The sequence below is a fragment of the Nicotiana sylvestris genome, chromosome 6 (genome assembly GCF_000393655.2).
Source record: "Nicotiana sylvestris chromosome 6, ASM39365v2, whole genome shotgun sequence".
Lineage (NCBI taxonomy): Eukaryota > Viridiplantae > Streptophyta > Magnoliopsida > Solanales > Solanaceae > Nicotiana > Nicotiana sylvestris.
Window position 1 is genome coordinate 99740976 of NC_091062.1, and position 61381 is coordinate 99802356.

The 61381-nt window shown below is 37.3% G+C and overlaps 2 long non-coding RNA genes across 2 annotated transcripts; one reads left to right on the forward strand and one right to left on the reverse strand.

Moving 5' to 3' along the window:
* Nucleotides 1–32170: 32170 nt before the first annotated feature.
* LOC104236091 (uncharacterized) lies at nucleotides 32171–39838 on the reverse strand. The gene is made up of 3 exons (XR_713349.2): nucleotides 39466–39838; nucleotides 39188–39304; nucleotides 32171–32504 (listed from the first exon to the last, which is right to left on the reverse strand). It is a non-coding gene; the product is annotated as an uncharacterized lncRNA (long non-coding RNA).
* Nucleotides 39839–40503: 665 nt separating this feature from the next.
* LOC138872214 (uncharacterized) lies at nucleotides 40504–60596 on the forward strand. The gene is made up of 3 exons (XR_011400683.1): nucleotides 40504–40605; nucleotides 57334–57772; nucleotides 59540–60596. It is a non-coding gene; the product is annotated as an uncharacterized lncRNA (long non-coding RNA).
* Nucleotides 60597–61381: the final 785 nt, after the last annotated feature.

A 61381-nucleotide genomic window follows, 5' to 3' on the forward strand; every position in this document is an offset into this window, starting at 1 on the left:
AGAGTTGCCACTTGGGAAAGGTTTGGCTTTTGGTGTCCCAAGTCACCGGTTTATCTTGAATCCCAAATCGAGGAAAATATTCGACTTTTCCAAATGAAGTCTGCGAACCAGAAATTCTAAGTAAGGAATTCTGTTGACCCGAGGGAAGGTGTTAGGCACCCTCGAATCCCGTGGTTCTAGCACGGTCGCTTAAATTGTTATAATGGCTAAATATCTGATTTAAATATATGTTATGACTTACGTGCTTTTATTAAGTTTAAACCGCTTTTATTATTATCATTTATTTTTATAGAATTGCAACGTCGTGAAAATGCATCTCGAACCACGTCACAATCAATGCACCCGTGGTCGTCGACACATTTTGACTCCGTTGAGATTTGGATTTGGGTCACATCAATGTGCACCCGTGTTTAAGAAGGTCAAATTATTAAGCCGCGCCTAAAGAGTCCGACGTATTATTATCTTTGGGGAATGCCGTAAAATTCGCTAAACGGCCTGTCCCGAATTCTAAGTATTTTTTATGGTTAATTATTGAGGGCCCCGCAATTCGCATTTTTTATTTGGCGAGGCTCATCTCATTTTTTGGAAGGATATCCTAAAGTGACTACATTTCTATTACGTTTGTCTCTAAAAAATAAAAAAAGGAAGATGCCAAACTTGTTTAAACAAGTACATACTGAATTTTTAATATGTCTGCCGAATCCGAATTTTGTTTGATTACCTGATTGATTGTTTATGAAGTGAGAGTTACCTCATACCTTGTCTTCATCGAGTGAATACGCTTGTTAATTTGCTAAGTGAGGTTGCAAGCAAACTAATAGCATATACTAAACTCATGTTGACGACCTCCAAGTTTGATTTTTAAAACTAGCCTATTTGGACTTGATAAATGAAATTGGCTGTTTATTAAGAAAACTACTACTTATTGAACTAAAAACGCCTGCTAGTTTTCCTCAAAAAGTCATCGCATTATTTCGAAACAGTGAATCTATACCGAAGCCCAATATCGAACCTATATCGGATCAAGTAATCTGACAAGAGAGTTGGCGTACATGGCCAAACTCTTAATGTGACCGCATGAGAGTTTGTTTGGGGTACATTTGTCCCGGACCAAATACAACAGATTTGGACAATTCAGTGGTCTAGACAAAATACATGCAGATGCTTGCCATGATTCTATGTTATACTGTCATAACTAAATCAAGACCCCCAATGATTATATACATTAAAACACACATGATCTAATAAACAATGCTATCTAATATTTCATCTCAAACAGAATGTATGTTAATTTATACAGAGCAATTGCTGTTGGAACGAACTTAAACAAATGCAGGCCGACTACCATTCAACCTATGGCCATGTTTTGAACATAGGTATTGTGAAGGAATCAACATTCATTTCTTTTATTTCTGCTTCAAAGCTTCAAGCTTTCAACAACAAGTAATTTCAGAAGTGTGTACCTGGAAGTGTTTACAGTTGAAGAAGAATAGAAGTCAGCAGAGTAACAATAGGAGCAACACCAAACAGCAGCAGTAACAGCAGGTAACAAACAAGGCAGTGGAAATAGAAACCCCAGATAGACCAAACTTCAGGAAATAAACCAATGCAAACTACAACCAGTGAGCTCAGTTTAAACTTGGAAGGATCAGAATCGATTGAACAAGTAGAAGAACAAATGAAATCCAGACAACAATGTGAAGAAAACAGTTCCTGATTTTTCTATATCCTTTCTCTCTTGTCTCTGTCTGTGTGTGTGTATATATCAAAATCTGTTTCCCCTAGGTTTTGTATGCCCCCCCTTTTCTGATGGAAGTCCTCCCCTTTTATAAGCCTTAACATCAGCCCTTTAACAAACTGTTAGACCAAAAGAACACCCCTCCCATGTGCTATCTTCTTTTCAGTTTCCACTTAGCTATTTAAGTATTAACCCCCCCATCACATTCCCTGGCAGACTCACTCTTTTAAATGAGGTTTAATACTTCTTAAACTAAAGCAGGGTAATGGGCAGCAGAATATATCTGACAGCATATGCTGTCAAACTATTTTTAAATCAAAAAGCCCTTTATGCAGGAACCAGGCTGTGCATAAATGCACCTGTGGTGCACAAATGCACATGTTGCGCACAGGTGCACATGCCCTCCAATTCAGAACTTAAACAAAACATTCCTTTTACATTTCTGATTCAAATTAACAACTATAAGTAAACAAACTCAGTTCCTAATTGATTCAAGCAAATGCTTAGCAGAAGTAAGTCGATTTGTTATTGTTCGGACAACTGAAACTAATTGACGACATATGTCGACTCGACTATACTAGTTATAACACATACAATCGTAACCAAAAATCAGACATTTAACAGTATCACACAAGGGGTTCAGATTGCAATGTTAATACAAAAAGGCCCTAGGAACTAAATGAACGAACCAATTCAAATTCATTTGATTGTACAGCTTACACATACACATTATCAGTGAACAGAAGAGGGACTTAATCAAACACGTAGGTTCAAATAAAGTGGACAGGACACAGTTGATAAAATTCAAAACACAAATTTTCACAAAACATGAACAGCCTTTTAAACAATCACATGGACTAAAACAAATAAAGAAAAGAAAGCAAAACTCACCTTAAACCCCGAAAAATCAAAAAACCCTAGCTTGGACTCGAACAGACCTTTCTTAAGGCTGAACGGACTTTAATCGAAGTGTTTCTCATATGAGAAACACTTCGATTAAGGTCCATTAGACCTTAATCTCTTGGTTTAAACGAGATACGGACCAGTGACGAGGAACCCTAAGGTTCCAAAAATTAGATCCGGGATTCATGCTTCCCTGGTCAGATTCGGACCAAACCAAGCATGGTTTGGTCACGAGGGGGTCTGGGGAGTGTCTGGTGTGAAGTTGAGGCCGACTGGTGTAAATCAGGTTCCGACTCGAATCTTCAAATGAAGATTCGAGAAGGTGGGAGGGGATTCGAAGTGTGTGATTGGTGGATTTGGGTTCAGGATGGTGAGGAGCATCTACGATGTTAAGGGTGGGGTCACCGGCGTCCATGCCGCCGGCTTTTCATGGTGAAAGTATGCAGGGGCGGCTAGGGTTTGAAGGGGAAGGGTCTGGTGAAGACGAAGGCTGGGGTATTGTATAGGGGGGCGGGGTATGGTTGTAGGTTTATATAGTTAGTGGATAGGTGGATCCTGGCCGTTGGATGAGACATGATGAAGGGCCAGGATCCTTCGACTAACAGGGAACGACGTCGTTTCAAGGGTAAAGGGTTGAGGTCGGTCCGGGTGAGACGGGTCGGGTCTGTTAGTGGGTTCGGGGTGAGAGATCTTGGCCGTTGATCTTTCAGAGATCAACGGCTCAGATCAGCCTGGATTAAAACGACGTCGTTTGGACGTTCTTGAAGTAGGCTGGTCACGGACCGGGCAAGCATGGGTTTTGGGCTGAGTTTGTTTGGGCCAATTTGTTTAAAATTGGACTGGCCCAAGTTCCTTTTATTATTATTTTATTTTCTTCTTTATTTTAAAAACAAAACCTAAGTGAATCAAATTTAAATTAAATAAACACTTAATACAATTATTTGCACACACATATTAAAATATTTAAAACAGGTAAAATCAAACAAAAACACAATCACGGACAAAGATGCCTATTTATGATTTTCTATTTAACGAACGGATCCCGGTTCAAATTACGCATGACACATACATTTTTTGTATTTTGCTTTAATAAAAATAAAATGGGCAAAAATTATAAATAATTAACAAAGTGCCATGTAAAATCCAAAAAATTGTACAATAGGACCATTTGTTATTATTTTTATTTCTTTTTGGAGTGATTGTCGCGTAAAACAAAAATCACGTGCTCACAACTGCCCCTCTTTGTTCGGAAACACAAAGAGTTTTCGTGCAAAGATAAAGTGAGCGGATATAAGCGATTTTTGCCTATGGACTACTCCATGTGAAGCATGTTTTGAAAGTTTTTGCCGAATCTTGCTTCAAAGATTTCCTACATATACCGGGCTAAACAGGAATCGGGTCAATGTAGTTCGGGAAGCTTCGGTAGCTGGGACTACCATGGGATTGCAATGCTTGCTGTTACTGCTGTTGCTGTTGTCACCTGCTTTAATGACCGCCTTATTACAACCAAAGAAAAATTGAAACTGAACTAAATACTTATATGCATATCAACTGCTAGTTACAAGATCCCTATCTATGATTCTTCTGCGACTTGATCATGGGTCTTAGCTGATTTCGCTTGGAGACTTCGATCCGAATCTTGATGCTTGCGAGTTGTAGGTGCTTGTTTAACCTTTGGGATACTCAGTGAGACGTGACTGGCAGAGTTCTGGACCTCAATCGAAACTTGGAATGATCCGCCTTCCATTTTCTCCGGCATCTCGGGACATCTTCTTTTTGTCCTTTTCTTTCTTTTTCGGATTCTGAGTTGAGACTCATCTCGCGGGTCATTTCGATCCGTGTGGCTCGAGGTTGGACCTGCGGGAGAAAACAAACAAACGAACGAAATTTTCTGCCCCAGTTTCACTAGGAAAATTTCGTTAATTATTTGCCATGAAGTTCATAAAATTGAGGAAGGAAGATAAAAATGCTTAGTTCAGGGTTGGAGCTCTAATACCGACTAGCTGGGGAGAAACTCAGCTTAGGGTTTTAAAACCCAAATGCTGATTGCAAGGAAAAGCTCAGTTTAGGGTTTAAAACCCTAATGCTGGTTGAATGGGAAAAGTTCAGTTTAGGGTTTAAAACCCTAATGCTGACTGAAAGGAAAATTCAGTTTAGGGTTTAAAACCCTAATGCTGACTGCATGGAAAAGCTCAGTTTAGGGTTTAAAACCCTAATGCTGGCTGAATGAAAAGGAAAAAATCAGTTTAGGGTTTAAAACCCTAATGCTGACTGCATTGAAAAGCTCAGTTTAGGGTTTAAAACCCTAATGCTGGCGGAATGGAAAAAAGTTCAGTTTAGGGTTTAAAACCCTAATGCTGACTGAAAGGAAAAATTCAGTTTAGGGTTTTAAAACCCTAATGCTGACTAAAGGGAAAATTCAGTTTAGGGTTTAAAACCCTAATGCTGACTGCATTGAAAAGCTCAGTTTAGGGTTTAAAACCCTAATGCTGGCGGAATGGAAAAAAGTTCAGTTTAGGGTTTAAAACCCTAATGCTGACTGAAAGGAAAATTCAGTTTAGGGTTTAAAACCCTAATGCTGACTGCATTGAAAAGCTCAGTTTAGGGTTTAAAACCCTAATGCTGGCGGAATGGAAAAAAGTTCAGTTTAGGGTTTAAAACCCTAATGCTGACTGAAAGGAAAATTCAGTTTAGGGTTTAAAACCCTAATGCTGACTGCATTGAAAAGCTCAGTTTAGGGTTTAAAACCCTAATGCTGGCGGAATGGAAAAAAGTTCAGTTTAGGGTTTAAAACCCTAATGCTGACTGAAAGGAAAATTCAGTTTAGGGTTTAAAACCCTAATGCTGACTGCATTGAAAAGCTCAGTTTAGGGTTTAAAACCCTAATGCTGGCGGAATGGAAAAAAGTTCAGTTTAGGGTTTAAAACCCTAATGCTGACTGAAAGGAAAATTCAGTTTAGGGTTTAAAACCCTAATGCTGACTGCATTGAAAAGCTCAGTTTAGGGTTTAAAACCCTAATGCTGGCGGAATGGAAAAAAGTTCAGTTTAGGGTTTAAAACCCTAATGCTGATTGCATGGAAAAGCTCAGTTTAGGGTTTAAAACCCTAATGCTGGCTGAATGGAAAAAAGTTCAGTTTAGGGTTTAAAACCCTAATGCTGACTAAAGAAAAAATTCAGTTTAGGGTTTAAAACCCTAATGCTGATTGCATGGAAAAGCTCAGTTTAGGGTTTAAAACCCTAATGCTGGCTGAATGAAAAAAGTTCAGTTTAGGGTTTAAAACCCTAATGCTGACTAAAAGAAAAATTCAGTTTAGGGTTTAAAACCCTAATGCTGATTGCATGGAAAAGCTCAGTTTAGGGTTTAAAACCCTAATGCTGGCTGAAAGGAAAAAGTTCAGTTTAGGGTTTAAAACCCTAATGCTGACTAAAAGGAAAAGTTCAGTTTAGGGTTTAAAACCCTAATGCTGACTGAAAGAAAAAGTTCAGTTTAGGGTTTAAAACCCTAATGCTGACTGCATTGAAAAGCTCAGTTTAGGGTTTAAAACCCTAATGCTGGCGGAATGAAAAAAAGTTCAGTTTAGGGTTTAAAACCCTAATGCTGACTGAAAGGAAAATTCAGTTTAGGGTTTAAAACCCTAATGCTGACTGCATTGAAAAGCTCAGTTTAGGGTTTAAAACCCTAATGCTGGCGGAATGGAAAAAAGTTCAGTTTAGGGTTTAAAACCCTAATGCTGACTAAAAGGAAAAATTCAGTTTAGGGTTTAAAACCCTAATGCTGGCGGAATGGAAAAAAGTTCAGTTTAGGGTTTAAAACCCTAATGCTGACTGAAAGGAAAATTCAGTTTAGGGTTTAAAACCCTAATGCTGACTGCATTGAAAAGCTCAGTTTAGGGTTTAAAACCCTAATGCTGGCGGAATGGAAAAAAGTTCAGTTTAGGGTTTAAAACCCTAATGCTGACTGAAAGGAAAATTCAGTTTAGGGTTTAAAACCCTAATGCTGACTGCATTGAAAAGCTCAGTTTAGGGTTTAAAACCCTAATGCTGGCTGAATGGAAAAAAGTTCAGTTTAGGGTTTAAAACCCTAATGCTGACTAAAGGAAAAATTCAGTTTAGGGTTTAAAACCCTAATGCTGATTGCATGGAAAAGCTCAGTTTAGGGTTTAAAACCCTAATGCTGACTAAAGGAAAAATTCAGTTTAGGGTTTAAAACCCTAATGCTGATTGCATGGAAAAGCTCAGTTTAGGGTTTAAAACCCTAATGCTGGCTGAATGAAAAAAGTTCAGTTTAGGGTTTAAAACCCTAATGCTGACTAGCTGGGGACAAAATTCGAGAACAACAACTGACCTCTTTTTTTGAATTTTCTTGTTTTAGTAAAATACAAAAGGGAGTTTCGTGGAAACTTACCTTTCGAGTGAATTCCTTATTGCCAAAATATTTCTTGTACCCATGTACCTTCTTCTTTGGGCGACGCGCGCTTCTTGCACGATTGTCTTGGATTAAACCTGTTTCAACTCTTCAGACAAAGAACAATTGTTAGTTCGGAAATGACGGTCGGTTTGGTGACCTAGATCGTTCCCGGTTGCTTTATTGCGTCTTCATTTCTGTTGCGAAGTCCCGCTATTGATTTGATTCATATATCGGAACCTTTTAGACTGCTCAGGCTTGTATTTCCAGATTTTGTGATGATTTGCCTCGTAAGGCTCTTTTTCTTTCTCTCTTTTTTGTGTCCCGTTTTGCTTGGAGGTTCTCAACGGGGATTTTATTGGAGGTATTCTGTGGGGATTTGTACAAAAGGAAGCTCTGTGGGGGAATATTTACAAAGTGGATTCTTTGTACGGATTTTTGTACAATGGGGCATGCTGGGTAATTGTTTCGAAGCGGGCTTTCCACGATTTGATGGGGTAAGCTTGTTGAGGAATTTTTACAAAGGGACTCGCTGGGGAAATTCCAACGGGGATTTTTCCTTTTTTTTTTATATTGGGGAGACTCTGTGGGGGATTGTACAAGGAGAGACTCTGTGGGGATTCGTCCGAAGGCGGACTTGCTGGGGGAAATTTCTCTTTTTCCTCTTTACTTTGAACGCCATCAAACATCATGATTTATCAAGTTTGGACAGACGTACCAACGAAACGGGGTGTTTTCCTTCATGAGACGGAATTCCGTGAAAACAAACCTGCCACCTGCCCTTTCCGGTGTATCCTGAACTTGGGGTTAAAAGATAAAAAGGGATTCGAAGAGAAACAAAGAAAGGAGAAAACAAATTTCAAGAAGGGAATGTCTCTTTCGGGACGAGAAAGACTTATCTGAGGAAGATAACGCTGGCTTTAAATGACGTGACATGCTCTTTGGACTGGACGCCTGACCTTCCATGAACTTGCGTTTCCCTGAACCAGAACGGATCTGTGATTCCAAACCGGTGTAACTTTGCTGAGACCTCTTTGGGGTGGAGTCATTTTTTCCGGCCAACAACGCCCTTTGCAGGTTTTCGCTGGCTGACCTCTCTCATTTCTCTTCCTGTCATCGCTTGATAGCACTCTTTGTGAGTTTTTACTAAACAAGCTCTCTCATTTTTGTTTCTCTACTCCCGTCGCCTCGTGGTACCCGAAGGTTTTCATCGACGAGACTCTCTCATTTTATCTCTCTCAATTCAGGGTGTGCCGGTCTCCATTTGTGACGCTTATTGGTTCCCCACTATCTTTGGTAATTGATTTGAAGGCTTGTGCTTGGTAAAGAGAGGTAGATGATACTAACTTCTCAACTGCTCGACGTGCCCCGGTTTCAATTTCAGGGCGAATGGGATTTTATTGTTGGTGTGACTGAACCTCAGGGAGAGGCTGCCTACATATCCTTTCGGAATCAAGTCAAACGTAGTTCAGGCCTCAATCAATGTTTTTTTTTTATATATATAAGCGGCCCAAAGGCTTGTAGAGAGAATTGGGCAGTGTTTGGGGAGTAGTGGGGAATAAAACCTTCATCATTTCAAATGTGTCAAGACTACTGGAGTATAATTCAAACGTAGTATCTCTTGACTGCATCCGCATTTACTGCTGTGTCGGGGTCATTTCCTTCGATATCACCTAAATACAATGCTCCTCTCGGCAATATCTTCCTTATGATGTATGGGCCTTTCCAATTTGGAGCAAACTTCCCTTTTGCTTCCTCATGATGCGGCAGAATACGCCTCAGTACCAGCTGACCTACTTCGAAATTCCTGGGTCGGACTTTCTTGTTGTAAGCACGGGCCATTCTTCGTTGGTACAACTGTCCGTGACAAACCGCGGCCATTCGCTTTTCATCAATCAAAGTCAATTGCTCTAACCGAGTCTTGACCCACTCGCTGTCTTCGATTTCTGCTTCGACAATGGTTCGAAGCGAAGGAATTTCTACCTCTGCCGGTATTACAGCCTCGGTCCCATAAACCAGAAGATAAGGAGTCGCTCCTACTGATGTGCGTACCGTAGTGCGATACCCCAACAGTGCAAATGGTAACTGCTCATGCCACTGTCGAGAACTTTGGATGGTTTTCCTCAAAATCTTCTTGATGTTTTTGTTTGCCGCTTCCACAGCACCATTGGCCTTTGGCCGATAAGGAGTAGAATTCCTATGCGTTATTTTGAATTGCTCGCATACATCTCCCATTAAGTGACTGTTCAAGTTTGCTGCGTTATCTGTAATGATAGTCGCAGGAATACCGAAACGACAGATAAGATTTGAGTGTACGAAATCCATTACAGCTTTTTTAGTGACCGACTTGAGGGTGACAGCCTCTACCCATTTCGTGAAGTAATCGATGGCAACCAGTATGAATCTATGTCCATTCGAAGCCTTTGGTTCGATTGGTCCAATAACGTCCATGCCCCAGGCGACAAATGGCCAAGGTGCAGACATGGGATGCAGTTCCGTGGGAGGTGCATGAATCAAATCACCGTGCACCTGACACTGATGACACTTCCGAACGAAGCTAAAGCAATCCTTTTCCATGGTCATCCAGTAATAACCTGCTCGAAGGATTTTCTTCGCTAAGACATACCCGTTCATGTGAGGTCCGCACACACCTGCGTGTACTTCGTGCATGATCTTTCTCGCTTCCTCGATATCGACACATCTTAGGAGATTGAGGTCCGGGGTCCTCTTATATAACAGTTCACCGCTCAGAAAGAAACCACTTGCATATCGCCTAATGGTCCTCTTTTGATCTCCAGTAGCGTGCTCGGGGTATTCTTGTGTCTTCAGGAACCTCTTGATGTCATGGTACCAAGGCTGCGTATTTGATCCCGCCTCGATTACATTGCAGTAACCGTGTCTTTCCTTGATTTGGATTTCCAAAGGATCGACGTGGGCGTTGCCCGGGTAGGGTAGCATTGAAGCCAAAGTAGCAAGTGCATCTGCCAGTTCATTGTGACACCTCGGGATATACCTGAACTCTATTGATGTAAAGCGCTTGCTGAGGTCCTCCACATGCTGTCGGTATGGGATAAGTTTGACATCCCGAGTTTCCCATTCACCTTGGACTTGTCGGATAATCAGGTCAGAATCTCCCATAATCAATAAGTCTTCGACATCCTGATCGATTGCCATATGCATGCCCATGATGCAGGCTTCATACTCAGCTGTATTATTTGTGCAAAAGAAACGAAGTCTAGCTGTGGCGGGATAATGCTGACCAGAAGGCGAGATCAAAATTGCCCCAATCCCTACACCCTTGGCGTTCACGGCTCCATCAAAGAACATCTTCCAGACATGAGCGTCCTCCGAGACCACTTCTACGGTGTTTACTTCTTCATCTGGAAAGTAGGTACTCAATGGCTGGTATTCCTCATCGACCGGATTTTCGGCCAAATGATCTGCTAGCGCCTGGGCTTTCATTGCCGTGCGAGTGACATAGACTATGTCGAATTCCGTAAGCAAGATTTGCCATTTAGCCAGTCTCCCAGTAGGCATTGGTTTCTGAAATATATACTTCAAAGGATCCAACCTGCTTATGAGGAACGTAGTGTGGGCTTGGAGATAATGTCTCAGCTTTTGAGCAACCCACGTGAGAGCGCAGCATGTCCTCTCCAGCAGAGTGTATTTGGCCTCGTAGCCGGTGAATTTCTTGCTCAAGTAGTAGATTGCTTGCTCCTTCTTTCCGGTTACGTCGTGTTGCCCGAGGACGCAACCGAAAGAGTTCTCCAAGACTGTCAGATACAAAGAAAAGTGGCCTCCCTGGTTCTGGAGGGACCAAGACTGGGGGATTCGAAAGGTATTCTTTGACTTTATCAAAGGCTTCTTGACACTCAGTTGTCCATTTAATCGCCGCATCTTTCCTTAACAGCTTGAATATGGGCTCACACGTGCTTGTCAGCTGGGCAATAAACCGACTGATGTAGTTCAACCTGCCCAACAGACTCATCACGTCTTTCTTTGTTCTCGGGGGAGGCAGATCTCTGATGGATTTTATCTTAGTTGGATCTAGCTCGATACCTCTCCTGCTTACGATGAAGCCCAAAAGTTTGCCCGACGGAACTCCGAAAGCGCATTTGGCTGGGTTCAGCTTCAAGTCATACTTCCTTAATCTCTCGAAGAATTTCCTTCAAGTCTTGGATGTGATTATCCTGCGTCCTGGACTTGACTATCACGTCGTCCACGTACACCTCTATTTCCTGATGCATCATGTCATGAAAAATGGCAGTCATGGCCCTCATGTAAGTAGCCCCAGCATTCTTCAAACCAAATGGCATGACCCGATAACAGTAGGTGCCCCAAGGCGTGGTGAAGGCAGTTTTCTCGGCGTCCTCTTCATCCATCAATACCTGATGATACCCAGCGTAACAATCTACGAAAGACTGTATTTCGTGTTTGGCGCAATTATCAACGAGGATGTGGATGTTGGGCAGTGGGAAATTATCTTTGGGACTTGCTCTATTCAAATCTCGGTAATCTACACATACCCGAGTCTTCCCGTCCTTTTTCGGTACTGGAACCACATTTGCCAACCATGTTGTATATTGGACTACCCGAATCACTCCCGTTTTCAGTTGTTTAGTGATCTCCTCTTTAATCTTGTCACTGACCTCAGTTTTGAACTTTCGTTGCTTTTGTTGAACTGGAGGACAATCAGGATGAATCGGCAATTTATGAACCACTAGATCAACACCTAGTCCCGGCATGTCATCATATGACCAAGCAAACACGTCTTTAAATTCAAAAAGAAGTTGGATTATCGCATCTCGCGTTTTCTTGTCCGTGTGAATGCTTATTTTGGTCTCCCGGATTTCTTCAGGAGTTCCTAAATTAACCGGTTCGGTGTCATTCAGATTTGGCTTAGGTTTATTCTCAAAATGTTCCAACTCTCGGTTTATTTCCCTAAAAGCTTCTTCCTCATCATATTCTGGTTCTGGGTTCAATAATTCGCAGTTAAATAGCTCGTTGTGATCTGGGCGTGAAGTCCGCAAGCATGTCATATTTAAAGCCGCATTATTATAACTGAAAGGAAAGATAAAAGGAAAAATAACAAAAATCAGAACAAAAGAAAAAATGGGAAAACAATGATGATTTTTTTTTATTTTCTTTGGAAAGTTGGAAGACAACAATGTTTACAGCTTAGGAATTCAAAACAACAATGGAAAGGAAGAAAACGTTCAAGTTATGTCCTGGAGATAACTTGTGACACAGGAAAGGTGGCAGGACAGGTCTACCCGGACTTCCGTCTAGTCGGGAATGGCGTGGCCTCCCAGTTTTGAAGTTTGGCGTTCGGCCCCACGTATATCATCTCAGCAGTGCTTGTGCCTTCACCTGGTTGAACCATGTGGATCTCGTAGAGCATCTCTCTCATCGCTCCACATATCTCCTCGATTTCCTCAGCTGTGAAGACCTCATCATCTTCTTCTTCGGCGTACCTTGGCCTGATGAAAGTTGCATATAAATCTGGCAGTGGTCGAGGTAACTTCCAACCCTCATTTTTCCTTTTCTTTGCCCACTCTTCGTCTGCTGGAGTAGGTTTGAAACCTAGTCCAAAAGGTTTCTTGGTGACTGGCAAGGTAATGGGTTCTGTTATTCCCTGAAGGGTTCGTCCAAGCCCCTTCCCTGGCCTAAATCCGTGCCGGATCATCTCTTTGGCCACCATAACCGAGGCGTTAGACAAGAAAGGCTGGGGGCAGGGTATTCCCTCTTCGTGCTGCTCTGCCAGTACAATCTTAAAAGCTTGATAGACCGTATGTTCGCTCCCTTCTCTCGGTTCCAGATATGGGATGGATGGGTCCCGATAAATAGCATGCTCATCTTCCCCATGGACCACGATCTCTCGGTCTTCGTACTCGAACTTCACCATCTGGTGAAGAGTGGAAGGCACGGCTCCTGCCGCATGGATCCAAGGTCTGCCAAGGAGAAAATTGTAGGATGTATCCATGTCGAGCACCTGGAAGGTTACTTGAAATTCGACTGGTCCTATGACCAACAACAGGTCTATTTCTCCCATGGTATCTCTCTTGATGCCGTCGAAAGCCCTTACGCAGACATTGTTGGGTCGGATTCTTCCGGTCCCAATTTCCATTCTTTGTAGCGTGGAGAGCGGGCAAATGTCAACGCCTGAGCCCCCATCCAACATTACCCGCTTGACATAATAGTCTTCGCATTTAACTGTTAGATGCAAAGCCTTGTTGTGTGCCGCTCCTTCCGGGGGTAGATCGTTCTTGCTGAAAGAGATTTGGTTGACGGCGAAGAATCTTTCTGTCATCCGCTCTAATTGTTCTACCGAGGTTTCAACTGGCACATATGCTTCATTCAGGGTCTTCAGTAAGATCTTTTGATGCTCGGTCGACCTCATTAACAATGACAGCATGGACACTTGCTCGGGGTACTTGCGCAGTTGATCTATCACTTCGTAATCCGGCATTTTCATTTGTTGGAAGAACACTTCTGCTTCTTCAACACTTACGGGCTTCTTTGGCGGGAAGCGCCTTTATGTGGCGTCGTTTAGTTCTTGGGTATTTGAATACCTTCCAATGAAAGTATTTTCTGGACGTTCTCCCATGACCTCTTTACCTTTGTACATTACCAAAGTCTTTTGATAATTCCACGGTACTGTGGACGGGTTGGTCATTGGCTTTTGTGGCACACGTCCGATAACCACTGGCTCATTCAGCCGAGGTGGTTGAATCGTCCCCCGGACCACATAGGCTCCTTTCGGCACGTACATAGGTTTTGTCTTTTTGATTCCGAAGCTCTGCGTCTTCTCAGCTCGGCCTCGTGGTATGTAAAGAACTCCATCCTTTACTGGTACCACTTTCTTCTCCACCTTCTTTTCAAGCACTTTCTTTATAGCTTTGGCCTCCTCCTCTTTTTCTGGTTTCTGGTCTGTTTCGAGCCCTTTTCCCATGTCGACAATGGCAATTATGGCTTTCAGAGCAGGGTCGAACTCTTTGTCTTCACAAATCATTCCGATCAGCGGCCCATTATTATGAGCAGGCAATGGATTGTTAGTTACATTCGGGATCTCCTCGTCCCTTAGCACTACTTTCCCTTGCTCTATCAAGTTTTCGACCACTCTTTACAACGACCAGCAGTCATTTGTATCATGTCCCTCGGCCCCTGAATGATAGGCGCATCTGACTCCAGCTTTGTAAGAAGGTGACGTCGGGTTTTGCCTTGTTTGAGGGATTGGTTGCAAGAAACCCAACTGGACCAGCTTTGGGAACAAAGTTGAGTATGGTTCACCGATGGGCGTGAAAGTCCGCCTTCTGGGTGGCTCCTGAGGGCGGAAGTTATTCTGCGGGGGTTGTGGGTTATAGTGGTTGCGGTAAGGAGGCTGATTTCTGGGAGGTGGAGCTGGGCCTCGGTTGGCTTGTTGCGGTGGATAATCTATATTTTTGGAATAGAAGTGGTGCTTGAACGAGCTAAATGCAGACTGACATTCCATCTGCTTTTGCTTTGCCAATAGATGGGAAGTCCAAGATAGAACGAGCATGCAGGTCGACAAGCCATTTGAATGCGACAATGCTCTGCAAAAAGATGAGGAGTCTAATTCTACTTGTAATTAGACTATCTTCAATAAATTTTGAGAGGATTTCTAGGGCAATATTATTTCCCAAATTTAAGGGTAATATGGTTGGTGATGATTCATATAATTGAATCCCAAATTTTGAACGGAGGTGTTATTTTAGTAGTACATGTCACGTCCAGACAGTGGAAGCCAGAATGTTTGAATGATATCCTTATAGGAAGAGTCTTTTCGTTGAGCAAAAAGAAAGAAAAACGAAAGATAGTTGATGTCACACCTCCTTTTTGCGCGCCCGCCCCGAAGGGTTAAATGTGCGCGGGAGTTTTTCCAATTTAAGTGACAATATTCGAAATGGGATTATTTATTTAATTCAGAGTCGCCACTTGGGAAAGGTTTGGCTTTTGGTGTCCCAAGTCACCGGTTTATCTTGAATCCCAAATCGAGGAAAATATTCGACTTTTCCAAATGAAGTCTGCGAACCAGAAATTCTAAGTAAGGAATTCTGTTGACCCGAGGGAAGGTGTTAGGCACCCTCGAATCCCGTGGTTCTAGCACGGTCGCTTAAATTGTTATAATGGCTAAATATCTGATTTAAATATATGTTATGACTTACGTGCTTTTATTAAGTTTAAACCGCTTTTATTATTATCATTTATTTTTATAGAATTGCAACGTCGTGAAAATGCATCTCGAACCACGTCACAATCAATGCACCCGTGGTCGTCGACACATTTTGACTCCGTTGAGATTTGGATTTGGGTCACATCAATGTGCACCCGTGTTTAAGAAGGTCAAATTATTAAGCCGCGCCTAAAGAGTCCGACGTATTATTATCTTTGGGGAATGCCGTAAAATTCGCTAAACGGCCTGTCCCGAATTCTAAGTATTTTTTATGGTTAATTATTGAGGGCCCCGCAATTCGCATTTTTTATTTGGCGAGGCTCATCTCATTTTTTGGAAGGATATCCTAAAGTGACTACATTTCTATTACGTTTGTCTCTAAAAAATAAAAAAAAGGAAGATACCAAACTTGTTTAAACAAGTACATACTGAATTTTTACTATGTCTGCCGAATCCGAATTTTGTTTGATTACCTGATTGATTGTTTATGAAGTGAGAGTTACCTCATACCTTGTCTTCATCGAGTGAATACGCTTGTTAATTTGCTAAGTGAGGTTGCAAGCAAACTAATAGCATATACTAAACACATGTTGACGACCTCCAAGTTTGATTTTTAAAACTAGCCTATTTGGACTTGATAAATGAAATTGGCTGTTTATTAAGAAAACTACTACTTATTGAACTAAAAACGCCTGCTAGTTTTCCTCAAAAAGTCATCGCATTATTTCGAAACAGTGAATCTATACCGAAGCCCAATATCGAACCTATATCGGATCAAGTAATCTGACAAGAGAGTTGGCGTACATGGCCAAACTCTTAATGTGACCGCATGAGAGTTTGTTTGGGGTACATTTGTCCCGGACCAAATACAACAGATTTGGACAATTCAGTGGTCTAGACAAAATACATGCAGATGCTTGCCAATGATTCTATGTTATACTGTCATAACTAAATCAAGACCCCAATGATTATATACATTAAAACACACCTGATCTAATAAACAATGCTATCTAATATTTCATCTCAAACAGAATGTATGTTAATTTATACAGAGCAATTGCTGTTGGAACGAACTTAAACAAATGCAGGCCGACTACCATTCAACCTATGGCCATGTTTTGAACATAGGTATTGTGAAGGAATCAACATTCATTTCTTTTATTTCTGCTTCAAAGCTTCAAGCTTTCAACAACAAGTAATTTCAGAAGTGTGTACCTGGAAGTGTTTACAGTTGAAGAAGAATAGAAGTCAGCAGAGTAACAATAGGAGCAACACCAAACAGCAGCAGTAACATCAGGTAACAAACAAGGCAGTGGAAATAGAAACCCCAGATAGACCAAACTTTAGGAAATAAACCAATGCAAACTACAACCAGTGAGCTCAGTTTAAACTTGGAAGGATCAGAATCGATTGAACAAGTAGAAGAACAAATGAAATCCAGACAACAATGTGAAGAAAACAGTTCCTGATTTTTCTATATCCTTTCTCTCTTGTCTCTGTCTGTGTGTGTGTATATATCAAAATCTGTTTCCCCTAAGTTTTGTATGCCCCCCTCCCTTTTCTGATGGAAGTCCTCCCCTTTTATAAGCCTTAACATCAGCCCTTTAACAAACTGTTAGACCAAAAGAACACCCCTCCCATGTGCTATCTTCTTTTCAGTTTCCACTTAGCTATTTAAGTATTAACCCCCCCATCACATTCCCTGGCAGACTCACTCTTTTAAATGAGGTTTAATACTTCTTAAACTAAAGCAGGGTAATGGGCAACAGAATATATCTGACAGCATATGCTGTCAAACTATTTTTAAATCAAAAAGCCCTTTATGCAGGAACCAGGCTGTGCATAAATGCACCTGTGGTGCACAAATGCACATGTTGCGCACAGGTGCACATGCCCTCCAATTCAGAACTTAAACAAAACATTCCTTTTACATTTCTGATTCAAATTAACAACTATAAGTAAACAAACTCAGTTCCTAATTGATTCAAGCAAATGCTTAGCAGAAGTAAGTCGATTTGTTATTGTTCGGACAACTGAAACTAATTGACGACATATGTCGACTCGACTATACTAGTTATAACACATACAATCGTAACCAAAAATCAGACATTTAACAGTATCACACAAGGGGTTCAGATTGCAATGTTAATACAGAAAGGCCCTAGGAACTAAATGAACGAACCAATTCAAATTCATTTGATTGTACAGCTTACACATACACATTATCAGTGAACAGAAGAGGGACTTAATCAAACACGTAGGTTCAAATAAAGTGGACAGGACACAGTTGATAAAATTCAAAACACAAATTTTCACAAAACATGAACAGCCTTTTAAACAATCACATGGACTAAAACAAATAAAGAAAAGAAAGCAAAACTCACCTTAAACCCCGAAAAATCAAAAAACCCTAGCTTGGACTCGAACAGACCTTTCTTAAGGCTGAACGGACTTTAATCGAAGTGTTTCTCATATGAGAAACACTTCGATTAAGGTCCATTAGACCTTAATCTCTTGGTTTAAACGAGATACGGACCAGTGACGAGGAACCCTAAGGTTCCAAAAATTAGATCCGGGATTCATGCTTCCCTGGTCAGATTCGGACCAAACCAAGCATGGTTTGGTCACGAGGGGGTCTGGGGAGTGTCTGGTGTGAAGTTGAGGCCGACTGGTGTAAATCAGGTTCCGACTCGAATCTTCAAATGAAGATTCGAGAAGGTGGGAGGGGATTCGAAGTGTGTGATTGGTGGATTTGGGTTCAGGATGGTGAGGAGCATCTACGGTGTTAAGGGTGGGGTCACCGGCGTCCATGCCGCCGGCTTTTCATGGTGAAAGTATGCAGGGGCGGCTAGGGTTTGAAGGGGAAGGGTCTGGTGAAGACGAAGGCTGGGGTATTGGATAGGGGGCGGGGTATGGTTGTAGGTTTATATAGTTAGTGGATAGGTGGATCCTGGCCGTTGGATGAGACATGATGAAGGGCCAGGATCCTTCGACTAACAGGGAACGACGTCGTTTCAAGGGTAAAGGGTTGAGGTCGGTCCGGGTGAGACGGGTCGGGTCTGTTAGTGGGTTCGGGGTGAGAGATCTTGGTCGTTGATCTTTCAGAGATCAACGGCTCAGATCAGCCTGGATTAAAACGGCGTCGTTTGGACGTTCTTGAAGTAGGCTGGTCACGGACCGGGCAAGCATGGGTTTTGGGCTGAGTTTGTTTGGGCCAATTTGTTTAAAATTGGACTGGCCCAAGTTCCTTTTATTATTATTTTATTTTCTTCTTTATTTTAAAAACAAAACCTAAGTGAATCAAATTAAAATTAAATAAACACTTAATACAATTATTTGCACACACATATTAAAATATTTAAAACAGGTAAAATCAAACAAAAACACAATCACGGACAAAGATGCCTATTTATGATTTTCTATTTAACGAACGGATCCCGGTTCAAATTACGCATGACACATACATTTTTTGTATTTTGCTTTAATAAAAATAAAATGGGCAAAAATTATAAATAATTAACAAAGTGCCATGTAAAATCCAAAAAATTGTACAATAGGACCATTTGTTATTATTTTTATTTCTTTTTGGAGTGATTGTCGCGTAAAACAAAAATCACGTGCTCACAGTTGACAGTTCAAGTCGACCCCTCTTAGATTTATTTAAATTACCTGACATAATTCAGGAATTATTCATAATTGTCCAGAGTCTACTCCCCTTATTCTTTCATCCTACCATACTTTACAATTAAAGAGATGAGATCACCAACGAAATATTGTTTTTTCTTCAAAACCTTCCGGTAAACTGTCTATATATGTAAATCCATATATCAACTATATGAATCCTCAATTTCTTTTCTGTTTTATTTGAACTAGTTTCATTTCAAACCAGAAGGCACGTATTATCAACAAAGGAGTAATGGTACTCCAGGCAATGGCAAAACATGTATCCACCTTGAACTAACAAGCCATATTTACATTTTATATACAAGTTTCTTACAGGCATAATGCTGCTCATGAATACATGCTATCGCAGCAGCGGAAAAAAAATATGAAGCAGTTAGTGGAAAGACCACATCTTCAAAGGGCATGTTGATGCAAATACCTCATATCACATTTTACTAGCATATTTACCAAATAATGAATGCCGCCCCTCAGCAATGAGCTCCCCAGTAGCTTTATTTTTCACAAGTACACTTGTTCCAGAATAACCTCCTTTCTGACCTAAGACTTGACCAATGATCTCCAACTCATCCTGCAAATGTCGCAGCAAAGATGTAATATATACATAACGTAACAAAGCCCGTAATCCATCAGTAAAAGGGGAATAAAATGAAAAAAGATAATAAGCACAAATAATTTTCCAAATGAAATATTGGAGTGAGCAAAGGAAGTTTTCAGTATAAACTACATCGAGTTAGTTCAGACCCTAACTAACTGAACTGGTACGATGAAGAGACAAGGTATAGTATAATATGTTGAGTTGTCCCACGTCAGTGGGATTTGAGGTCTTTGGTATCCTTATATGGTCTTGGGGAATCCTCACTGTTTAACCAAAAAATAAAATTTTAGTCAAAGCTAGAATTTAGAAGAACACGGGTTACTGATAATCAAAAGAATGTATAAAAGGAAGTAATTTAGGTAGCAAGAGAGTAATCAAGAGAAAACCAAGTAAACCAAAATTTATTCCAATAGTGTTTCGTGTCCTTACAATTGATCAAATATCTCCCTTTTATAGATATCTTGGAGATATACGTTTTGCCCAAATCATAATGAGGCTATTATGAGTAATTAAAGATATTGAATGCTACGTTATATAGTTATTACATTCAATACAAATTCTCTAACGTATTCCATATTTAATGCCTATTAAATGCCGTATCTGCACTCTTTTCTATTGTCAGATTCATTCCTTTTGATTCTCGGACATAAATGACTTAGATAGGTACGAGCGCTGAGTTATTTGAATAACTGCCCATGCCTCTTCCTCTGCCATTTGCTCGTATCTGTTGCAACTCGTGCCTCTTGGTTAGTTGTAATTCTTTGACCATTTGACCAGTCTACGTGTCTCGACACGTCACCTTTATATTTAAATACAATTTTCCCAATACAGATAGTCCCCCCACTTTACATTTATTCATCAATTGAATATTTGAGAAGTGGATTTCATTAAAAGAGAATTTTTGTCACCGTTAATGCTATGAAAAAATTGACGCTTCAATTGTCGCTTCCATTTAATACTCCGTACACGTGTCATTTTTCCATTGGTTCTGTAGTTTTGCAACCCTTTTCAAGGCTTTTTTTACAGATCCACTATTCATGAAGTGCCAGTTATCATTATTATGGTCCTTCCATCACTGCACTTTTACCTTTGGCGGTTGTTTATTAATATAAATATAACTTCTTTTCTTGTCTTTTACCACATAAAACTTATTGAACACTTAATTCCTCAAATCTCAGTTCACTTCTTCCTCACATTATTCTTCTTCTCCATGTCTTCACCAAACCCTAACCCTAGGAGAGTTCCCATTATTGATACCTTCCCCAATTCCCCATTAGGCATAGAAGGGGAGGTAGGCTTCGTAGCTTAGGGTCTACTCGTGGTGGTGGTTCGTCTATACCTTCTCCTAGTTCTGGTCCTTCTTCTAGAACCAGAGGTTCCCTTTCTCACAAATCTTCTTCTAGGGGTAAAGAACCTTCTGAACCATTACGTGAGCCTTTAGTAGAGGAGATAGTCCCTACAGAACTATCTTTTTACCATGATAGGGAATCTTTTAGAAACCAGGTTTCCGCTTTAGATCGTGCTGATGCTTGCCCCACTCAAATTACAGAAGTTTTGACTCCTGTAGTTTGCAAAGATTGCCATTGGAGTAATGATTTTCCCATTATTATCCCTAATCCAAATCAGAGAATTACTTCTTACTTGACTGGGTTCTCTTTTGTTTATACATACCCTTTCACTTTAGGGTTCAAACCAGCTATTGACCCAGCCATTCTTGAATTTTGCCGTTTCTTTAATGTCTGTTTGGGTCAAATTGGCCCAATCATATGGAGGGCTGTTGCCTGTTTGAGGCATTTAACCAATATGGCTGACGTTTCCTTTACTTTCCCTCACCTGATTCATCTTTACTCCCCTAGGCTTTTCCGTAATGACGTTTTTACCCTAGTGGGCAGGAGTAAGAGGGTTTTGGTAAGCCCTGAAGATGACAAAGACCGTGGCTGGTATGCGCGGTTTGTTGCTGCCCCCATTGTTGGCTTAGTGGGTGAGGATAACGTTCCCTTCCTTGAGAAGTGAAATTTTGCATGTAAGTCTTTTATCCTTCTCGTGCCTTTTTTCTTCAAGTTTATCAACTTCTCTAATTTTGCCCCTTTTTTAGCAACCATGGGAGTTGTGGAGGATATTTCCAATTTCAGTGGTTGGGTAGATAAATTGCTGAAGACCGCACCAATAGATGGTAGGTCTTGGAGAACACTTTCTAACCGTTACGGTTGGAAAGTAAAGACTCATGGTAAGAGTTTTTATTTCATCTTTCATGCATATATATATTTTTCTTTATTGCTCTAACTCCCATCCTTCTTTTTATCAGGATTTGCTATTCGAGGAGTTACTGCTGAAGCAGTTGCGGCCTCTCGTGTCTCTTCAGGAACCCGTACTCCTTTGGGGGCCCGTATCTCTTTAGAAAGAGCCCGAGAAATAGTCTTGGGTTCTTCTTCTGTGAAAAGGAAAGTTGTTGAAGAGAAAGACTTTGAAGAAGAGGAAGATGGGGGCTCCCTGGTGACGAGGCCATGAGCTAGGAGACGCATCGTCTCTGATGACGAAGCTGAAGTTTCCCTTCGTCTTTCTATTTCTCTTACCGAACTTGTTGAAACCCCGGTAATAATTCCTGATGATGACATCACTCCTCATGATACCCGTGAGCCTATTGATCAACTTTTCATTAGTGGTTTTGGTAGTGGAAGTTTAGGGCCTGTTTTAGATGAAATACCATTATCTTCTTTTTCAACTCCCGTGCCTGTGATTCCTTCCTTACTAGCCCCAGCTATTTCTGTTCTTTCTCCTACTGTTTTCACTTTTTCTACTGCTCCTCCTTTGACAATTCCCCCTCCTATCGTTCATCATATAGAAGTGGGCTCTTTAAGTAGAAGTGTCGCTATGAGGAGGGTAACTATTAAAGTTCCTGCTGATAGCAGCCTTTTGAGGAAGTCAGGTCAGACAGATGTATGGCTGGAGCTTTTAATTGGCCCAATTGAAAAAGCAAAGCTGGAGAGCCATAGTTCCCTGACTCTAATGAATGATATCGTGCATGCCACTTTGAAGGTATTTTCCTTCTCTCCCTTCTTTACTTTGTAATTTTTTTTTATCTTTGGGATTCTTATTTCCCTTCTTTTTTTAGGCCAATCTTATCGGCACAGAAATGACGAACAGAATCTCCCTCTTGGAGAAGGTAGCACGTGATTCAGAGAAGATAGCACGTGATTCTCAGTTGGAGGTGATCAATTGGACGGAACAATTTGAGAGTGCACAAATTGATATGGAAGATTTACAAGAGAGCAAGAGTATCTTAGAGCAGCAGATGCGGGCTTTAACTTCAGAGTTAGCGGTTGTAAAAGCTTCCTCAAGCCAAGCAGAAAAAGAAAAAGAACGTGTTGAATCCTCTTTCTCAGAGCAACTATCTAAGGCCAGTAAAGAGAACAGAGAGTTGAAGGCTCTTTTGAGTCAAAAGAAGTTTACGCTGGGGAGCTCGTGCAAAACTTAACTCAAGCACAAGAAGACCTTCGAGTCTTTACTGATAAGGTGCGTGCTTTAGAGAGCTCCCATGCCTCTCTTCAAGCTTCTTATAACTCCGCCTTGGCTGAAAATGAAGAGCTAAAGAATGAGATTGCTGATTGGGAAAAGGATTATGAGATACTTGAAGAAAAATCTGTTGTTGAGGTAAGTTGGGCATTTTTGAATTCACGTCGTGATACCCTAATTGAAGCTGGCCAAGAAAACTTCAACCTGGAGTCGGAGTTAGCTAAAATCAATGAAACCATTGAAAAAGCTCAGCAAACTCACGTATTTCATTCTCCCGTGGTTGAAGCTCTCGTGAATGTTGAAGCTGATACGGGTATCCCAACTCTTTCAAGCCCAATCGAGCCTATTGCTGCAAGCCAAGTTGAAACCGCATCTGTTGATGCACCTGCCCAAATTGAGCCCGCTGCTATTGATGCTCTTACTTCAGTTCTACAAACTTCTCAGTGACCAGTTTTAATCATTTGAATGATTTTGTTTTTGTTTTTATTTTGGAAAATTGTAATCAAACCCTTAGCTTCATTTGAGGGTTGATTTTGGAAATGCAAGTCCCCAAGTTTTTTATGGGGCAATTTGCATCAACAATTTCATAGTTTTATGACTAAGTTCGTACTTAGTCTTCAGTTTTTAAGTATTAAGAAGTTTTTCATATTATTATCTTAAACTTATGTCTACTTTATTCTTGCCTTTATTTTTAAGGACTTATAAAATAATATTCTTCGAAAATGCTTCTGTTAATCTCATGACTAACTAATTTAAATATGAGTTTTATAAAAGAGAGCCCTTTTATATTTTGACACTTAATGAAGAAGACGTCTCAACTTCATAATGGTGTTATCATACGATGAAAGAAATAGGAACACACATGTTTATTTGAAATAACTTTGACAAGTTTTGAATAATACTTTACATGTATTTGAATTACATCTATAACTTTTTCGTAACTGTTTTTCTTGTAACAGATTTTTACAAAAGAAGAATAATAGACACAGGGTTTTTCCTTATAACCCCTTTTAGTACATAGCTTTTACCCTAACTATAGTGAGGTTTTTCTTTGGCCTTAGTTCGTGGCTCCATCTCGTGACTTTGTGACTTTTACTCTGCACTTGACTCTTTTAGGCTTGATTTTTCCTCAATCTTCTTTGCCTTCTTTATACACATGTCTGTGTTAATTATGTAGTCCCCCAAGTGTTTGAGTGTTGAAGTATGAAGCCTCGAGCACTTGATAGTTTCTCTCATTTGGTCCTTTTCCTAAAAAGGAAAAACATACGGGACTCGGAGGTGCGATTATAAATGAAGACTGCTTAACCCGTTTGAATTTCTATCAGAATAATTGTAACCCTAGGCCAGGAATTTTAGATTATTCCGTGTGCCTTACAGGCCGTGACTCATCATTTAGTACGGGTTAGATTTTTTCCTATCATCTAAAATCGTTAGTAAAATTTTTACAATTCAAAAATTAAATTTAAAATGGTGATACCTGACTGTGGGTATTTCTTAGAAATAGTATCTCTTCAAATGAACACCATTCCAATGTGAAGGTAGTATCTTGCCATCCATTGTCTCCAGTTCATATGCTCCATTTCCTGCAATATCACGAACTCTATAGGGTCCTTCCCATGTTGGACTTAATTTACCCGCGTTAGCTACCTTTGTAGATTGAAAAACCCTTTTAAGCACGAAGTCCCCCACTTTGAAGAATCTGAGGCGTGCTTTTCGGTTGTAATATCATTCTATGACTTGCTTTTGTGCTGCCATTCTTATTAATGCAGCTTCTCTCCTCCCCTCGAGTAAATCTAGATTGACCCGCATCTCCTCGCCATTAGATTCTTGTGTCGCCTGTGTGAATTGTGTACTTGGTTCCCCTATCTCAACTGGAATTAAAGCCTCAGCTCCATAAACCAACGAAAACGGTGTTTCTCCTGTACTTGTTTTTGTAGTTGTGCAATATGCCCATAAAACTCCAGGTAACACTTCAGGCCAGTTACCTTTTGATTCCTCTAATCGTTTCTTTAAATTATTGATAATAACCTTGTTCGTTTATTCTGCTTGCCCATTACCCACCGGATGATAAGGTGTAGACGTAATCCTTTTAATTTGCCAACTTTGAAAGAATTCCGTGATTTGAGCTCCAATAAATTGAGGGCAATTATCACACACGATCTCCTTTGGTACACCAAACCGGCATATGATATTCCGCCAAATAAAATCTTTGACTTCCTTTTCTTGCACCTATTTAAATGCTCCTGCCTCCACCCATTTAGTAAAATAATCAGTGAGTACGAGCAGAAACTTTACCTGTCCTTTTGCTTGTGGTAATGGACTCACGATATCCATTCCCTATTTCATAAATGCCATGGCGCAATGACCGGATGTAATAACTCCGTAGGTCTATGCATATTGTTACCATACCTTTGACATTTATCACATTTGGCCACGAAACTTTCTGCTTCTTCTTCCATTTTAGGCCAGTAATAACCTACCCTAATTAAGGTTTTTACCAATGACCTTCCTCCTGCGTGATTCCCGCAATGTCCCTCGTGTATTTCTTTCATTACATACTCCGTTTGCGAAGGTCCGAGGTATCTTGTTAAGGGACCACCGAACATTTTACGATATAAATTACCTTGCTTTAAGCAGTACCGAGCAGCCTTCTTTCGAAGCTCATGAGCTTTTTTCTTATCATCAGGGACGGTACCATACTGCAAAAAAGCAACAATCTCGTTCCTCCAATCCCAAGATAAATTATTAAAATTTACCTCATTCTTATCAGGATCGAGAACTGAATGAAATAAATGTATAACTAAGGCGTTTGCATCGCTTGCCACATCAGCTGCAGATGCGAGATTAGCTAGGGCGTCCGCTTCAACATTTTCTTCCCTTGGTATTGGTATTTGTATAACTTTCCAGGTTTGAAATTGCTTTATCAATTCCCGTACCTTTTCTAAGTATTGTTGCATCTTTGCTTCCATAGCTGTATAAGTCCCCAACATTTGATTAACCACGAGTTGCGAATCACTCTTGATTATAATCTGATTTATGCCAAGCTCTCATGCCAATTCTAGACCGGCAATCACAGCCTCATATTCCGTTTCATTGTTAGTTATAGAGTGACATTTAATAGCTTGTCGAATGGTTTCACCCGTAGGTGGTACCAAGACAATCCCTAAACCTGCACCTTTTACATTAGATGAGCCATTAATGAATAAAGTTCAAGTTCCCGGGTTAGCTCCATTGAATACCTGTAATTCTTTTTCTGCTTCTAATTGCATCCCCTGGCTAAAATCAGCCACGAAATCAGCTAGCACTTGTGATTTTATCCCCTGGCGAAAGTAAGGTCTTAACTTTCTAGATGCCATGATTAATGCAAGTACAAGTTTTTCTAACTGAGGATACCGCGTCTCCGCATCTAACAAAGATTTACTAACAGAATAGATAGGGGATTGTTTACCTTGTTCTTCTCGGACCAAAACAACGCTTACCGCAACTTCCGAAACAGCAAGGTAATCGAGTAGTCTTTCCCCAACATTTAGTTTTGTCAGCAAATGTGGATTTGATAAGTACGTTTTCAAATTCCTGAGTGCCTGTTGACATTCCTCATTCCATTTAAAATGATCATGCTTCTTAAGGGCTGAGAAGAATTTAAAACACTTCTCTGATGATTTAGAAATGAATCTTCCCAAGGCTGCAATTCTCCTTGTTAATCTTTGAACTTCTTTCTTGTTCGAAAGTATATCAGGGATTTCTTCAATGGCCTTAATCTGTGCAGGATTCACTTCAATACCACGGTTAGAAACAAGAAAACCCAAAAATTTACCTAATGCAACGCCAAATGCACATTCTTCGGGATTTAACTTCATATTAAATTTGCGCAAAATTGAAAATGTGTTAGATAAGTGTGATATATGATCTTTTGAATACTGAGTTTTAACAAGCATATCATCTATATGTACCTCCATAGTCTTTCCTAAATGCTCTTGAAACATTTTGGTAACTAACCTCTGATACGTTGCACCTGCATTCTTTAGACCAAAGGGCATTACTTTATAACAGTAAGTCCTCCTGTCTGTTATGAATGAAGTTTTTTTTTCATCTCCCGGATCAATTTTAATCTGATTATATCCTAAATATGTATCTTAAAAACTTAATAGTTCGTGACCTGCAGTTGCATCAATCAATTGATCTATGTGTGGTAGTGAAAAAGAATCTTTAGGGCAGGCTTTATTAAGATCTGTGTAATCTACACAAACCCGCCACTTACCGTTCTTCTTCCGAACTACAACAGTGTTAGCTAACCAGTTAGGATACTTTACCTCACGAATGGAACCAATTTTTAGCAATTTTTGGACTTCTTCTTGAATCACCTGATTCTTGAAAGTTCCTTGCCTTCTTTTCTTTTGCTTGACAGGAGGGTATGATGGATCTTCATTTAGTTTATGAGTTATTACCTCCGGTGGTATTCCTGTCATGTCAGAGTGGGACCAAGCAAAGCAGTCCACGTTAGTTTTCAAAAATTCAATTAACTTACCTCTCATACCTTGGCTAAGATTGGCTCCAACATAGACTTTTTTATCAGGCCATTGAGCAAATAACACGACAGGCTCTAATTCCTCTATTGTTGTTTTGATATTTTCATTCTCTTTTGGTTCTTGAATGGTATCAAGCCTTGAATCTACATCTGTTTGCCCTTGTTCAATTGAGGTTTGTGTTGTGGTGTCCTTAACTGCCTTCTGTGATTGCTATTTACCTTCATTTCTCGTGCTTGTATCTGCAACAGAGTTGATAGCCCTGGTTGTATGTTGATCTCCATGAATTTGACAGATTCACCATGGCGATGGAAATTTAATAACTTGATGCAAGGTTGAAGGAACAACATCCATTTCATGGATCCATGGTCTCCCAAGAATCATGCTGTAAGTCATCTCCATATCTACCACCTGGAACTTTGTATCTTTGACGACTCCTTCAGCGAATGTGGTAAGTGTTACCTCTCCTTTCGCGAGGACACTAGAATTTTCAAATCCAGATAGAGTATGCACCTTTGGTATCATTTTATCTTCAGCTTGTATCTCACGTAATACTCTTAGCAAAATAATGTTCACGGAATTACCTGGATCAATCAAAACTCGTTTCACATTAGTATCATGTACAATTAAAGATATCACCAGTGCATCGTTATGAGGGGTTCATACGCCATCTGCATCTACATCATTGAATGTAATGGTGTCTTCCTCTAAAACATGCCGCACCCGTTTCCCTTGGGTAATTGCTACTTTGGAAATTTTGTTAGCTGCAGTATATGATATACCATTGACGTCTTCACCCCCACTTATAACGTTAACAGTTCTTTTGGGAGAAGGTGGTTTTGGAGGCTCCTGCATGTTCTTCATGTAAGCTTGCTTGCCTTTCTCACTGAACAACTCAGTAAGATATCCTTGTTTTAATAAATGATCAACTTCACTTTGTAAAAATCTGCAATCTGCTATTTTATGTCCGTGGTCATTATGAAACTCGCAGCAATGGTCAGGGTTGCGCCTGTTTGGATTCGATCTCATTTCCTTTGGCCATCGAACCTTATCTCCCATGCTTCTCAAAACAGCTACGAGATCAGAGGTGCTGACGTTGAAGTTGTAACCACCGAATCTCGCTTTTAAATTTCTATCATCATCTCGTGACTCATAGTTGTTTCGCTCATTCCTGAATCTTGATGAAGAACCTGATTCTCTGTTTCTTGATCTGTGATCGTACCTTTGATTATCCTGCTTTGACCGTGAGTCCTTTCCCGCAAGTCCCATGTAAGGAACGTACCTGTTTTTACCGGATCTTTTTTCGGTCTCTGCACGTCTCGAACTTACCTTTTCTTCTTTTTGAAATCGTGGAACAGTATCTTCCTCAATCCTCAGCTTCGTGCTATACCTGTTATAAACATCATTCCACGTTGTAGCTGGGAATTCTCGAAGGCTTTCCTTGAGTGTTGTCATTGTTGTTCGACATAATTGATGCAACAAGGAAAGTTAAGTGAAAAGAAAATAGATTATCAGTTTTCCAGTAACGGAACCAATTTGTTTAACCAAAAAATAAAATTTTAGTCAAAGCTAGAATTTAGAAGAACACGGGTTACTGATAATTAAAAGAATGTATAAAAGGAAGTAATTTAGGTAGCAAGAGAGTAATCAAGAGAAAAACAAGTAAACCAAAATTTATTCCAATAGTGTTTCGTATCCTTACAATTGATCAGATATATCCCTTTTATAGATATCTTGGAGATATACGTTTTGCCCAAATTATAATGAGGCTATTATGAGTAATTAAAGATATTGAATGGTACGTTATATAATCATCACATTCAATACAAATTCTCTAACGTATTCCACATTTAATGCCTATTAAATGCCGTATCTGCACTCTTTTCTATTGTCAGATTCATTCCTTTTGATTCTCGGACATAAATGACTTAGATAGGTACGGGCGTTGAGTTATTTGAATAACTGCCCGTGCCTCTTCCTATGCCATTTGCTCATATCTGTTGCAACTCGTGCCTCTTGGCTAGTTGTAATTCTTTGACCAGTCTACGTGTCTCGACACGTCACCTTTATATTTAAATACAATTTTTCCCAATACACTCACCTCATAAGCTAGTGTGTTAGGCCGAAGGTCCATTTATCATAATACGATATGTGAAGCAACATATATATAGGAAGTCTAGTAGCTAAATTCACGATATTTATTTATTAGAAAGAAAAATGCGAGAAAAACAACTTAGGTAATTGTGTGGATAAGCAGCAATAAGTGAAGCTCAGTGATGACATGCATGATCGAGGAAGGCTTACATCGATGTTCTTCGCACTTGAAAGAAATGAAATAGACATGTCCACTGATACATTCATTGGGGAGACCCTCCACAAAGACTGCTGCAGCCCCAACATCGTCAACAAGACCGGCTATGGCGCCAGGTGCTAATTTCCCTTCTCTATCCTACAAATAACTTTTCAACGATCACTTTATTACTCTTACTAATAACATGATATATATATACAGTGAGGCGAGGAGGAACTTTGAAGGTGCAAAAGACTAGACCGGGTTGAACGCGGTCAACTCGGATTCCTCTGACCGCATAACAGTTATAGAAGCTAAACTCGGTGCCTAGTCGATCGGTGAGGAGGAAAGGCAAGTGATGAAACCCGGTCTGTTTCTTCTTGGGTTAGTTCAAGATAAGCTTTTGCTTCCTCCCTCGCTCTTACTTGCTCTATTGTAGAATTTTAATTTATTTTCCCCAAAATTCTACAAGTGTACTGTATGTTCCAGCTGGTTCTTAATTCATATACTAGTAGATTTCGTGATGAGAAAGGCTCTTTACGTAAAAACTGAAGAAGATGATGATATAAAATGTTGTAATTCCAACAAGAGAAATCGATCTAGGTAAATGCAAAGCTGGATCTTAGGGCAAGTGGGTTTAACGTGAAGTAAACGGAATACAATTTTAGATGAGTTGACCCTTCCGATCCCGCCATTCTTTAATTTATAGCTTGTGTATCTGATGAAAACTACACCATTTTCAATATATATTTATATATATACACACACACTAACTATTACGTATCTGCTATCCAACAGCAGGTACGTAAGGGATCTATGTGTATTATACATGGTTTGTAGTATTTTGTAATGTTACTGCGTATCTGCTTAATAACTAATGTGCCATATTGATCCTGGTCAGTGGCGGAGGCAGAATCTCCACGACCGGGTTCAAAAAATTTTTTTTTAGCTAGTGGGAATTGAACCACTAAACTACACTTTTGGATTGTATTAAGGGGGTTCAAAACTTAATATATAAAGGTAAAAAACAGATTTTGCCTTATATATACAGTGTAATTTTTCGACGAAGGGGGTTCGGGTGAACCCCTTGCACCCCCTAAATCCGCCCCTGATCTTGGTAGTCTGGTATGACTAGAACCAATACAAATATTTCTCCCAGTTTATCCAATGCGTTTACTGGCTTTTATCTGCTGGTGGTAGTAATACATTTCATCGGTTTGTCACAGTTCAAAATATTTGTGTTATCTGTTTGCATCAAAGGTGTAATTTGAGCTTCATGAGTTTGGTATTGCCACTGAACCTACCGTTTAAGTTACTTGGTTCGAAATTTAATATTTATACATATCTGGTAAATTTTTTAAATTTGAGCTTCATGAGTTTGGTAGTGCCACTGAAAAGTCAAATCAAGCCGATTAAAAAATCCCAAATCAAACCGACATATAAATATATAGTTCTTTCATATACTTATAAGATTTTATATAGAATTTTCTTTAAAAAATATCCACAAATATTTGAGATCTACTCATGGGATGTAATATTTAATGGAACTATAAAGTGCATTCATTTTTATTTACTTTAATAACAAGTTGTATCACTTTCTTATCAAGTTTTATTGAAATGCATCAATCATCTCTTTGTTCCTCCATATATTAAAATTAAATAGAACATATCACTATTTAGGTATCATATTGATTTTTATGTTTAATTATTAAATTCGGTAAACTTTTAAAGCATACATCAACGAAAAATTATTGTTGGACAACTAAGAAAATAACTATCATGTGCTTAAAAAAAAAATTCTCCCATAAGAATATTTTAATAGATCATATGTTTGTCAATTTTTTAATTTATACTAAACATGCATATATTCATTTATCAAAACTTTATCTATAACTTTAACAAATAAGATTGAAATAATATTTATGTAACAGAAAAAATAAAAAAAAACCAACGAAACCGAACCAATTCAAATCGATACAGTTGGTTTGGTTCGGTTTTGATAAACCGAACCAACCCGGTCCATGTAACCAGGTAATACTGAATATCCCCCTGCTGTACCGTAATATTTGATCTTTGAACTAGTGGTTTTGTATAGGTTTTGCATGTAGCCCATGGCCCCAATTATATGGTTAAAGTGAGCGTTTACAATACAAGTAGACCCCTTTGCTCTCTTTAAACAAGGTGATTGAAAGCAAGAGATATTCGTAAGTTTTTACTCTTTCTATCCTCCTCCTCTTATCCTACCAAAACAGAGAGGACACAGCCAAAAGGATCTTGTTTTGCGCCGGGGGGTGAAGGAATGGATTTTTTAATTTCGCCCGCTGTTGAAACAACATTCATAAATAAGCCGGAAATCAATTATTTACATGCATGGCACTTGTTCTTGAGGCATGATGCTGCTCCATACATTCATGGCAAGAAAAAAGTATGCCCCATTTATTGATTTAAAAACAAGAAAACATGCATATGAACTAGGTAGTAGGATATATTCAAGGAGGCATCTTGCTCCATAGAAATACTTCATCATATTTTACTGGCAAATAATGAATGCCGCCCCTCAGAAATGAGCTCCCCGGTAGTTTTATTTTTCAAAAGTACACTTGTCCCAGAATAACCTCCTTTCTGACCCAAGACTCGGCCAATGATCTCCAGCTCATCCTGTAAATATCCCACGCAAAGGCGTCTGTAATCCATTACTAGAGGTTGAATGCACATTAATTAAGAAAGACGATAAGCAGAAATAATTTTCCAAACGAAAGATGGGAGTAAGGATAGACCACAATTGAGTTGGTTCTTCCCTAACTTACTAAACTTCTCTGATGAAGAGATAAGGGTAAAATATGAGACATGAAGCAAAATAGTGGAAGTCTGGTAGCTTATTACATGAAAGAAAGATGAGAGACTAAATTGGATAAGTACCAATAAGTGAAGTGCATCAGTAGCTACTATCTGATTGGAGAATTGAACTGGAGAAGCAAGTATGATTTTCAAATTAGCCTGTCTTTTAAATATGAATTCTACTACCCAAAGTTGAGTGCACTATTCTCTTACGCAAGAAAAGAAAACAGTCTTGGAAATAAAACTGGGAGGTAGAGGGGGCTTGCTGTATGGTGCTAGATCTACTGCAATCAACAACAAATATGGGCCTGTTTTGAGGCTTGAAATACGTACATAGAGGTAAAATAGAGAGTGTATTCCTACATGTTCCTTATGCAGCAAAAACTGGCCTGGGCATACAAACAAATAAAATCCTTATATGGCAGGCAATGCTGAAAAACATTAGCCAGGGAAGGGCCACAAAAAGATAATCTAGTTACTCAATCGAAGCATTATTTAGAGGGCAACAACTTGATTAACTTACAGCCAACTCATGAGCCGTTGCCGATCACTCAACCCTCAGCGTCTACTGGAAAGGTGGTGTTTCTATCCCCCCCAACATAGCTTGTAGGAACCATTCCAGAATATTCCTCATACCAATATACTGTTACCGGCATGCATCTCAGTGCCCCCGATCATTACCAGAAGTATTCTCTTGACTGAGTCCTGAGTTTTTGATTGTAGTAGGAATATTCTGGAAGGAGAAGAGTTGTTTTCTACTTAAGAATAGTTGAAGCTAGTGGATGTGACCTGGTCCTTTTTTTTTTTTGTTGATAAGTAAAGATTTTATTAAAACTGGTACCAAGATGGTACACAAAGAAAGTACAAGACCAGGCTACAGCTCTTACTTCATTCATACTACATATTTTCTCCTAACAAATGCAAAAAATCCAAATACTGGTCCTTCTTATCTAAAGAACTGCTATAACACCAGAAGTACAAATGCTTAATGAGTTTGTTTTTGACTCTAGCAATCTGCCGCCTCTTCCCCTCAAAGCATGCTTTATTTCTTTCCGGCCATAAAGTCCGTGGATGTGACCTGGTCTTGATGATGTATTAGTGTGACGACCCGATAGGTCGTTTTGAGTACTACCCTTAATCAATTGTCTACAAATAATTAGTTGTGCACTAATGTTGGCTTGCCTAGCAAGCGGATGTTAGGCGCCGTCACGACTCCGCTGTTGGCAGAGGCGGATCTAAAATTTTAGTTCTATGGATTCAACGTTTAAAGTTATGGGTTCGATATCTACTATTTATACAATTTTAATAACTTTTTACACATAAATATATGTTCCGCGTCGAAAGTACTGGGTTCAGTTGAACCCAGTAGTTCTATGCTGCATCCGCCCCTGGCTGTTGGTGATTTCGCATCGTGACAATTGGATTGATCTATATTCCATCTATAGTGCTGCATACCCCATAGTGTTCCTTTTTCTTATAAAAGAGAGCAAATTCATCAGGCTGATGGGACAAACTGATAAGGCGGAATTAGCTAAAATTAAGCTGATGGAGAAAATCTGCTAAAAGTGCTGCGTGGTTGTTTTGCCCATCTATACTCATCAGGACGCACCCAGAACCATTGTTTAGGCAATGGTTTGCAAATGATAGAAAAGTCGTTAATTGTTTCAATAGAGTATCTACATGATATATTATATGTAAAGGAGAATAGTATGCATTGTGGTTAAGCCAAGTGGCAAGCTAAAATGAAGCCACTTGGCAATTTTAGGACAACATTAATAATTAGAAATTATATATAGAAACATAACTAATGGAGGTAGTTTAATGAATCTTATACATTATCTAAATAGATCTAGACAAATCTAATCTATATATCTATATTTAAATTTATATGTATATTTGTATCAATATCTATATCTATATCTATATATTGATCCACTCATAGATTTTCTTCTATGTTAGCTAGAAATATGGAGGTGAAAAATTAATTAAAAACTATAATATATATAAAGACGTAAATTGAGATAACTTATGACTATTTATACTTTGGAGTAAGTTAAAATATAAAATAAAACTAAAAATTACTTAAGATATTAAAGATTTATTGAGTTTAAAAACTAAATAAATTCAAGCAACAAAATAAGATCTTACATAAAGTATACAAATTAATTATAAGGTAAGAGAAAAATTAAATAATCAGCAAAAGATATTTTAATAACAAGAAAAATAAATTCATATTAATATTGATAAACCGTGCAAACGAATATAATATACGTAAATATTACTACAACATTTAGATACAATGTGTTCAAACAATTAAGAAAATATTTTTCTATGATTAATATTTGAAATGAGTTTAGTTAGTTTAAGTTTGAAAGCATACCATAATTTTTTAAAAATATAGTCCAATTAAGAAAATAGAATGATAAAAATTATTTGAATTTGAGATGAGAAAGTATTTTAATTTTTATCTATATTATATTAGAATGAATGTGGTAAAAATAAATATTAAATTCAAACAGGCTAATAAAAATTCACATGACAATGTAATAATATTAGGTATTGAATAATATAACATCAATAATAAAGAATAAATAGAAAAAAAAACTAAGATTTTTTATCATAGGAAAAAGTGTAAAACTTATTTAAATTTGAGATGAGAATTTTTTTATATTATGATAAGAAAAGTTATAATATAAGTCCACATAACTCAAGTCTAATAGTAAAATAAAAAATTAAAAATATTGAACAATAAAAATAAATTAGAGATAATGTAAGGACATTTATAAATCATAAGTTCAGAAAATAAAATAAAGTAAATATACAATACTTAAAAATATTATTAAATTTTAAATAATTTAAAATTTTCGAACAATATTTTTGAAACAAAATAAATATTTATTTTATAATTAAAAAATTATATATTTATCTTATATTATTAAAGAAAAGTAGTTGAGAATGATATTAAATAAAGTTACGAGTTAATGAAAAGCCACATAAAACGTAATAAGACTATATATTAGATTAAAAAAATAGAACAATTATATTAACTTATTAGAGATTTACTATTAGAAATGAAAAGAAAAGACTATTTGAATTTAAGATTAGAAAGTTCTTAAAACTACGATGCGAATGCTCAAATTATGAATAATACCACGAAATTGAAGTCTTATTTATGAAAAATAAAATAATAATAAAAAATAAAATTTTAAATTATCAAATAAAATTATAATATAGGTAATTTTACAAAAATTAAATTTGTATCTTAAAACTAAAAAAGAAAAAAAGAGTATCTTAAAACTAAAAGAGAAAAAAAATTATGTAAAGAAGTAAAATGACAGTGAAAATATTACTACAATATTTAGATATAATATGTTCAAACAATTAAGAAAATATTTTTCTGTGATTAATATCTCAATCGAGTGCAGTTAATTTGAGTTTGAATGCATAGCATAATTATTTGAGTTTGAGATGAGATTTTTTTTTAAAAAAAATATTACGTAAAGAATTAAAATGATAGTAAAAATATTATTACAATATTTAGAAATAATGTGATCAAAAAATTAAGAATTTTTTTCTATGACTAAATAAATTTTTAAAAATACAAAATAAATTTCTAATACTGGTAATCTTAATAATGAAAATTAAAAATTAAATTTTATCTTATAGCTAAAAAAGAACAAAAATTTAACTACATCTAATACAAAATTAATTATAAGAGAACTCAATACATTTGGAACATGATAATCAAATAACTTATGTATTAACATTTTAGACTTACGATTAATATATGAATCGAGTGTAGTTAGTTTGAGTTTGAATGCGTAGCATAATTTTTTGAAAATATGGTCCAGTTTAGAAAATAAAATGATAAGAATTATTTGAGTTTGATATGAATTATTTTTAAAAAAATATTACGTAAATAATTAAAAAGATAGTAAAAATATTATTACAATATTTTGAAATAATGTGTTCATAAAATTAAGAATTATTTTTCTATGATTAAATAAATTTTTAAGAATATAAAATAAATTTTTAATATTGGTAATCTTAATAATGAAAATTAAAATTAAAATTAAAATTAAATTTTATCTTATAGCTAAAAAAGAAAGAAAATTTAACTGCATCTAATACAAAATTAATTATAAGAGAACTCAATACATTTGGAACATGATAATCAAATAACTTATGTATTAATATTTTAGACTAACTAAAAGTTACAATTTAAAACAAAATATGACATTATTTTGGTTATAGATAAAATATTAATATAAAACTAATTAATATTTATAGTAGGAAAGAGAATGTATATTAAAAAGAAAATAGAGGTAGTGTGAGGATACTTATACTTTAAATTAATTTTGATATAGATAAAATAAAATAATTAATTATATGTAAAAATATTACTCACAAATTTAAATGATTAAAATATTATGAATAAGAGGATAAAGGCATAAAAATATATCAAATTTCGTGAATAAAATATTTATTTTTATCACATACTATTAAAAGAATAATAAGCAAGACATTAATCTAATTATAAGCTAACAAAAAATTATATGATGGTATAATAATATGAAATATTAAATAATAAAATAACTATAAGAAAAGAAAAAAAAGAATTTACTTAAAAATGATGTGATGAATAAGAATTATTTGACTTCCTGATAAAAATAAAGTGATTGTAAGAATTTTGTTAAAATAATATGATCTAATGTGCTCGAACAAGACAAATCACAATATGACATGTTTAATATTCTTTAATATCGACAACGGAACGAAATGCAAGTACTAAAATCAAGGGGTTAGGTTGCTACAAATATATGTTAAAAAGATTGGTTGTCTACTATGAGATTTGATCAATAATTTCATATCCTGCTTCATAATTAAATTCTCATGTTATATAATTTTTATCTGAGAGATATATATTTTAAGGTTATTTGTACATGATTCAAACAATATACATCGCAATTTGAAATGATTTATCCGCGCATCGCACGGGTACTAATACTAGTTATATTAAAAGGAGAGTAGTATGCATTGTGGTTAAGCCAAGTGACAAGCTAAAATGAAGCCACTTGGCAATTTTAGGAAAACATTAATAATTAGAAATTATAAATAGAAAGATAATCAAAGGAAGTAGTTTAATGAATCTTATACATAATCTAAATAGATCTTAGACAAATCTAATCTATATATATATATATTTGTATCTATATATTGATCAACTCATAGATTTTCTTCTATATTAGCTAGAAATATGGAGGTAAAAAATTAACTAAAAAACTATAATAGAAAATAATAAAAATATAGAGATACGTAAATCGAGATAACCTATGACTATTTATATTTTGGAGTAAGTTAAAATATAAATAAAATTAAAATTTACTTAAGATATTAAAGATTTATTGAATTTAAGAATTTAATAAATTCAAGCAGCAAAATAAGATCTTATTAAAGTATACAAATTATTTATAAGGTAAGGAAAAAACTAAAGAATCAATAAAAAAATATTTTAATAACAATAATAAAAAGTCATATTAATATTGATAAATCGGGCAAATAATTATCTTATACATAAATATTACTACAACATTTAGATATAATGTGTTCAAACAATTAAGAAAATACTTTTGTATGATTAATATTTGAATTGAGTACAATTAGTTTAAGTTTGAAAGCATAACATAAATTTTTAAAAATGCGGTCCAATTTAAAAAATAGAATGATAAAAAAATATTTGAATTTGAGATGAGAAAGTTATTTAATTTTTATCTATATTATATTAGAATGAGTGTGTTAGAAATATATATTAAATTCGAACAAGCTAATAAAAATCCACATGACAATGTAATAATATTAGGAATTAAATTATATAATACCAAAAATAAAGACTAAATAGAAAGAAGAAAAAAAATTCAGATTTTTTATCATAGAGAAAAGGGGTAAAACTAATTTAAATTTGAGATAAGAAAGTCTTTTATATAAAAAAATAGGTTGTCCACTAGGAGATTTGAACAATAATTCATATCCTTCTTCATAATTAATATCTAATGTTATATAATTTTTATCTCAGAGGTTTATATTTTAAGGTTATTCGCACATGATTCAAACAACCTACATCACAATTTGATATGATTTTTGTGCGCCGGTACTAATACTAGTTATTATTTATATTTGGACTGGTTGCCAGAATTTGTAAGAGAGGACCATAATCAACTAGTTTGTTAACAGGCTAATGTCATGGGTATAAATTCATAGCTTTTGTTATTCAACATTGTATTCGCAACAACTCGTGCATGATAAATATGGAACTAATCTATCTTCCTCTTTAGGCGTTCAAGTCTTTCTTCAGCAATTTCCTCTAATTAGGCTTTCTTTCCATGTTAACTCTGAAGTACAACATGATCATACTAAAAGGTGCAGAATCTGATATGAATATCTTCACAAAATTCATGAACCAATAATGAAATCCTTGAAGAGAAGAAAGAATGAGAAGGGCTTACATCTTGAAAGAAATGCACTGATACATTTATAGGGAGACCCTCCACATAGACTACTGCACCCCCGACTTCGTCAACTAGATTGGCAATGGCTCCAGATGCTAGTTTCCCTTCTCTGTCCTATAAATTTTACATCAAACAAACTTCAATTTCCAAGTAACAATGCATTAAAAAAGAAAGAAGAAAATGGTCAATTTAATTTCAAAACCCTTTATCTGCGTAGAATTGGAAAAGGCAAAATATATGTAAAGAATAGCAGAAGAAGAGTATTATTCGGAGACCTTCTGCTAGCCCAAGATCGTTAACCAAGATTGGAGGATTCAACTAAAGAAGAGGAAGCTTGAAAAAAGAAGAGAGATTTTAGATAGGAGAACTTATTTAGGAAAGAAGGCTTTCTTGATTTTGGCTTACTTATAAATGAACAAGATACCCCCTATTTATACTAGCCTATGGATGATTCTAGATATGATTCTAGATAATGTACAAAGAAAATTCTAGCAACCTTATCTTCTAACAACACTCTAGAATATCTAGATATGTCTTATCTTCCTACAACATTCTAGAACATCTAGATATGTCCACTAGATAAATATCAAGTATACTAAACTAGGACATTCTAGAGAATTCTATATTATTCCAAAAAATTAACTTTATTTTTTTCACAATATATGCGTACATCACAAACAGATAATAAAATACTTAATCATCCCTAGTATGATACTCTTTTTAACAAGAGCAGTGTCCGGACACTCAATTTATATGATACTCTTGCCATTTTTGAACATACTAAGATGTTTGACACCTTTATACATGTGTAACAATTATCACAACATTCAAGAATTCAAATTCATTAAAATATTCAAATTTTATATTGTGATAAAATGCTTCTTTATGAAGCTGAAGTTTCCATAATTGCTTTAATCTTCAAATCAACTAGTACTACTTTACTACTCTCTTCGACCATTACTTGTGATAAGTAACATACATTCCTATAAAATTATCATAGCATTCAAGAATTATGATTTGTTAAACTATACAAATTTTAAACTTTGATATAAAGGTTTATCAAACTAATTTTTCAATCATCACTTGAGTATTTTTCTATATATTAGAAAAGCTATGGTTTCGACATGGCTGTTTTCAGTCTTTAAAATCAAACCTGAGGTTATTTTTGTCTTTTCATAGTGCTTTACTTGCGTGTCCAATTTGATACTTATGTGTCCACATGAGACACTTTACCTAGCAGCTCCTCCACGTGTCCTCTTATAAGAAAAGGTCGGTCCACTTCTATTCCCTAAAGTCATCCAGCTTTCATTTTTCTCTTCTATCATGTTCTATCCTCTCTTTCAATGGCTTTAGCTCTGGTTATTAATCTTTTGGCTCTGTTCTTCAGCACTTGGATCTGTATCCAATAGCATTCGGTTAGTCTCTCTCCCCCTTCGCGATTTTGCTAATTGATATGCTCATTTGACATTTTTCGGTGCTTTTACTTTTTGCAATTTTACTATTGGTTGTCTTTATTTCCTCGCCTTATGTCACGATCCTAAACTCATACCCGGTCGTGATGACGCTTCTCGTGAAGACAAGATCAGCCGACACAACACCCAATTCATTTTCAACAATTATAATAACACAATTTAAGTCATTAATATGCTAATAAGCTCAAAATAAAGTGAACCAGTACAATTTGCGGAAACCAACACAGCCCGACATGGGGTGTCACTAGTCATGAGCATCTAAACATGTGTCTAAGAGTCTGAAAGAGTTTATACAGTCTGTCACACCTCCTTTTTACCTACACCCGAAGGAGTGTATAAGGGAGTTTTTCCAATCAAAGGACAATCGAAACGGGATTCGTTTATTTAAAGATTCAGAGTCGCCACTTGGGATAATTTATGGTGTCCCAAGTCACCGGTTCGAATCCCAAATCGAGAAAAAGATTGACTCTGTATTATAGCCTGCGAACCAGAAATCCGGGTAAGGAATTCTGTTAACCCGGGAGAAGGTGTTAGGCACTCCCGAATTCCGTGGTTCTAGCACGGTCGCTTAACCATTTATACTTGGCTTAAATTATTTAATTATGTGTTTAGAAACTACATGCATTTTTACCTTTACCGCTTTTAATTACGTGATTTACTCGTACTTAAAGAATTATCGAGTTACGCATACGTATACTCGTGTGGTTTGGCGTGTCAAGAGTCATGTCATGCGTACGTGTACACAATTCACAACATTTAATTTATTTAAGAAAAAAAAACTTAGTCAAAGTCGCGCGGACGCGGACCTTAATTTATTTTTGAAAATTCGTAATTATATCACGCGAACATATCCACAATCACGATAATATTTTAAACGGCCCTAAAGGTTTCTCTAGGAATATTTATTATTTTACCTCTACATTATGAAATTAACACAAGAGCCATTTGTTACTAAGTGTCTAACTATGGCTTGCCTCAAATTTCCATTTTTTAAGACCCTAATTATTTAACACTAAAGTACTTGAGAAGTCCCTTCCAAACAACAAGGCTTTATTAAACCATTTTATTAGCGGAAGGGCCTGAATATTTTGGCAACGCCGGCTGCAAGCAAGGACTTCAGGATCGAATCCCTGAAGCCATACCTACCAGTGATCTCTCATAATCTTTTTAACCGTTGAGGAGGGGAGAAAAACCGAGTCGGGGCATGAATAAGAACTTTATATATATCAATCAACAATAATCCCCTTTTAAACTAAGGCATAAACTATATGGAAACATCAATTGGTTACAGTTAAGACCAGGCAATCTATACATACATAGCCAAAATTTCAGCAGAAGCTATTGTTGTATACAATCTATACCTTGAGCACAGTTGGACAACTTAACACATGAATCATAACAAGAAAACAAAAGTATAAACAGCAGAAGCTAATAGAATTTAACATTCAAACAAGACTCTTATTCAAATTCCAATTCGAACATCCAAATCTATATACAAATTCAATCTGGTTCCAACTTGTGGCACTTCATTTGTTAGCAAAGGGTATGAAGGAATACCTAGAAATGAAAGTCAAAAGGGGTGAGATCAGAAGTAAAAACAACAGCAATCACCAGCAACAACAAAACAGTCCCCGTTTTAATCCAGCTATTAACCCCAGATAGTTCAATGAAACAGTATATGGAAGATGGTTTCAGCCAATTCGAAATTGAAAACCAGAAAATAGAAATCAATAAAACAGTAAATTCCAGTTTTTTTTTCCAGTATTTTCAGAATGTTTTCTTGTCTCCCTCTCTCAGAATCTCTTCCAAGTTTTCTTAGCTCTCTGCCCCTGTATATCCAGTGTATCCAGAGTGTATATCGAGTGTATACCGCTCTCTCCGCCCCCTTCTCTTTTTTTTTCCTCTCCGAATTTCCTAGCCTTCTACCCTCTTTTAATGTTCTCCCCCTCTGACCATGATTTTCAGCCCTTAAATGGGCATTAAGTTAGTGCCATTTCCATTACCCATTCCTATTTTTCAATTATCTACACTAGCTTAGTGCTTTTATTTAATTTAGTAGTGCATTTCTTAGACCCTACCATTGTAGAAACTTCCTAAAGTTAGGTAAACATTACCCTTATTGAACAACCCCTAAACCAAATTATTCTACCAAATTAACTTAATTATCTCTGAATAATAATTACCACACCTAATTAAATAAAATTACAAAAATTCGAAATTAAACAATAAAAATGCAAAATACATTTTTTTTGTGATTTTTTCAATTTTGTAAAGCAGATAAATTACTAACTGATTTAAAAATGCAAAAATTAAATCCTAGATGCGAATGCAACATATCTTTTGTATTTTCAAGATTATGTAAAGATAAAAATAAGATACTATTTTTGTATATTTTTATTTAAATTTATGAAAGATACGTAAGCTAAAATATTTTTTTGTAATCTTTCATTTTTATGACGAAAATAAAGTAAAAAAGTCAAAAATAGTTGAAATAGCTATATTAGGCCTACATTAAATATTTACATGCTAAAATATAAAAATCTTGGGTAAGGTCAAAAATCACATGTCTACAGCTGCCCTCTTTGACTGGAAATACGAAATATTTTCAGACAAAGAACGACTAGACATGTTTTTTGACCCGACCCTTTTATTGAGGAGACAAAAAAACTAAGAGGAAAGAGAATGTGACCGAGCCCTGGTATCTGAGCTGCCTACATATCCTTGGCTACAAATGAATCAGGTCACATGTAGTTCAGAAAGTTTCGGTAGCTGGGACTACCATGAAGCTGTTGTTTTACTGTTACTGCTGTTGCTGTTGCTGATACTGCCTACTGACCTCCTTATTACACAATGACAAAAATAAAGAAGCTAGACTAAGCTATAATCTATGCTTTACAAAGATTTATTTCCAAACTTGATCTTGTGACTGATGTTGCCTTGTTGCTTTGTGCTTCCTCCGTTGTTTCTTTACTTCTGGCTCGACTTGTGGTCTTCCTTCTAATTTCTGCCGGAGATTTTTGTTGTAACTCTCAGCTTTACTGACTTCAAACTTCAATGTATTCCTCTGCTCTCCAGGCGGGCTCCCAACTTCAAAACTTGAAAAATGTAAAGACTGAAATGTATTCACTGCTCTCCAGGCGGGCTCCTGACTGCTAAACTTGAACTGCTTCTCCCTGTTCTCTAAGCGGGTACCTGATTGCTAGACTTGAAATATATTCCTTGCTCTCCAGGCGGGCTCCTGACTGCTAACTTGAAATGTATTCCCTGCTCTTCAAGCGGGCTCCTGAATTCAACCAAAATAGACGAAAACAAAGGAAATTTTTCTGCCCCAGTTTGGGTACCTGGGAACATATGTAAGTGTAAAACGAATCACATTACCAAATATCAATAAGAACTTGAAAACTAAAACTTGAATTGTACTCCCTTGTTCTTCAGGCGGGCTCCTAACTGCTGAACTTGAATGTATTCCCTGCTCTCCAGGCGGGCTCCTAACTGCTGAACTTGAATGTATTCCCTGCTCTCCAGGCGGGCTCCTGACTACTAACTTGAAATGTATTCCCTGCTCTTCAGGCGGGCTCCTGAATTCAACCAAAATAGACGAAAACAAAGGAAATTTTTCTGCCCCAGTTTGGGTATCTGGGAACATATGTAAGTGTAAAACGAATCACATTACCAAATATCAATAAGAACTTGAAAACTAAAACTTGAATTGTACTCCCTTGTTCTCCAGGCGGGCTCCTGACTGCTGAACTTGAATGTATTCCCTGCTCTCCAGGCGGGCTCCTGACTGCTAACTTGAAATGTATTCCCTGTTCTCCAGGCGGGCTCCTGACTTCAACCAAAATAGACGAAAACAAAGGAAATTTTTCTGGCCCAGTTTGGGTATCTGGGAACATATGTAAGTGTAAAACGAATCACATTACCACATATCAATAAGAACTTGAAAACTAAAACTTGAATTGTACTCCCTTGTTCTCCAGGCGGGCTCCTGACTGCTGAACTTGAATGTATTCCCTGCTCTCCAGGCGGGCTCCTGACTGCTAACTTGAAATGTATTCCCTGCTCTCCAGGCGGGCTCCTGACTGCTGCGCTTGAAAGTATTCCCTGCTCTCCAGGCGGGCTCCTGACTGCTGCGCTTGAAAGTATTCCCTGCTCTCCAGGCGGGCTCCTGACTTCAATGAAACAGATAAAACAAAGAAAACTTTCTGCCCCCATTTGGAGGTTGGGCACATATGTGAGTGTTAAACTGAATCATATTACCAAATATTACTAAGAATTCGAAAGCTATGTCCCATTATCCATGGGGGTCGTGACAATTCTTACCTAAACGACAATTTTAAATCTAAGTTATATCTTCTAAAGGTGTGACTTCCGCTAAATCTTGTTATCTAAGAGGGTCCTAAAGCTATCCCATTATCCAGGAGGGTCCTAAAAACTCCTAATTACATCTTATCTTAGACATGCAAACTTTGAAACCAACTTATATTCCCTGGGGTATATTCATGCTACTTATGATTGTTTTGATTTTTTTTAAACTAGGTCCCATTTTACAGGAGGGTCCTGAAAATCAAAAATCAAATCTGTTTAGTGACTGCCTTTCTCCACAGAGGGTTTCTCCGAAACAACCGAAATTTCCTGCCCCTGTTTTAATCAAAGAAAAATTTTGTCAGTTTAAAATGTGGTGGTTGGTTTGTGGCCTTGACTTTGAGGACGATTGCTCCTTCACTTCCCATGATAACTGATTTCCACTCGAGGACCTTTCTTGCTTATGGACTAACCACTTTCTCAGTCATCCTTATCACAGAAAATACCCCTTCTCCGTTCAGACCCAATTCCCTTTATCTGTTGCAGTGCTCATGAACTGACATTTACCAATCTTTATGTTTCACCGAAAATACCTTTAATTCGTTCACCTAACACCCTCCATCTTGTTGCATTGTTCTTGGATTGATATGTACCAAACCTTTGTATTTCACACGAATCCCAAAGCACGTCAATTACCGTCCACTCAATGTGCATGTTGTTCTTTCCTAACTTAACCCACTGGCATTGGCCTTGAGGTCTATTGCTCCTTCACTTGCCATGACAACTTTGATTTCTGCTTGGAAGACCTCGTTTGTCACTCGTTAAACACTTTCTTTGTTGATCTCATCACAGAGAATACCTTTGACCCGTTCACCCAACATCCTCTATCTGTTGTACTGTTCACGAGTTGAAATATACCAAACCTTTGTATTTCTCATGGATCCCAAAGCATGTTGATTGCTACCAACTCAGTGCACTTGTTGTTCTTTCCTAACTTATGCCACCTTGATGTGCTGGCCAGATCCCGTTTTGTGCAATTGGCAAGCTGGCGGCAAATTTTGAAGTCATTTCTCACTTGTTCTGACCAAACCGACTCAGAAAGAGGAAGTAAACAAGACAAAAGGAACAGAGTAAAGGACAAAGGAAAGAAATGATTCCTAACAAGAAAACTACAAAGTAGAAACCTATCAGATGTGGATACCAACTCTAATGACCAAGACATGCACCTGTGGCCTATTTTGTTGAGCAAGTCTGATGTTCAACTCCTGTTACACCCCTAAACCGTAAAACTGGGCTTCAATGCTCCGATTATCCAATCTAATTCACAATCCTTATTCGACTTGTGGTGCCCGAAGGGTTTTCACCATCAAGCCTCTCCCATTTTTGATTCTTTCTCTCCACTTACCGTCGCCTTACGGTGCCCGCGAGGGTTTTCACCAATAAGACTATCTCATTTTCATTGTTTTTCTGCTTGGACCAGAGTGTTGCCTCTGATATGAATTACCTCTCCTTGCTTGACTTGGCATTCCTCGAAGACTGATCGGAAGGTCTTTCTTTGGACCGTAACTTGGGCTTTTGGATGGGGTTAGAAAGAAAGGGTATCAAAAGGCTCAAAACAACTCATCATGGGTTCAAAATTACAACTTTCGGAACCAGATTCCTTACAACAACCACAATTTTTGCCCTAGTTTCTTGCTTGGGGACTTTTGGATTTTTATTTTGATGAGACCGAACCGTGAGGCTGCCTACGTCTCCTTAAAAAGAATCAGGTCGAACGTAGTTCATGTCATAGAAATTACTTTGTTTGTTGTGTTTTTTTTTCTTTTCTCTTTTGCTTTTCTCTTTTTCTTTTTATTATTTTTCTTCTTCTTTTCTCTTTTCTTCTTTTTTTTTCTCTTTTTCTTTCTTTCTTTCTTTCTCTTTCCTTTTCTTTCTCTTTTTCTTTCTTCCTTTTCTTATCTTTCATGCTTGTGTTTCTGATATTCGCTACTGATTCCGAAAGAGGGGTATGAAAGAAAATAAATAAGTCTCAAAAGGGGTGACGAGAGATAAAGTGTTTAGATAGCAGAACAAAATGCCTTCGTCATTCCAACCTTCAAAACATGCCAAGTACAAACAACACAATTAAATAAACCAAGGAAAACATTCGTAACATCTTTTGGTTGCGCCAGACTTGATGACCGTACCCACACATTCGCCTTCTATATTTGTTATATACAAAGCACCATTGGACAACACTCACTCTCATTACCACGAACGACTCCTGTCAATTTGGGGCAAACTTACCGTTGGCTTCAACCTGATGCGGCAGGATGCATTTCAATAGGGTTTCTCTATGTTCTATCTGCCCCAGTTTCACGCAATTAGGGCTTGAAATGATCTCAAAATGCCTTTACTTATTTCCCTCAATTGTCCTTATCATCTATAAAATTGTTTCATTGCTTCATGACTAAACTGACTCTTTTTTTAAGACCAGGCTGAGAATTACGCATGCATGTCATGTCACTAGAATCAACAGGGAAAGAACTATAAAAAGAAAAGAGAACTAAACAAAATGACCATATAAAACGGAAACTTGCATTAGATAGATGGTGAAGGCTTTTGAACAACAAAACAAGCACTAAACTGGGGTTACAAACCTGGAACAACCTAGACAGCACTAAAGGAGTTACTACGACTAAACAAACCAGGCAAAAATAAAAGGATAGAAGGGTTTGAGTCACAAGACCATATCCGGATTACAACCCTTGGAATAATCCGGACAATAGAAATGACAACAAAATAAACCACCAAACTCCTTCCTGGCTAACCAAGAAAAGAGCGTCTTTCCAATCACCAAACTCAATATCTTAGCCACTGACTTCTGCATCAACAATACTAGGACCTTTACAAGTCTCCATTACATTGTTCTTAGCAAATTTCTTTTGGGTTCCCTTTGCTTGCTCTTTCTTAGGATCAACCTCTAATAGCGCTGAAATCTTTGTAGCATGTGGACCTCCGAGGTTCTCAGAAGAATTCTCATATTCCTTTTCAAAATAAATCATACCCATCATATGCGTCTCATTATGCATAGGCGATGGACTTTAGCTAGTGTCTGCTGCATCTGGATTTTGCACAACAATGTCGCCTGCATCAATAAGCTTCTGAATTGCTTTCTTCAGATTCCAGCACTTCTCTATGTCATGCCCCGGGGCATTTAAGCAATATGCGCACCTTTGAGAAAAATCAAACTTCTTTGACAGAGGGTTTGACATTTTTATATGAATCAGCTTCAACATGTCCAATTGCTTCAACTTTTGAAACAAAATGACATATGATTCTCCAATAGGTGTGAAAGCCTTTTCTTTTTTCAGCAACCTCTCATTCTTAAATGCTTTATTGGGCCGGAAATCTGATCCAGGGGGTTTTCGATAGACTCGTAGGGGTGGATAGGCATTTTGTGGAGCTGGGTACTGAGAGAGTGATGTACGATTTTGGGAGTTCCGTGGAGAGAAGTGACATTGGGGAGGATCATCTGGTGCATCAGGATATCCCCGGGGATGATATCGAGGCTGGAAGTGTTGATCAGGTAAGCCCATCGGATCATCTTTTCGGTTTCTCTTTCTTCCACCTGAGCTTACTAGGATGTTCTGAAAGTCTTTCGAACAACTCATGATTTTACCTGATTTGATTCCCTCTTCTACCATCTCCCCCATTTTTAACACATCATTGAAAGGCTTTCCCAAGGCCGGGATCAAATGACTGAAGTAGGTGGGCCCCTGGGCTTTTAGGAAGAGCTCAACCATTTTTTCTTCACCGATCGGGGTATTGACTCGAGCAGCCTGCTCCCTCCATCTGAGTCCAAATTCTCTAAAGCTTTCCTCCGGCTTCTTTTCCATTCTGGATAAGGAGGAGCGGTCTGGGGTAACGCCCGATCTGTATTGAAAGTATCGAACAAAATCTTAAGCCATGTCACCCAATGTAGGCCAATTACCAACATCTTGACGATTATGCTATTCCAAAGCTGCCCCAGTCAGGCTCTCACTGAAGTACGCCATCAACAAATCATCTTTCTTGCCAACACTTCTCATTTTACTGCAATAATCCCTCAAATGGGCTACTGGATCTTCACACCCATCATACAAGTTAAACTCTGGCACTTAAACCCCGCGGGCAGGCGAACGTAAGGGGACACAGACAGTTCTTTGTAGGACATGCTGCACTGATCTTCCCTTCCTTGTTTGTTCTTCGAGGATTGTTCTATGCCTTTCAGCCTCCTGGGTATCCCCTCTTTCCTTTCTCTTCCTGTGAACCTTTCATTTTCAACATGCAACTTATCTCGAGGGCTCTGTTTGTATGAGTTGGGAACTTTGTGGGCAACCTCTGAGGGGTAATATCGGGCATCGTGAGCTTTGAGGGAGTGCTCATTGTTGGGGATGGTGGAAAAGACAGGAGGGCAATTTTTAGGAAAGGTAATTGGAAGATGAGTGACAGAGCTACTAGGGTGGTTGGGAAAGCCATGGTAAGCGGGTGAATCTGGAGAGTATGGGGGATCATTTGGCACTGTTACCGTTATTTGGGTAAGGGTAGCATTTAGGAAGCTAGTTGGTGGTGGGGGTGGTGCCCTCCCAGTCATCCAGGCCTGATACATGTCCGTTATGTGTTGTCTTAACATCCTCACCTCTTCAACAAACCCCTTATCCTGTTCAACCAACTGCTTTCGGGCACCGGTATCAACCAACTCAGTTCTGTTGTTGTATGCCATTGCCTTTTGACTTTGTGTTGTAGAGAAGAGTTACCACTTTAAAAACCACAAACCAACCACCCTTCTGTTATGAATATAACAAAATGCGGCCATCACGTTAGCGTTAGGTCATTTAACAACAAAAATATCACATTGTGTGCAATGCACCTAGCCACAATTAACGGTTCTAGAATGACTTCGAGGGTCATAAGGTCACTTGGCTTCATCCCAATTTGTTCATTTCAACCTCCCTTTTCTTTGCTTTTTTAGCACTTGCTTGATCATTTTCCTTCCTTTTTTTTTCTAATTATCACTCTTTTCTTTCCTTTCATTTCTCACGTCCCATAATTTCACCCTTTTTTCTTTTCTTTTTTCCTCTTTTTTTTTCTTTTTTAAAAAAATAAAATGATTCGATCGAACCCTATGTAGGTTGCCTACGTATCATGACGCCACATGAATCAGATCTTTGCGTAGTTCTGGAAGATCATGAATAAAGGAAACAAACTGACGTTCTTTGTTTCTTTTCTTTTTGACTCTGACGAGAAAAGGGGAAATAAATCTCTTTTTTTTTTGTTTTTAAAATTTCTAGACTTAATGTTCTATAACCTATTGCAAACTCAAGCTTAACGAACATATATTTTGCTTTTTTTTTATCAAACACTCCATGGGAAATTATTAAGGAAAACCCTAGAAGAGAAAACAAAAGTATTTTTTTTTATTCTTTTTTTTAGGAAGAAGATCGAAAGAATAAACCACGGAAAAATATTTTGAATTTTCATTTGATATCCTAACGCAAGATTTCGAAGCAAGCAATGAAAAAGATAAAACATAATGTTTTTGGATTTCAATTTTGATTAACTAAGGGAGAAACTCTGAAACAAACCAAAGATAAAATACGTTATTTTTTCTCTTTCTTCTATGTACAATATCCTAACATTCTAGTAGAAATAAAAAGAATTTTTTTTTCATTTTTTGTTAATTTCCCAAAGAAACACCTCAAAAGAAAATCTTTTTGGATTTTGGAATTAATACCTTAAAGAAAACTTTTAAAGAAGTACTAAAAGAAAATTCTCGTTTTTTTTTGAATTTGGTCCTAATATACTAAAGGAAACACAAAAACAATTCATCTGAAGTCCTAGATATTAATTGCCTAAAGGAGAAACAACCTCAATTTTTTTTTCCATTTCTAGAATTAGTATTCTAAAGAAAACTTATAACGGAAATATAAAAACGCGAAATTTCTCTTTTTTTTTTCTTTTTTCTTTTGGATTTTTGACTCATAACACACTTTTTCCAAATGCAAAATAGTAAGTACAATAATAATAAAAACCTCGACATTACTATACAAAACTAGAAGGTAAAAAGACATATAAAAAGAAAACAAACTGCAAACATAAAAAAAACAGAAAATCTTCTTTTGATCCAATTCTGAATGAACGATCCTGACTAGATGGTCCTGAGGCTCTGTCATGCCCAAACTCCGGCAAGTAAATTCACACCTATATGAGAAAACTTAAACCAACACTATGTGAGACAAAAACATTCCCTACTAGACACACGCATGACATGATTGAGGTTATTTTTGCAAAAATGGCTTATTTGGCCAAAATGTGGCTAGAAGTGCAAAATTTGGCTAAGACCCCGCAAAGCCAAGAACCTAAGATTTACTAGAAAGACCGGATCCTATGTGGGCTGCCTACGTATCACGCCCCGAATGACGAGAATCAGGTATGCGTAGTTCGAGCAGATTGGATACGGGCGAGAAATAAAAATAATAACTAATTCAGAGAAAAACATTTTTTATCTTTTGTTTTGAAAAATGATGAGACATGTAAACTCTTTTTGGATTTTCTTCTTTTTCCTTTTTTTGATTTTCTGATTTTCGGAAAATGATGAAAAAGTACAAAATCTTTTTTTTTTTGAAATTTCAAGCTCTTTTTCTTTTCTTAACAACAATGTGACAGAAAACATAATTGGGCCCTCCTCGCTTTATCCTCACACTTCACCTCTCTTTTTCTTCTTTCTTTTTCATCTACCCTCAACTATCATTGGTCCGCCAAATGACCCTTTTACCCTTGAAGAAATGTAATATGTAGCACACAGAATGCATCAAAATGGTCTATTATTTTGGGTACACCTTTCCTAGACGGACCCAACCCCTGTGTTGAGTCCCCAAAGTCAAATGCGCGTGATGAAACAAACGTTCCTGCTAGGGATCCGGCATGAGGCTATGTTATTCTAAGTTTAAAAACCTGGGTTTGTTTGTTCTAGACTTGGCTTACCCGAGCGGACAACTCGAGCCGAGGGGGGGCAGCGTACCGAGAATATAGAAGCTTCACCGGCTTTGCAGCTTGTCCGAAGCTCGTTCTAAAATTGGGATATGACTCTGACAGAAAAGAAGTCACACGAATTGCACACTTCCAAGATGATTTAGAAGACTCAGAGAGAGGAGGGTTTCGTAACAATTTATATACAGTCCAACCAAATATCAAAGCGGTAAAAGCAGCATTTAGCACATTAGGACCAACCATGTAAATAAAACCAGACAATAAATAAAGCCAAATATAACAATTATTCTAAGCTCGAATTCTTGAACCCTGAACCAGAGATTCTGGGTTCGATCCCCAGCAGAGTCGCCAGAGCTGTCACACCTCCTTTTTACCTACACCCGAAGGAGTGTATAAGGGAGTTTTTCCAATCAAAGGACAATCGAAACGAGATTCGTTTATTTAAAGATTCAGAGTCGCCACTTGGGATAATTTATGGTGTCCCAAGTCACCGGTTCGAATCCTAAATCAAGGAAAGGATTGACTCTGTATTGTAGCCTGCGAACCAGAAATCCGGGTAAGGAATTCTGTTAACCCGGGAGAAGGTGTTAGGCACTCCCGAATTCCGTGGTTATAGCACGATCGCTTAACCATTTATACTTGGCTTAAATTATTTAATTATATGTTTAGAAACTACATGCATTTTTACCTTTACCACTTTTAATTACGTGATTTACTCGTACTTAAAGAATTATCGAGTTACGCATACGTATACTCGTGTGGTTTGGCGTGTCAAGAGTCATGTCACGCGTACGTGTACACAATTCACAACACTTAATTTATTTAAGAAAAAAAAACTTAGTCAAAGTCGCGCGGACGCGGACCTTAATTTATTTTTGAAAATTCGTAATTATGTCACGCGAACATGTCCACAATCACGATAATACCCTAAAGGTTTCTCTAGGAATATTTATTATTTTACCTCTACATTATGAAATTAACACAAGAGCCATTTGTTACTAAGTGTCTAACTATGGCTTGCCTCAAATTTCCATTTTTTAAGACCCTAATTATTTAACACTAAAGTACTTGAGAAGTCCCTTCCAAACAACAAGGCTTTATTAAACCATTTTATTAGCGGAAGGGCCTGAATATTTTGGCAACGCCGGCTGCAAGCAAGGACTTCAGGATCGAATCCCTGAAGCCATACCTACCAGTGATCTCTCATAATCTTTTTAACCGTTGAGGAGGGGAGAAAAACGAGTCGGGGCATGAATAAGAACTTTATATATATCAATCAACAATAATCCCCTTTTAAACTAAGGCATAAACTATATGGAAACATCAATTGGTTACAGTTAAGACCAGGCAATCTATACATACATAGCCAAAATTTCAGCAGAAGCTATTGTTGTATACAATCTATACCTTGAGCACAGTTGGACAACTTAACACATGAATCATAACAAGAAAACAAAAGTATAAACAACAGAAGCTAATAGAATTTAACATTCAAACAAGACTCTTATTCAAATTCCAATTCGAACATCCAAATCTGTATACAAATTCAATCTGGTTCCAACTTGTGACACTTTATTTGTTAGCAAAGGGTATGAAGGAATACCTGGAAATGAAAGTCAAAAGGGGTGAGATCAGAAGTAAAAACAACAACAATCACCAGCAGCAACAAAACAGTCCCAGTTTTAATCCATCTATTAACCCCAGATAGTTCAATGAAACAATATATGGAAGATGGTTTCAGCCAATTCGAAATTGAAAACCAGAAAATAGAAATCAATGAAACAGTAAATTCCAGTTTTTTTCCAGTATTTTCAGAATGTTTTCTTGTCTCCCTCTCTCAGAATCTCTTCCAAGTTTTCTTAGCTCTCTGCCCCTGTATATCCAGTGTATTCAGAGTGTATATTGAGTGTATACCGCTCTCTCCGCCCCCTTCTCTTTTTTTTCCTCTCCGAATTTCCTAGCCTTCTACCCTCTTTTAATGTTCTCCCCCTCTGACCATGATTTTTAGCCCTTAAATGGGCATTAAGTTAATGCCATTTCCATTACCCATTCCCATTTTTCAATTATCTACACTAGCTTAGTGCTTTTATTTAATTTAGTAGTGCATTTCCTGACCCTACCATTGTAGAAGCTTCCTAAAGTTAGGTAAACATTACCCTTATTGAACAACCCCTAAACCAAATTATTCTACCAAATTAACTTAATTATCTCTGAATAATAATTACCACACCTAATTAAATAAAATTACAAAAATTCGAAATTAAACAATAAAAATGCAAAATACATTTTTTTTGTGATTTTTTCAATTTTGTAAAGCAGATAAATTACTAATTGATTTAAAAATGCAAAAATAAAATCCTAGATGCGAATGCAACATATTTTTTGTATTTTCAAGATTATGTAAAGATAAAAATAAGGTACTATTTTTGTATATTTTTATTTAAATTTATGAAAGATACGTAAGCTAAAATATTTTTTTGTAATCTTTCATTTTTATGACGAAAATAAAGTAAAGAAGTCAAAAATAGTTGAAATAGCTATATTAGGCCTACATTAAATATTTACATGCTAAAATATAAAAATCTTGGGTAAGGTCAAAAATCACATGTCTACACAGTCTATTACGGAATTAGAAACAAAAAGTAAGATAGGAGGGAGAAACACTGGGCTGCGAACGCCGAGCAGCTACCTAGTGGGCTCCGAATAGCGTGCTGGGAGCAATCAACCCTCACTGGCGGGACCTGAAGCTCCTGAATCTGCAAACAGGGTGCAGGGAGTAAAGTGAGTACTCCAACTCAGTGAGTAATAATAATAAATGAAGACTGAGCGATAAGAAATCACGTAAAACACAACAACATGCTATAAAGAGGCAGAGAAAAACTAATAAAAATGAAATAAAATAGTGAGATCTTATAAAAACACCTTAGTTCAGTATAATCTTCTTTAAAACACCTTTTTTTACAGTTAAACAAGTAAATGAAAAGCAGCGAAAAAAGATAAACACATAAAATCAGCCCCTCGGGCGCAATACCAACAGAAATCAGCCCTTCAAGCAATAACATGGAACAACCTCAGCCCCTCGGGCTATATCACATATCTCACTAGGTACCCATGCTCACTGGGGTGTACAGACTCCGAGAGGGGCCCCTTACGGCCCAAGTGCAATATCAAGCCATCTCGTGGCATAATCAATAGGCTCTAGGCCTCATATCAAGCCACCTTGTGGCGTATAACTCAGGCCATCGGCCTCATAATCATAATCAGTACAACACTGCTACGGCATGCAACCCGATCCTATAATAATCCTCACAACACCAGTCCCTTGGCCTTACTTAGTCAGAAATCTCTAAAAGCCACTCGGGCCCAGTAAAATATGATGCTCAGCTCAAAATATCATTTAAGATGTCAAAATAGTGTAAACATGGTTGAGTTGTAAAAACAGTAGTATATAACATGATTGAGTACAAGTATAAAGTCAAAACAATGAAGAATATTAGTAAGAATCCCCCAAGGGTCCAAAATAGTTGGCACGAGGCCCAAATATGGCATTCAGCCCAAAGCATGATGATAGCAAACAATTTTCAATCAAATACGCAGTAAAACAGTCATACGGGATGGACTAAGTCACAATCCCCAATGGTGTACAATCCCACGCTCGTCATCTAGCGTGTGCGTCACCTCAATATAGCACTACGATGTGAAATTCGGGATTTCATACCATCAGGACAACATTTACAATCATTACTCACCTCTATCCGGTCCAAACTCTAGCCCGCGATGCCTTTGCCTCTCGAATCGACCTCCGGATGCTCCAAATCTAACCAAAATCTGTGCAAAACCATCAAAATATGCTAATGGAACAAAGTCCACTCGAAAGAAATCAAATTACAACACAAATTTCGAAATTGGCCAAACCCGACCCCCAGGCCCACTTCTCGGAATCCAATAAAAATTATATCAATAGACTCATTATCACTCTCCGTGTTCATTTATATCAAAAACACCAAAATCCAACCACAAACGACCCCTCAAATCCCAAATTTTAGGTATCCAATTACAAGCCATAGTTCTTCAATACTTAGGCTTAAATTCAACAATTTCCATGATTAATTAAGTAGAGATCACATTAGGATTGAGTTTTAAGTCCATAAATCTTACCTCCAAATGTTACCCCTTGATTCCCTCTTCAATCCTCTTCAAAAAGCTTCAAAATCGCCCAAAAATGGAGAAACATAGGCTAAAAACCGCGGAAATGAGATTTTAAAACATTCTACCCAGTCATTTAAATCCTTCTTCGCGAACGCGGTCAAAGCCTCGCGTTCGCGAAGCACAACCTAACACTTACCACATTTTCCTTCTTCGCGAACGCGACTTCCCTCTCGCGAACGCGTAGCTCAATGACCGCAACCCTTCGCGAATGCGGGACCTCCCTCGTGAACGCGAAGACCAAACCTTCAGCCTCACATGCTAACCCTTCGCGAACGCAAGCGCCCACTCACGAACGCGAAGGCCAGCTGTCAGCAACATCAACAGGAGAATTTCTGCAACTTTATCCAACTTGAAATGGTCCGTTTAACCACCCGAAACTCACCTGAGGCCCTCGGGACCTCAACCAAATATGTCAACATATCCCTTAACATCATTCAAACTTTTCCAACCTTCGGAACGCTCAAAACAACATCAAAACACCAAATTTGCATCGGATTCAAGCCTAAGAATTCCAAAATTTTCCAAATTCCTCTTTCGATCAAAAAGTCTATCAAACCACGTCCGAATGACCTAAAATTTTGCACACACATCCCAAATGACACAACGGACCTAATACAACTCCCGAAATTCCATTCCGGCCCATATATCAAAATCTCACCTATCAACCGGAAAACTCCAAAATTCCAATTTCGCCAATTCAAGCCTAAATCCACTCCGGACCTCCAAAACACATTCCGATCACGCTCCTAAGTCCCAAATCACCTCCTGAAGCTATCCGAACCATCGGAACTCACATCCGAGCCCTTTAACACATAAGTCAACATCCAGTTGACTTTTCCAACTTAAGCTTCCTCAAAAGAGACTAAGTGTCTCAAACCTTACCAAAACCTCTCCGTACCCGAGCCAACCAACCCGATAACACATAGTACCTCTGAACAAGACAATAAGAAGCATAAATGGGGAAAACGGAGCAGTAACTCATGAAACAACCGGCCGGGTCGTTACACCTTATTCTTTGCGGACTTCAGATCAATTTAGATTCAGTATCTCTTATCCGCTATTTCTTCATTTGATTAAGTTGTATCTGATACTTGGTCATTTTGCTAATGGGTTAACATCAGAGATGCTAAAATTGATATTTTGCAGACTTACATGGAGAGATGAGTATGAATATGCATCCAAATTTGGTTAGTTGGAAAATTGATGTTCATGCAACGGTATATTTGTACTATTTTATATTTTATATTTTGATGTCATGCTAAAGATATTTATGCAATTAATGAGATCTTATACTGTGCTTGTACTATTTATGAAGCCACATTTAAATTTACTATTAACTACGCCGTGTCTGTTCTGGTTGTTTGACCAAGACCAGCAAACACATGCCTTATATGCGTCCTCAATTACATAATATGCATTTAGACAAGTCATAATTTTTAGTAATAGGGGGGGAGGGGTATAGAGAGAGAGAAGGACAGATTATCAGTTTATTTTAGTGATCGGTCCAAATTGAGAAAGCAAAAGTAGAAAAAGGGAAAATCCAAAGAACAGAGATCAAACAATTGTCTGTAATGACTCTTATTCGGTTAGTATTTTGACATAACAAGTTAAGAGATTTAAAATAGCTGCAATATATCCATGAATGTATCAAGCATTTATATTCTGATAGATGTTGAACCTTTCACTAGGTTATACCTGCTAAATTATGACTTTGTGCTTGAATATTTTACTTTGTATTTGATAGCAGCTCATTTTCTTAATACATTCTTCTGCTTGGTGTTTGTTATTCATCTCAATGGCTATTTGTGGATTATCTCTTACAAAAAGAGTGCAATTAGCATACTGCTTTTTCTTTCAGTCGACATCTTGGGATTCTAATTTCGGATTATAGTAGAAAGAAAGAAGGTCAATCAGTTTTGCGAACATACATATTGGTCAGTCAAATGGTTATCCCATGTAATGTAAACATGTTTGTTCTTGGCTTTTGAATTTTAAAGATCTATAAAGTTTTCAAAATGGTACAAAAATTTCCCAACACAAGAAGTTATCTGCAAATTGTCTTCAAGAAAATATTTATTTCGATTGTTGAAATGCTACGCCTTTTTTATATCTATTACATTCAGTTGAGGGCTTTAATTGACCTTATAAACAAGCTGCTAACACCTCGATGTGTCAATAAATGAAGAAGAAAGACCGTCTATTTCAGTATTACAAGAGGAAAAAATGCTAGAACATTTATGTTACCAAATTAATGTCTCGCTTATAGATGCTGAGAAGTTAGCTGTGAATATATTTCTTAATTTCAATTGTGAATACATTTCTTAATTTTATTTGATCTAAATGTAAATCTAAGTTTAACCATAATATTTCTTAGCAATCTGATAGCACAAGTTTAAATTGTGAATATATTTCTTAATTTTATTTGTTCTAATTCTATTTGATCTAAATGTAAATATAAGTTCTAACCATAATACTTATGGTACGTAAAGTAAAGATAAAGTTGTTTAAGAGGAAATACAATGATCCGTGTGTGTTGGAAAACTGTTGTGAAGTTCTAAAATCATTGAGCCCTTTAAATTTGGATATTGCTATATGAATGCTAGGTAAGTCAGTGCCATGGAGTTCGAAGCTGTTTTTTTTTCTTTTCTTCGTGTAATATGCAAGATTGTTGTTGTTGTATGCAAGATTGATAGGAAGTGACTGACAATTATTCACATAGAATCACATTCTTTGCTTTTTGGTAAAGATAAAACCATACTCATTAAGATAGAACGTGTGTATAAGAAATTTCTCCACTGTCCTTTAACTATTTTGATGAGAGTGTCCTATTGTTTTCTGCTATCCTGTTATGTCTCTAGAGTTACCTTACATTTGTAACAGATTTTCAAATGTCTGGCTCAATATGTTTAAAATTTGACTATCAAAATCTGCAGGTAATATCATGTAAGTTTATTTTTCTTCGTTTGGATTTCAAATTCACCATCTTTTAAGTTTTTTGCCATAAACTTTCTATATTGGTTTAATGCCTTTATTTGTTCTTATCTATGAATATTTGTGTATGACTGGTAATTTTTTATTTTGAGGATAAGTAGAATCATTTCTTAATGAGTATTCTGTTCATGGTCTCCTTATATATCACTAAGCTTGTGAATGTCTTTCTTGTGAAAAGTATTACTACAATAAGATGAGAAAGCTAAATTTAACTATATATTTGTGTATTCATGTAAAATAAATTTGGAAGATGAGAAGGTTTCAAAAACCAAATAGGGAATTGACTACCCACACTACTTGACCAAAGCAAAGGATAATGGTATAAACTTTTGTCAATAATGGTAATTTGGTGCATTTCTAGATTGTCCAAGGAATGAACAATATATGGTTGATACACAACTTACCCAGAAGGACAAGTAGTGCAAGTCCCTCGAGCCATTATCACATTTAGGCATTGTGTGGTGATTGCCTTTATCAGAAACAGGCAGATCATGGATGCATCCTTAATTGCTAATGAAACCTTGGATTGGAGAATCAAAAATGGAGGCACAGGTATTCTTTGCAAGCTAGACATTGAGAAAGTATTTGATCAATTAAATTGGCCCTATCTAATCAACATACTGAGGAGAATGGGGTTTGGTGAAAGGTGGATTAGGTGGATTAAATTCAGCATTACCATTGTGAAATACTCTGTTTTGGTTAATAGAAGTCCTGTTGGGTTTTTTCTCCACAAAAAGGCCTCAGGCAGGGAGACCCTCTCTCCCCTTTCCTCTTTATATTGGCTATGGAAGGACTAACTAAAATGCTTGAAAAAGCAAAGCAGCTGCAATGGATACAAGGTTTTCAAGTGGGACGGACCTTAGAAAACGCACTGATAGTCTCACATTAACAATAAATGATACCTTAATATTTTGTGGGGCAGAGAGGTCACGGGTTCTCAACCTCAACCTTACTTTGCTTATCTTTGAAGTTTTATCTGGCCTACACATTAACATGTTGAAAATTGTCATATATCCGGTTAATGAGGTCTCCAATCTAGCTGAACTGGCTGAGATTCTTGGCTGCAAGACAGGCACTTTCCCTACAACCTACCTAGGCCTTCCATTGGGAGCTAAACACAAGTCAGTTGGCATATGGAATGGAGTAATAGAAAGGTTTGAGAAAAGGCTCTCTTCCTGGCAGATGCAGTACCTGTCACACCTCCTTTTTACCGCTCCCGCGGGGCGCGTGGGGAAGTTTTCTCCAATTGAAGGACAGTCGAAACGGGATTTATTTAATTATTTCAGAGTCGCCACCTGGGAATTTTAAGGCGTCCCAAGTCACCAATTTTAATCCCTGAATCGAGGAGAATATGACTCTGTTTATTATTCTGCGAACCAGAAATCCTGAGTAAGGAATTCTGTTAATCCGGAAGAAGGTGTTAGGCATTTCCGAATTCCGTGGTTCTAGCACGGTCGCTTAACTGTTTTTATTATTGGCTTAATTATCTTGATTTTACTAAATACGTTTTTATTGCATGATTTTACTACCGCTTTTTACTTATTGTTTACAATTATATGGACGAATTACGCGTACGTATATTCGTATTATATACTTTTTATAATTACCGGGGATCATGCCACGCGTACGTGTACACAATAAAATTGTCCATGTTATAGTTTTTATAAAAAATATATGTTCGAAATTTAAAATAAAATCAGGAACATCATCACCCTTTTTATTTAAATAATGAACTGCACACCTCGGGTTATATGAAATTATTTTAACATCCTTGGAAAAATCCTTTTCTTAAATATTCGCTCGAAATTGTGCGTACGCATAATCCGAATTTGCTTTTTTTTAAAAAAATAATCAGGGTACGCGAACGCATCCCTAATTGCGTAAAATTTTTGTAATAATATTATGGATTTTCCACAAAATTGTTTATTATATCTACACATTTTTTATATGAAATTCCTGTAAAATTCATATTTTAGGGGATGCCTTTAAATTCTTAAAAGAATTCACAATTTATTAAGTATTGCCCGTTGACTATAATTTCCGAGTATTAATTATGTTCATCCCAAGACTATTCAAATTCAAAGTAAAATAAGAACATGATTAATACTATTCTTCACAAATACAACATATACATATACCAAAGGATGAATGCCATATGAAACTCACAAAAATAATTTATGAAGGGAAGAAGTATTTTTGAACA